The sequence below is a fragment of the Monodelphis domestica genome, chromosome 4 (genome assembly GCF_027887165.1).
Source record: "Monodelphis domestica isolate mMonDom1 chromosome 4, mMonDom1.pri, whole genome shotgun sequence".
NCBI lineage: Eukaryota > Metazoa > Chordata > Mammalia > Didelphimorphia > Didelphidae > Monodelphis > Monodelphis domestica.
In genome coordinates this window covers 396,870,513-396,942,601 of record NC_077230.1, presented here as the reverse complement: position 1 = coordinate 396,942,601, position 72,089 = coordinate 396,870,513, and the positions used below count along the sequence as shown (strand labels likewise).

At 42.5% G+C, this 72,089-nt stretch overlaps 1 protein-coding gene across 1 annotated transcript; it reads right to left on the bottom strand.

Annotated features, from left to right (window-relative positions):
- Positions 1–20,538: 20,538 nt before the first annotated feature.
- On the bottom strand, positions 20,539–69,684 carry LRRC38 (leucine rich repeat containing 38). The gene is made up of 2 exons (XM_001364128.3): positions 68,450–69,684; positions 20,539–23,818 (listed from the first exon to the last, which is right to left on the bottom strand). The coding sequence occupies exons 1-2, from the start codon at positions 69,093–69,095 to the stop codon at positions 23,565–23,567; spliced, it is 900 nt and encodes a 299-aa protein (XP_001364165.1). The 5' UTR covers positions 69,096–69,684; the 3' UTR covers positions 20,539–23,564.
- Between the last annotated feature and the right edge of the window lie 2,405 nt (positions 69,685–72,089).

Here is a 72,089-nt window from a genome sequence, read left to right as displayed (position 1 = left end):
TATAAGGTGTGGAGGGGATCATGACAGTCTCTAATCCATTATGGGAACATAGGGTCAAAGGTCTAGAGCTGAACAAGGTCTTAGAGGCTATTTAGTCCAACCCTTCAATTTATAGTCAAAAAAAAAAGAGAGAGAGAGAAAGAAAGGAAGGGAAATCACTCTTCCCATAGGTAGTGGGCATCTTTGTTGAAATTAGAACCCAGCTCCTCTTACCCCAGAACCAAGGCTCTTTTCCTGTTACCTATTCCCTGTGTTCTATTATTGTCTCCAAACAGTAGTCCACACATGGTAATCTCATTCAGTTGACTGGGCACCTCCTCAAATTTGTCAAGGACTCCCCAAATCCTATTGTCTCAGGAAATCAAACTGGGGTTCGATTCACACTGATCCATTTCCCTTTCTTTGCAAAACTTCAAATTTCATGTAAATATCAGCTATCATTATTATTTGAGAAGACAACAGTGAATGTCCTTGGGTCAGGTTTGGAATTTTCTCAGTTAGGAGAGAATACTAATGAAGGGAAACTTTGGGGAAGATGAGAATAAATAATGCATTCCATTCAATATTACAAGCCTTTATTAAACACTTATTACTCAAAAAGCGCAAGTACTGGAGATATGAATACAAAAGAAAAATAGTCTTTGTCCTTAGGGAGTTTACATTCTACTGGGGGAGGGGGGAAATACAACATGAACAAAAGTAAGGAAATGCAAAATAGTGACAAAGTTTTATGGGCTACTTAAGGCTATTCCAACTCAGGGTACTTTGTAGCTTGGTATCCACTTAAAAACCATAGCACATGAGCCCCCATCAGGGTCATTAACCTTAGTAGTCAGCTAGGGGAAGAAAGTTAGTTCAAAGCAAAAACATTTTAATGGAATAGCAAAGCAGAAAAAGTAGCAATGAAAAATTTCTCCCATAAACCCGAGGGCATGCTTTCTATATATTTGCTATCAGTGGTAAGAAAGTACACGTATAGGGGACATACATGGCCAGGGTATGCAAATGGAACAGAACCAGTTCCTTCTAAATAACAGGTAGTCAATGGTTGTTGAACTGAATTGCTTGGCTTTGCATCCTAGAATTGACAAGAGGCAAATTTCAGTTGGATATAAAGAAAAACATCTTAATGATGAGCATTTCCTACCTTGGAACATGATGAAGACCTCACTAGAGGTCTTAAGCTACTCATGGATGCCAATTAGTTGAAGGAATTTGCCATCAGATACAGGTTTTTACTAGATATCCTTTGATGTCTCTTCCAATTCTGAGATTCTGTGGATCTGTGGTTCCTTAATTGATTCTGTTATACATATGGTGTCTCTTCCTTGCATCTTAATGTTAGTTCATTGAGAGACAAGGGTTGTCATTTTTGTCTTCATGTCCCAGAATCTAGCCCAGTGCCTGATGCATGGTAAGAAGGACAATGGATCTGTGATCTCTCTGGCTACTCCAACAATGTAGTTTGAAGGCATTTATACCTGCTACAGAATCATATGATATCAAGGCCTCAAATAGCAATCAAGCTTCAGTTTATATGTGCTAGAAGAGAGGGGGAAAAGCCACTGGTAAATAGTACCTCCAAACTCTTTGTTCTGAAAATGGAATGGCAAGAACAAAAGTCATTTGATTAGATATTTGCACTCCATAAAGTACCATACATGTGGTCCTTGAGATCATATATGATGTCCTATCCTAATAACAGAGCAAAGGGTCTTGGACTTCCTTGGGAAAACAGTTCTACTCTGATCTACAGCATTTTACATGTAGGGGTTAAAATGAAAATAACTGTCTATATTAATCATTAGAGTATGAAAGCTAATATAGAAGATATTGGGAAGAGGGGCAGTGTGGTGGCACAGTGTCTAGAATGCCAAGTCTAGAGTCAGGAAGACAGGAGTTCAAATCTGGGCACAGACATCCCTAGCTGTGTGACTCTGGAGAAGTGACTTTTTCCATTTGCCTAGCCCTTGCCCTTCTGTCTTAGAGTTGTTACCAAGAAAGAAGTTAAGAGTTAAAATTAAAAAAAGAAAGTGTTGGGTCTTGTTGCTCAGTTTTTAGAAATTCATGGGGATTTAGGTTTGAGATCTCTCCTTAGAAGGACCGAAGAATGCCTCTATAGCTATAACTTGAGATTAATTTCTTTGATAGTCCCTCCACCTTCCCCTCCATTCTGTTTGTCTCTTGCCCCAAAAAGCAAGTCACTAGAGAAGAGACTCAAGTATGTTGATTGGTTGGTGCCCAGGACCTTTGGGCATGTACCTGCTCTAAGTTCTTCCAAAATCCTAGAACTTGCATTCATAAGTGAGGTAGGTCAGTACAGCAGAAGAAATGTTAAACCTGGAGTCACAGGACCTGAGTTCAAGTACTGCCTGATACATAATCACTGTGTGGCCTTGGGCAAGTCCTTTCCTCTCCCTCTAAATATTAGCTTCTCCCTCTAGAAATCAAGGGGGTTGAATCAGATAATTTCTAAACATTTTTCCTGGATCTAGATGTGCTTTGTAGCTTATAAAATGTTTTCCTCCTCATAATCACGCTCTCAGAATGCTAGTCCTTTGGAACAACTAACTATCACCAACTTTTGATTAGAGAAAGAAGACAGAGGTAAGTACAAGCTACAGGGCCCTTCTCAGAGAAGGCAAGTGTGGAAGGCAGACTGGGATTCCAGTGGGTGCTGGGATAATTGAGTTGTAGCTTGAGATGAGAGGAGAGTGACAGGAGGAAAAAGGAAGGGAACTTTATCCCTTATGTGCTGAATTCAATTTTATAAAATTGAGTTCAATTCAATTCATGTCAGTTCAACAAATTCTTTATTTGTCTTATAAAAGGCACTATACTTTTTGGCAGGGTAAAAAGACCAAAAGAAACTTAGTCCCTGTCTTTAAGGAGGTTCTAGCCTCTTGGCAAGGGTGGGGATAAACATTTACACACATAAATCCAAGGTAATTTGAGGTAGAAAAGAGCGCCAATAACAACAGCTACCATTTGTATAGTGCTTCAAGTTTTATAAATGCTTCACAAATATATTTCCTCCTAATAATCCTGAGAAATGAACACCACTAGTATTCTCAGTTTATAGATGAAGAAATTGAAATAAAGGTTGAGTGACTTGCTCAAGGTCACACAGCTACTTAAGTATCTGAATGAGGATTTGAACTCAGGTCTTCCTGATTCCAGGCCCAGAACTCTACCCACAGTGCCACCTAGCCATAACAGTTCACTAGGGGCTTGGAAAAGGCTTCCTATAGGAAGCTACATTTGAATTGAACTTTGAAGAAGGGGCATCATGGAGGAATTGATAGAGCGTTAACCCTGTATCCAATAAGACTGTATCCAATAATCCAATATTCACGCTCTATGGCAAAAATGAATATGGAAATAGGTATCAAATGATAATATTTGTATAACCCAGTAGGATTGCTTGTCAGCTCTGGGACTGGGGAAGAAAGAGGGGGGAGGGAGAGAATATAAATCATGGAAACATGGAAAAATATTTAAAAATAAAATAAATAAAATAAGCAAAGTCTTGCCTCTAAACTATGCTGTCTGTGTGGCCCTAGTCAAGTCACTTAATCTCTCCATGCCTTGGCAAATTTCTAAGTCTATATAAATGAGAGAAAAGGTGCCAACCTGAACTGATAGAATTTTCCCAGCTAGGATTTCCCTCTACCAGTGAAATAACAGGTCCATGCATTGTCTCAGATCTTATGCCTTGAAGAAAGCTAAGCAGTTCAAAGGAGAAATGTGGGGAAAGGAGTACATTCCAGGCCTGGGGGACCCTGCAAAGGCTCTGAAGCTCACGGAAGGTAAGTAGGGCGAGAGCTCTTGAAGGGGAGTCACAGTTAACTAAGCCCGGGACTGTAGGGGACAACCAGACCATGAAGGGCTTTAAATGTCAAATGAAGGAGCTTGTCACTTTGGAAGATTTAGAAATGATGGGAGGATGAAAATTGAGATGAGAGCTCCGAGAAGGCTGTCCTGGCCTCATAATCCTCAGATAGCAGCTCTTTGAGAAATCGTATCCCTTGAAAATTCAACTTGCCCCCACCCCCAGGACACCCCACCCTTCTTGTTAGAGGCAAGGACGGACTAGGAACAGCCAGTTCCTGCTGTTTCTTGGTGTAAAAGCAAAGCAAAGCAAACCTCCTTCCAGGGCATCCTGCCCAAGCAATTAACTCAAACACCTGGGGATCAGATGGTCCCAAATGGCAATCATTCAGGATTCAAGCACCGATCAAGCCAAGGTTGTTGGTCCAAATGAAATAGTATTGGGGGGGGGGAGGGGAGGTTGGAAAAAAGAAAGCCACCACTAAGGGACTACCTACACCAGCCTCCAAACTGGGCATTAGAAGAATGGCATTAGATGGATTCAGGATGGTTAGGTGGGATCATTCAATTCAATGCAACAACCATTTTGAGTTGGCATCCAGGCGGTGCAGTGGATAGTGTTGGCCAGGGCGCAGGACACCCCAACTATAAATCTGTCCTCAGACACATCTTAGCTGTATGAGCTTGGGCAAGTCACTTAACCTCTGTCTGATTCAGTTTCTACCACTGTGAAATGGAAACAATAATAGCGTCTACCACCCTGATTTTCTGTGAGGAATGAATGAGATGATTGTAAAATATTTTGCAAACCTTAAAGCACAGTAAAAATGCTAGTTGTTATAATAATAATAATTGGAACAAACAAGATCTAGACGGTGTAACTGAGAGGCAATCTCAGAGGAGAAGGCTCTGGGTGCTGGATATACGAAAACAAAACAGAAGCATCCTGGTCCTTAAGGGGCTTATTGGTAACCAGGCTAGAGTAGGAAAACATTTCCTCTCTTACGTTTTTGACAGCTCTCCCAGGAGGAAACACTCCAAGGCTGTATTGTAACTGTTGTCACATTTACGTATGAGATACTCAGGGTACACCATAGGTCATCCCCTGGACATCTTCCACTACCAGGCAGTCTATCTGTCAATCAAGGGTCATCACCAGCTGTAATGGGCTCCAGTCAACACCAGAGGGTGCTCAGGGTAACTGTCAAGTTCTCAGAGTTGTTCTTGTCTTTTCTAAAATTTAAAACATCTCGTTTGGATAGTACCTTTATTTATAACATCATTTGTTTCCTTCTCAGACAGCCATTTACGCTTAAAAAAGTATTTTTACAAGAGTTTAGCAAAATTAGCCAATGTCTGACTTTTGGCAATATTCTAAACCTGTTTTGGCAAACCTATGCTGGAGGGGGCTGCTCCTTTCCCCTTCTCCACCACATCTCCCATCATTCACCACTCTGTCCAGCAGCCCAATGGGAGCACTTCTTTCTTCCCCTATCTGGGGCAAGGGGGCAGCTCACATGGGATGTGAGGGTGCAGTTTGGGCACTCAGTCTCTAAAAGGTTCACCATAACTGTTCTAGACCTATAGTCCCACTCCTTAGCCAAGATCTCTCTGACCATCATGGAACCCTACAATTCTAGATTTAGAGACTAAAGGGACCTTAGAGTTCACTTAATTAAACCCCTGTATTAGGAAACCTAGGCCATTCTTTGTCTGTCTCAGTACTCTTGGTTTTTTCCCCCTTTATAGTCTAAAGATTAAGTTTGTGGATGTGCTCAATTGGATTTCTCTCTTTTTTTCTCTGTGTGTTTCTTTGATTCTCATAATGGAAAAAGTGTGGTTGTGGATTGCACAGTTCAGAATTCTAATCCTGCCCTCTGATACTACCTGTGTGATGTTCAATTTCCTCACCCATAAAATGAGGGAGGTGGACTAGATGGGTTCCGAGGTATCTGCCATCTCTAGGATCCTAAAGTACCTAATGTCCTTGGGTCTCAGTTTTCTCATCTGTAAAATGAAGAGATTTGATTAGATGGGTTCTGAGATCCTTTTTTCAGCTCAATCATCAGTGATTCTATGTCTTTCTCCTCTAGCTCTAAGATACTATAAAAGCATCTAGTCTCAGACACTTATTAGCTGTGTAGCCCTAGGTAAATCCTGTAACCCTGTTGACCTCAGTTTTCTTATCTGTAAAATGATCTAGAGAAGGGAATGGCAATCCACTCCAGGTTCTTTGCCAAGAAAACCCCAAATTGAGTCAAGACGAGTCAGACATGGCTGAACAAGAACAAGCCTCTAATTCACGTCAAAGGTGTAATAAAAAGCATGCATTCAGTGTAGCTTCTCAGGTCCTGCCCAGCTTCAGATCTATGAGCTTAACACAGACATCAACCATACCAATCAGTCCATATCAAGGGGGGAATCCTCTGGGGAGCTGAAAATCTTTTTCTTACTTGCTTCCCAGGATGAGGCAACCAGAAAGTTTAGCTACTCCTCACTGGGAACTGAAAAGGGGGGGGGTTCATTTGTACATTTCTAGAATGTGAAATTAGATTTTTGATTAATGAAATAGTGGAAATCTGGAGCCCCTAGGGAGCTCTCAATGAGAAGCTTCTGGTGACTTAGAGAGCCTACATTTGGAAATCTGGATTTGAATTCAAAGCACCTGGGTTTCAATGCTAGGTCTGCTGTTTACAAATGTGTGACCTTGAGCAAGTCACTTTCCCTCTGTCTGCTTTGGTTTCCTCATTTGTCAAATGAGGGGGTTGGACTGAATGTACTCTAAAGTTCCTTCCAGCTCTGGGTCTGTGATGCTATTGCTCTCTTCCTATTATAAATCTGGCTAGTTGCTGTCCTTTGTACTCGAAAAGGACCAATGTCATCACTGGTGATGTCTTTTGACTGGAGCCTAAATTGGATTGAAGTGTGGCAGAGTTGTACAAAGTCATCAGCTTCATTCTCTCTTCTAGAGTTAGTGAAGTCCAATGGTAAGACAAAAGTCAAGATGCTCCAAGTTGTAAATCTATAAACCAAATGAAGAACTTGGCCACTACAAGGGCACTTGAAACTCCTCTGAGAGATTCTTTAGGCACTGGCCACAGAGAGTTTCAAGTCCTCTGCTTTGTATCAGTCTTCTCCCTACATCTCTGTCCCATCATACCAAGAAAAAGCTCTGGTGGGCTTCCCAAGGGAAGGGGCAACTACCACAATTCCTTCCAAAGTAAATCCTTATAAGGCTACCTTGTGTCTATTTTGTATGTGTCTTATGCATCCATATATATGCACATACATGTGTATTGAGAGAGAGACAGAGACAGTCAGAGACAGAGATAAAGAGGGGGTGTCTCCTTCAATAGAGTATAAGCTCTTGAAGGACAGAGACTTTCAATTTAGTCTGTATTCCAAGCACCAAGGACAGTGCTTAGCACATTTGTTCAGTTGTGTCAGACTCTGTGACTCCATGGGTTATAGCACACCAATATTGTCCGTCGAGTTTTCTCGACAAAGATACTAGAGTGATTTGCCATTTCCTTCTCCAGTGGATAAAGGCAAACAGAAGTCAAGTGACTCATCCATGGTCACAAAGTAAGTGACAGGCCAGATTTTGTCGCAGATCTTCCTGACTCCAGGCTCAAAGCTCTTTCCGCTGAGCCACTTGGCACCCAGTAGGTGCTTAATCAATAATAATTAATTGATGACAGGGAAGCAATTGGACTGCTTCCATGATGTGACCATCTTTTATCCTATTTCCTTGAAAATTTGAGCCAGTCATAGCTGCTTAAACTTCTAGCTTATTGCTACAGTGGATAGAGTCCTGGTCCTGGAGTAAGAAGAAGTGAATTTAAATATGGCCGTACATATTTACTAATTGTTTGGCTCTAGGCAAGTCGTTTAACCGGTGTTTGCCTCAGTTTCCTTATTTGATAATAATAGTCCCTACCTCACTGGGTTGCTGTGAGGATCAAATGAGGTGATATTTGTAAAGCACTCAGTCCAGTGCTTGGCACAGAGTAGATTCTTAATAAATGTTTGTTTCTTTCCTTCCTTCGTCAGGTGTGGTCTGTCTAGGTGGCTATATGGTCAGAACCTGGGCAGAGTTTGAGTGCTTTGGATTTGGAACTGTGCATTATGGAAACTGAAGGGAATTTTCCTAATATTGAAATTATTCCTTAAAGCAATCATAGGATCATAGGCCATCAGAATCCAAAGGATTCTACTTTACAGATGAAAAAAACCAAACCCAAGACTGAAGGAATTATGTGACTTGGCCAAGATCATACATCTAGTAGTTGGAAGAGGTGGACTTGATCCCAAGTCTCCTAAGTCCTAGAACAAGACTCTGTTAGAGCATGAATCTCAAAGATCTTCTAGCAGTTCCAAGTTAATGGCCTTTTGTCCTACTGGAGTCTGGTAGGATGCCAAAGCCTCAAAAGTTCACTAGTTGGGCAAAGGTTGAAAAACTCTCCCTGTGGCATTAGATCTCCCTAATAGCCTGCCTAGTGACCAGTCAGCCCAGCATCTCCTTCCCACATCAAGGAACAAAATGAGGGTTTACAAAACTATATCTGAATAGGAGGTTGTAGAAAAATCAAATGCTGAGAATTCTGGTCCAGGCACAGCCCGGATTACATCTTGTCCTCTCACCACTTTGTCAGAGGCAATTTATAAAGGACTCGGCCCTGGCCTTGACATCAGGAAAAGCCTGATTTAGATCCTATCTCATGCACTTATTATGAGACCCAGGATTGATCAATAATCTCTCTGAATCTCAGTTTCCTCATCTGTAAATTGAGGGTAATAATACCACCTTCCTCACAGGGTTGTTCTGAGAATGAAGTGAAATAAAATATAAAAAGTGCTCTATTAAATTTTAAAGCCTCCATCAAATAGGAGCTAACATTATTCCTCAGGCTGGTACCTCCTTGAGGATAGGGATCATATCTCCCTCCATCAAATGGGAAACTTCCTCTCAGTGAAGTAGAGAGGAAAGGGGGGAAGGGAACAAGCACTTAGGAAGCACCTACTCTACAATATGCTAAGCATTATTGACTAACTATTTTACAAATATTATCTCATTCAATCTTCACAGCAACCCTAATAAGTAGGTGTTATTATTATTCCCATTTTGTAGTTGAGGAAACTGAAGCAAAGAGAGCAACTTCCCTAGAGTACACAGCTGGTAAGTGTCTGAGGCTGGATTTGAACTCAGGCATTCCTGACTCCAGGTCCAGAACTCTATCCACTATATCGCCCAGCTGTTTCTAGAGGTCTCTGAACATGGGGATGCTCCAATTGTATAGTTTCTGCCCAAGAAGTACCCTTCTCATTTTCTCTACTCCCACTCCTAACTCTATTGTGTTCTTAGTTGGAGAGATCTGATCTAGGGACCTAGCAAGGGATGAAGCCCAAGGTTAGGAGAGGGGAGGGATGCCAGAGTGGCAGGTTGGTGGGCCTGCACTTTGTAAGGCCTGGCTACTGAGCTGTAATAGGAGGAGGTTGCTAGCCTTAACCCCTAGGCAAGTTAGGTAAGTTTTTACCTTAAAAGGTATTGAGACTTTTTGTCTTGGCTGACTCAGGAGACTTGGGGGGGGGGCGGAGTTTCAGGCTATTGATGCCATTTCCTTATCATTTGAGCACAACAAGAAGTGCGCTGATAATTGACTGATAGACCATGATAAGTAAGTGAGGAAAGGAATCTTTGCTCATCTGGTTCAACTTGAAGCATCTTTCCTCAGTGCTCATCCCTATTGAATATCCTTCTACTATGGCTAAATAAATCCCTTGTTAGCCATTGAATGACTTACTGGAGTCCCATTTTGTCCCAATACTAAGCCTAAATTATCAGGAAATTGACTTGAGTCAGGCCCGACCCAGTTTATAAGTCCATTCATTCCATGATGACCTAGCCAAGACCAAAAGTTCTAGTTATGGGGCTGCTGGTGGCTCAGGGGATTGAGAAACAGGCATGTAATTGAGTGGACCTGAGTTCAAATCTGGTCTGAGATGCTTTCTAGCTATGTAACCCTGGGCAAATCATTTAACCCCCATTACCTAGCCCTTAATACACTTCTGCCATAAATCCATACACAGTATTGAGTCTAAGACAGAAGATAAGGGTTTTAAAGAAAAGAAGTCTTAGCCAGTAACTGGACAGCTGAGGCCAGAGAAATCACATACCCTCTTGAATTCCAGTTTTAGACTGACTCAGAGTTACACACTCCAGGCTAAGCGGAGATATAGGGTCTAGCATTTCTATATCAATGAGCGAATCAATCAACAAGCATTTATTTAGTTTTGTTTTTGTTGTTCAGGAGTTTCCTGTCATGTACAACTCTTTAAGACCAGATTTGGTTGTTTTCTTGGTAAAGAAATTGGAGTGTTTTCTAGCTCATTTTATAAATGAGGAAACTGAGGCCAACAGGGTAAAGTGACTTGCCCAGGGTCACACAGCTAGTGTGATTTGATGAATCTTCTAACTCCAGGGCTGGCTATCTATCCACTGAGCCTACTAGCAGCCACTTCAGGGGTTCATTACTATGTACCAAGTCTTGTGCTAAGCCCTGAAGACATAGGCACATAGGTAAAGCATTCTACCAGGGTAATACAATATGTTCAAAGAGAAGTAAATACAGTGCATAAACATAAATGCTTGATCATCTTTGGTAACTGTCCCTGCTGGATTAATGAGTGAAAGTTCCCATGGAATTTTTATTGTTTATACTCCTTTGCCAGGCTCAGGTAGATACTAAACTAAATATTTCCTCGAGAGAATTCTTGGGTTAGACACCTAGATCTGGAAGTGACTTCTAGAGTTTAGGAGAACAGTAGTTCTACCAAAATTGGCAGATGTGTCATTATATTTTGTTTCCTTAATATTATACACTATTCATTTGCTTATTAATTTTAATATCCCAACCCCAAAGCCTATATGTAGTGAGAAGAGGGGCATTGGAGGGGGAGAGGGTAAAAACCACAATTATTATTTAAAATACAAAACCCTTACCTCCTGCCTTAGAATCAATGCTAAGTATTAGTTCCAAGGCAAGAATGGTAATGTTGGTTAAGGAATACTATTGTGCACAAAGGAATAATGAACTGGAGGGATTCCATGTGAACTGGAATAACCTCCAGAAACTGATACAGGGTGAAAGGAGCAGAACCAGGAGAACCTTATACACAGAGACTGATACACTGTGGCAAATCGAACATAATGGACTTCTCTACTAGCAGCAATGATCCAGGACAATTCTGAAGGACTTACGAGAAAGATGCTATCTACATCCAGAGGAAGAACTGTGGGAGCGGAAACACAGAAGACAAACAACTGCTTGATCACATGGTTCGATGGGGACATGATTGGGGATGTAGACTCTAAGTGATCACCCCAGTGCAAATATTAGTGGTATAGAAATGGGTCTTGATCAAGGAGACATGTAAAACCCAGTGGATTTGCTCATTGGCTATGGGAGGGGGTGGGAAAGGGGAGGGAAAGAACATGAATCATGGAACAATGGGAAAATATTCTAAATTAATTAAATAAATTAAAAAAAAAAAGAAGAGTGATAAGGGCTAGGGGTTAAGTGACTTGTCTTATCCCAGAAGCAATAAGGAGTTACTGCTTTTCAGAAAGGAAATGTGCTTAAGAAAGGGCAGTCCAATGAATCCAGTGGTAATGAAGAGACCTCAGTAGTACGGAATGGGCAATAACCTTCATGCACAGCCTCAGCAAAACAGTCCATATGGGGGGGGGGTCATATGGTCCTCTTGGGCCACAGCGTTATCCAATAGGAATCCAGGTGACGGACCCCAGCCCCCATGGGAGGAATGCAATATCCACAGCAACAGATGCTGCCTTAGTATGGTCCACAAGGTGTTAGTGGTTACTGCCAACAGGGCCAACAAGCATATTACAACCAGCAACCACAGCCTCAGCACCTACAACCCAAGGCACAATATTTGTCAACACAGTCCCACCAGAGGTACCGAGTACAGCAGGACATGTCTCAAGAAGGCTATGGAACTAGACCTCAACCTCCTATGGCACCAGGAAAGCCTAAAACAACAAGAAAAACCATCCAGTTTACCAGTAAGACATTAATCTGTCTGTTCTGGAAATGCAATTAATATTCTGAAAAAAGGAGCCACTGTTTATCGCGTCTATGTTAATTTGAACAGGAAAAATATCCTTGAACTAATGGTTTTTTGTGGAGGTTTTACAGAGTATTTCTTTTCAAAAGGCATGTTCCTAGAAGGCAGATGCTGTAAGGAATCTACATTAATTCTAGATGATAGTCTTTCCTTTATAAAGGAAGCCTCCTTGGTAAATATTTCAGTTGTTGGCTTTTCTGTCATTAGCCATAATCAGTAGAAAAAAATATATATTTTTTTATACTTTTTTTTTTGCTAATTGTAACACTTTAAGTTTCTCTTGTAGCTTTTTAGTCTCTGGGTACCTACATACAAACACAAATGCACACCCACACATTCTTGGGATTGCCCCCCACTGTCGCCTCCCCCCACTCCCTGAAAAAAAACTTTGTGACTAAATGATGAAATAAAACATTAAGATATTCTATAGCAGTTTGAGTTCTCTTTACCTTTTTAGCAGTGGGAGAATGGTTCATTTTGCCTTGAGTTTCCTTATCCTGTTTCCTTTACTCTGATATAAGTATTTTTCTTTTTTCTTTTTTACCAGTTTTTACCATTAAAAATGAAAAATGTATAAAATGCAACTCGTATGCTCTCACATAGCATACATATACCAAGCTCATTATCTCAATTATGTTTTATCCCTTTGAAGTGCTTAAATTAATAACATTTCTTTTAGTTCCAAAAAATAAAAGTTGGTCCTAGAACCACATTTTTTCCTTTTTTATTTAGAATATTTTTCCATGGTTACATGATTCATGATCCTCCCCCCCCTCTCTTTTTCCTCCCCCCACCCCCAAAGTCAATGAGCAGTTCCACTGGGTTATACATCCTATTTCTGTTCAAATCCTATTTCTGTGTTATTCACATCTACAGTAGAGTGATCCTTTAACACCAAAGCCCCAATCGCATCCCCATCACATTACGTGACCAATCACATATTTCTAATGCATCTGAGAACCACAATTATTTTGAAATATCCTGATAGACTAATCCTTAAATCACTTGGTAAACTAGAATTAGAACTTTCTCTGTTGAAGGAGAAACATGATATCGCATACTATGCAAGGACATGCTGAAGAGATTGGTCTCATCCACTGTAGTAATGACTACTTGTTCTCCTTGAATGAGACTCCTCAGCCCTGTCTAAAAAGACTTCTTTTCCAATTATAAATGTATTTGGCTATTTCTCGTGTTTTGACATTGAACAGGGAATGTTTTCTTATAATGAATCCTGCCTGTTTCATTCCAAGTACTCCCCCCCCCTTTTCTCGTTTGGCTGACCCCCCTCTTTTTCAAAGGCTCCCCTTCCTGAGAAATGCTTTACTTATCTCCCCGTAGTTGTCAAAGAAGGATGTTGCTTTGCTGGGTATTCTAACCAGGAACTGCATAAGGATCTTAAAGATTATGAAAAGGAAATCTGGGGGCAGCTGGGTGGCTCAGTGGCTAGAGAGCCAAGCCTGGAGATTGGAGGTCCTGGGTTCAAATCTGACCTCAGACACTTTCTACCTGTGTGACCCTGGGCAAGTCATTTAACCCCAGTTGTCTAGTCCTTATCACTCTTCTGCCTTAGAACCAATACTTAGTATCGATTCTAAGACAGAAGATATAAGGTTTTTAAAAAGCAATAAAAAACACAACAAATCTCTACCCCAAGGAGTTAAAGCTGCTGTAGCTTTTTGATAGATTTCTTTGCTTTTGAGAACTTTGACCCCGAGCCATCAGGAGTATATACGGATGGATATGTCTTTCTCACTCAAGAGGTTGCTCTCTTCTTGGTCAAGGGAATTACCCAATAGCAGCATCTAAGCATATTTCTTTCTGTGGAGAGCCAACTGCATTACAACAAGGACACAGGACTAAGGCTCATGAAAATAAAGCAAATCAGGAAGCAGGAAGAGTTCAGCACTGAATGGTGACTCAGGAGTTGATTTCTGATTGGATAAACCCCCAAATCTGCACCCCCCAAATTTGATTGGCACTGCTCTATAAAGAGGTGGGATTGAAGGATAGAAAGTCCCTGACTCTTAGAGAAATGGAGAAAAGTTGGCGCTTTCGCAGCATTTCCATCTAGTAGTCCATCTGAGTCTCTGCTTCCATTTTCTGTAAGAAATGTAAGATTATGATCTAAAGTTGAAAGAGATAATCAATGACACATGTAAAACCCAGAGGAATTGTGCATTGGCTATGGGAGGGGGTTAAGGGAGGGGAGGGAGGGAAAGAACATGAATCTTGTAACCATGGAAAAATATTCTGAATTAACTAATAAAATAAAATTTTCCAAAAAAAAAAGTTGAACGAGACCTTGGAGACTACCTTGTCAAGCTCACTCATTTGATAAATGGGGAAATTGAGGCTCGAGGAGCTTTATTGTTTTGCCCTAGGACAAATTTGTAGTAAATGTCAGAGTGACTTCAGAGCCAATGTTCTTGCCCTGTAACAAACTCTATGATCTTATGATCTCTGAATATTTGGTTTTGAAAATATCCTCTGAAGAAAAGCAATCTTCCACAGGGATGTCTCACTATTAGACTGGGGCTCTGGAGAGCTTTAGAGAGCTCTTATAGAACTTATATTTGTTGTTGTTCAGTCATTTTTCAGTCATGTCTGACTCTTTGTGACCCCATTTGGAGTTTTCTTGGCAAATATTCTAGAATGATTTGCCATCTCCTTCCCAGCTCATTTTACAGACAGGGAAACTGAGGCAAACAGGGTGAAGTGACTTGGTCAGGGTCACAGAGCTAGTCTGAGGCTAGATTTGAATTCATGAAGATTAGTCTTCCTGATTCCAGGACCAATGCTCTATCGACTTCACCACCTGACTGCTGGGAGTTATTTTTCGCCTTCCTTAGTATCCCCAGTGCTTACTAAAGTATCTAGCACATTCGTTGCTCAGCCATTGCTCAGTTGTTGCTCAGTTGTTGCTCAGTCAATACACAGATTTTCTTGTCAAAGATACCTTAGTTGTTTGCCATTTCCTTCTCCAGCTCATTTAACAGATAAAGAAAACGGAGACAAGCAGGCTAAGTGATTTATCCAGGGTCCTACAGCTAGTATCTGAGGCCAGATTGGAGCTCATGAAGATGAGTCTTCCTGACTCCAGGTTCAGTGCTCTATAGAACTTATAGAAATAAGTCTTGGAATTGAATACGGTTCTAAGGCTTCCAAAGATAAATCGTCTCATCTGACCTTAAGGATGAACCAAGCACCTCTCAGGCCACTAAGATGAGTTTTTGTAACAAAGAACCGAGCACTGGCCAGGTGCTAGGGAGGCCAACGGCTCCATCTTTTCAGAGCAAACTGTTCAATGTATAAAGATTCCACAAACCTGCTCCCCAGGGCACATACTGTGTCTGACCTCTTGTCCTGCTTAGCTCTCTCTTAAATGAAGATCATTATAAGTTGGAGGTGCAAAAATCCCTATAAAATGACTTCTAAAAAGTCTGTGAGAGGAGAACCAACATAAAATTATAGGTTGGAGGTGGGAGGAGAGATTTGGAAGATCAAAGGAATCATGGGCTGCAATCTGAATTTGAAGTCAGAGGCTCCTCTACGTGCTACATGTATGACCTTGGATAAGTAATTTTAACCCCTTGACTTCAGTTTTCTCATTTTTCTAAGTAAGAGAGATTAGAGGAGGGGCAGCTGGATGGCTCAGTGGATTGAGAGCCAGACCTAAAGGCAGGAGGTCCTGGGTTCAAATCTGAGCTCAGACATTTTCTAGCTGTGTGACCCTGGACAAGTCACTGAACCCCCATTGCCTAGCCCTTACCACACTTCTGCCTTAGAACCAATACACAATATTGACTCCAAGATGGAAGGTAAGGGTTTAAAAAAAAACACAAAAACAACTTTCCCAGCTTACGAAATTCACTATTACTTTGGTAATATGGATTTTTTAAACATAGACTTTGCTAATACAAGACAATTCCGAGGGACTTATGAGAAAAAAACGCTAGCCACACTGAGGAAGAACTGTGGGAGTAGAAATACAGAAGAAAAACAAATGACTTATCATTTGTTTGTATGGATACATGATTTGGGGTTTTGGTTTTAAAAGATTGCTCTATTGCAAAAAAGAATAATATGGAAATCGATATAAGTGGTAACATTTGTATGACCCAGTGGATGTGCTTATTGGGTTCGGAAAGGGGGAGGGAAGAGGAGGGGAAAATAAAATAATTTTTTTAAACATGGAAAAATATTTTTAAAATTAACAAAAAAAATGAAAATTCACTATTACCATTGAAGAAACCACCATCTTGCCAGTCATCCAGGCTCACAATATGGGCGTATCCTCTTTGACTGGTGTATCCCACTCTTTTGCCCCACTCGCTGTCTTTGGTGCCTGTTTTGGATTGTGGAGGAGTCGATTGACCAGTTTAGATTGTCTTGAGCTGTTGATTGATTAATTAATTTAAAATTCACAAAGTTACCTTAAAATCAAGAAATACTGCCTTTCTGTTTCAATTTTGATCATTACAGACTTTTCACTCAGACTCATTCCACACACAAACACGTTTTTGTTTGTTTGTTGAATGGAGAGAAGGGTAGGAATGGAAGAGATGTCTTGAAGATAGAAATGATGAGATTTGGCAATGGATGGGAAATGTGGAATGAGTGTGAGGAAGAGTCAAGGATGCTACTCTGCTCATGACGTGGACTTATCTGGCCCCTTCTTTCCTTTCCAGTCTGCTTACATTCCTTACACTCCACACACTAATTGCAGGTCCCCAAACACCACACAACACTGCCTCCCAAACCCATGGCTTTTATTGGCTCCTTTGTGACTTAGGATGCTCTTTTCTTCTTCTTGTTCAGTCATGTCCAATTCTTTGAGACCCCTTAGATTATATTGTCCATGGGGCTTTTGTGGTGAAGGTACTTGAGTGTTGGCCATTTCCTTTTCCAGTGGATTAAGGCAAGGGGAGGTTAAGTGACTTCCCCAGGACCACTCAACTAGTCTATATCTAAGGTTGAATTTAAACTTAGGTCTTCCTGAGTCACCTAGCTGCCTCTTTTAGAAGGCTAAAAGGTAAAGGGGTAGAGCATTGTAGAAATGGAAAAGTGAGGGCTAGAATGCTCTACCTCTTATGCTTTCATCCCCCCAACTTCCTTCTAGACTCAGATCAATCCCTCTTCCATAGGAGTCCTTTCCTGTTTCCCTCCTCCATCCTGATGGGTGCTTCTCTTTTCAGTGTACTGTGTGTACCTTGTTATTGACATGTTCTCCCCCCGTTGGAATATGAATTTCTTGAGAGAATTTCTTGTTTGCATCCTCAACAAAGAAAGATCCAAATACAGCCCCTTCTCTCAAGAAATTCATATTCCAATGGAGGGAGAACATGTCAATAACAAGGTACACACAGGGTTTTTAAAGTGTAGTCACTTAATAGATGCTTTTAAAATAAAAAAAAAAGAAAAGAAAAAAGATGGAGGTTAGCTGGGTGGCTCAGTAGATTGAGATCCAGGCCTAGAGACAGGAGATCCTGGGTTCAAATCTGGCCTCAGATACTTCCTATTTGTGTGACCCTGTGCAAGTCACTGAACCTCCATTGCTTAGCCCTTACCATTCTTCTGCCTCAGAACCAATACATAGTATTGATTCTAAGGTGGAAAGTAAGGGTTTAAAAAATAAATTAAATTAAAAAAATTTAAACCCTTACCTTCTGTCTTAGAAGAGATACTATATATCAATTTCAAGGTAGAAGAGTGTGAATGGGTGAGGCAATGGGGGTTAAGTGACTTGCCCAAGGTCACACAGCTAGAAATTGTCTGAGGTAATATTTGAACCCAGGACTTCCCTTCTTCATGCCTCGCTTTCTATCCACTGAGCTACCCAGCTGTCATAATACATACTTATTGACTAATTGACTGGAGGTATCAGCTGCTGCCTCAGCCAGGACTTGGATGGAGTTCAGTGCTGTCTTCTTGTTCTTTTCTGCCTCTCTTTCTCCCATTTCTTATCATGCTGTCTCCAACTAAGCCACAAAACTTTCCCTTAAATGCACCAAAGAAAGGCGTGTTGCTCTCAGCACTGAATGGCTGGTCCAATTATTCTGTAAAGCTCTAGTTAGGTCCCAGGACACTACAATAGCTTATGGATAGTGAGGCGAAGAACTACCCAGGCAGCTTGTATGGAGGATAACATGCAAGGGAGTAGACGAGAAGCCGGGAAGGTGATACATAAGATAATCTATACTCTAGGCCCTGTGAGGGAAGAGACTAGTCATTGCACCACTCCCAGCGCCTAGTCCTGGGCTCTGCACACTGGGCACACTTCCCAAAGGTGGGTTAAATGTTCCTAATGTTGTTGAATCATTGCAATCATACCTGACTCTTTGTGATCCCATTTGGGGTTTTCTCAGCAGAGATACTGGAATGGTTTCACATTTCCTTCTCCAAAATGTTCCTTAAGCTTTATCCTCTTCTGAAGCCCAGTACTGAGGATTTATGTGGTAGATATGACCCATGTTTCCTTTCTTTGTTCTTTTTTAAAAAGCAATGGGAATTAAGTGACTTGTCCAGGGCCATACAGCTAGGATGTATCTGAGGGTAGATTTGAATCCAGGACCTCCCATCTCTAGACCTGGTTCTCAATCCACTGAGCCACTTGGCTATCCAAACCCTCCCTGTAGCCTCTACCCCATGCTTCTTTTCATTGACTCCTGCCAAGACTGTGTGGTATCTTCTCAACCAAATGAAGGAAATGCATGCCAATGTTTCTAAGATTCCCCAAGTCCCTCGCTTTCCATAAGAGTGATGCATTTCTCCCTCTGTAAGTGGAAATATTTTAAGTGATTTTTGACATCCCAAATGTCAGTTTGGGCTGCTCCTGGGACATGAAACAAATTCACCCTGAGACAGGGTAGAGCAGCAATCATTGCCTAGAATTACCAGAATCACAAACCTGGGAGGGCTCTTAGAACAGAGTCAGAGCTGGGAAAGGCTGTCTTCTGAGCTGATTGCTGGGGACATCATTTCCCCAAATCAATCGCCCAAGCCAGCAAGTATTTATAAAGCCATTACTGTGTGCCAAGCCCTGCGCTCAGTGTTGGGGATAGAAGATGGCATCACCTGCAAGGAATAGCAAGTAGGCTGGTGCAGCTGGAATGAGGACCTGTAAGAAAGTCAAGGGAAAGCAGATTGGAAATGGAGGAAGGAGACCATGTCCCCTGAGACCAGGTGATCCAGGCCACTTCAGTGGGGCCTCAGTGACAGAACTAAGATACCAAGCTATTTTTCTCCATAAAATATTCAAATGAAATCACCTATTTCCCCAAAATATATTTATTCTGTGTGACAGTTTTTTTGGTATAAGAATAGGCTTCTTTTCTTCTGTATTACTCCAGAGTTTATCTAACTCTACTTTTATGTGGAATAACCCATACCCTCAGTCTGGTATTTATTAAATTAAATGGAATTTTCTGGATCTTCAGCTTTCATTTGCCTCAAAGAACTTCTTTATAATCTGTCTACGGGGCTTTTGATTTAACTTAGGTTGTTAGCTTCTCTCTGCTTCTCAGCCCCCCCCCTCTCTCTCCCTCCCTCCCTCTCTGTCTCTCTCTTTCTCTCTGTCTCTGTCTCTGTCTCTGTCTCTGTCTCTGTCTCTCTCTCTCTCTCTCTCTCTCTCTCTCTCTCTCTCCCTCCCTCCCTCTCTCTCTCTCTCTCTGTCTCTGTCTCTGTCTCTCTCTCTCCCTCTCTCTCTGTCTCTCTGTCTCTCTGTCTCTCTCTCTCTGTCTCTCTGTCTCTCTCTGTCTCTCTCTCTTTCCCTCCCTCCCTCCCTCTCTCTCTCTCTCTCTCTCTCTCTCTCTCTGAGTGTTCTGAAGCTCTCTCAGAGGGGAGAGAAGCTTCAAGGTAGGAAGATAGAAACAGAATAGAAATTTTAGATACCACGAGGGGGATGACGGAGTCAAATTAGAGATATGAGGTGGCCAGAATGAGTCTTTATTAATTATCAATGAGCCACAGCTAAGCTCTGATCAAAGGACCCTTCCGAAGGCTTTTACCAGTCCAGAGATCCATATTTAATACCACACAGGTCAGAGAGGTGAATAGAGAAAGATTAAAGATGGAGCTTGGCCAGAGGCCAAGCTCCTGCAAGGACAGCCTTCAGCTAGCCTGAAAGAGGAGAGAGAGAAGGCGGAGCTTGCTGGGTTACAAATACCCTTTGCTACGCAGTACATAGGGATGATCCTCATTGGTTAATGACAAGGCATAGGTGTGGTTTCTCTTAACCAGGCGAGAACAAAGAAACTTGTTTTCCCGCCTAACCTGGGGGAAGCTGGGGTCAAGGGTCAGAGGCCTTCCCAGCCATGAGCAATACTGAGCATGCTCAAGACTGAGCATGCTCTCTTTTAAGGCAATCTGCACATACCAACTGTTTCCCCTTGCCCATAGCTAGGGGTGGACTGCTACATATTCAATATTAATTTAAATCCTACAAAGCCACATTTGGACCCAAGTCTTCCTGACACCAGGCTCTGCCCACAGTGCCATCTCACTGCCTCTTTTTAATCGACTTTCCATGTTTAGTTGGTAGGACTTCAACCAAGAGAATAAAAATATGATCTTTAATAGTATATGAACAGTTAAAATAATTACATTACAATTGAGAACAAAAATACATGTTTCTTCAAAAACTGCCCAGTATGATTTTTAGAAATAGCCAGTCGTCAAATTTAGTTTGTCAATGTATCACTAGCCAGTGGTGATGCCAGGCAGGCCTGAGATGGGATTCCATGTCTGCCATCCCAGTACCCGCCTTGAAAAGTTCAAGAGGCTTATGTCCATGTTGGTAAAAGGGTGATGCATCATTTAGTTACAGCAAATCTTGAAGATGACCCACTAAGTCATACTGAGACTGTCCCTGGATAAGGTGACACTGGTACTAATTGATATTTATATGCATCTTTGAAGGATCTCAAAGCATTAATGAACATTTTCCTCCTCAATGGATCTGCACAATAGGTAAATTCCTTGAGATTACATTAGTTTTCTTGGCTGTCCTATCACTGTTGATACCTATTGAGCTTGAGATCTACTGGGTCCTCTAGATCTTCTTCTGATAAACTAGTATCTGTCCCCACCTCCCACATTCAGTCCCAATTCTGTCAATATAAATAAGCTGAACGAATTGAGATGATTCATCGTGACTTATTAAGCCTTAACTCCAAAGCAAGGATGTTGGTCAAGATGATCAAGAAGAATCTTTCTATCTATAAATTATATGACTATCGCATGGTTTTTGCTTAATTGGTTTTCTTTGTCACAAGGAAGAGTTATTCCTTAAAGGGGATGGAGGTGGGGTTGGAGATGACTGTGATGCCAAGATAAAGGCCACTAATAAAGCATTTATAATAGAGAACTGAGTAGAGAAGAATGCAGATGGAAGACAGAAAAAAGGACAGACAACCAATGAAGAAAGAGCAACATGAGAGGAGGCACAATTGAAAGCTGGTCAATAACCTTCCTAGCTTTTTGTGGCTGTTCTACCGACTGTCCCTTGTTACAGAATAACTTTACTAAAATAATTTCCTTCCCTAGTAAACCTAGGAAAAACTAAGTTTGGTTTTCACATCCTCTTTGGAAGGTGGGAATCACATCTCATGAATAAGAAAATGCCACTGAGGCCTCTAATCTCCAAAGAACCTTCCATTCTTCCCAACAGCCATGGGTGGTGTTTTGGGATAGAGTTTTGGTCTTGAACCACAAGAGGATATGTGATTTTGTGGAACCTGAGGGTGCTCCAGGAAAAGATGTCAAGCAAGGAGGGGTGAGTATAGTCAAGAATGGGGCCAGGGTTAGGGTTGAAAATGGGCACAACACAAGGAAATGGCTATCTGGCATTTAAAGCCTTCAATGCCTGGCCCCCTCAACTTTTCCAGTCTCATTACACATTATTCCACTCCAAGGACTCTGATCCAGTGACCCTCGTGGCTTTCCTGTTCCTCCCACAATCCACTCCATCTCTGAATTCTTTGCATCCATCTGCACTGGCTATACTCCATAGCTAGAATGTCCCCCCCTCCTTCTTCTGCCTCCTGGCTTCCTGGAAGCCCCAGCTGAAATCTCATCCCCTCCAAGAAGCCTTTCCCAATCCCCCTTAATGCTCACTAGTCTTCCCTTTTGTGATCATCACCATTTTATAGATCTAGTCTGTACAGAGTTGTTTATGTGATGGTTCCCCCATTAGACAGTGAATTTCTTAAGATCAGGAACTGTCTTTTGCCTTTTATTTTCATCCCTAATGCCTGACACAGTGCCTGGCACACAGTAAGCCCTTAATAAGTGTTTATTCCCTTCCTGACTTTGATTTGGAGGGAGGGACAATCTTCTGGTGGGAATGACACAGAATCACCCTTCATTTCCTTGATTCTACAAATTGATTTTATAGATGAGGGGAGAGTTTGACTGAATTCATCCAGGCCCTTCTTGGATTTCCTCTTCCCATCCCCAAGCTATTAGTTGGTATTGCTGGTCCTTGGCTACTTTCCCTGGCTGTGATCAGGGGCTCATTGCTCGTCCCCTCGAAATTTTAGATTTTGGAATCCAACCCATTAGCTCAAGTCATTAACTGGCTTCTGTGGCTTATTTTTTTTAATGGGTTTTGTAAAGGTTTACTTCTTGCCTCCAATGAGAAATATAACAATAATAATTTCTTTTAGGGGGCCCAGACTTGTGATTTCATCATTACTGTGAGCTCCTGGGAAATAACTTTCTCTTCCAGTCAGATCACCACCAAGCCAAGATTGGTAGACTGGCCTGGGGCACTAAAAAGCTATGGCCCTGGTCGAGACTAGCACCTAGGTCTTCTAGATTCTGAAGCAAGTTCTCTGCTACTGAGCATCACGACAACAAGAATAATCTCAAACATTTGTAAAAGTGCCTTCTGGTTTGCAAAGCACTTGACACATTTGACCCTCACAACAACCCTGTGAGGTAGGTGCTGTGATCATCCCCATTTGACAGATGAGGAAATTGACACTTGGGGAAACCGACGACTTGCCTTGGGTCATGTGGTTAGTAAGTGTCTGAGGCAGGATTCAAACTCAGGTCTTCAGGATACCGAGTCACAGTGTTCTAGTCAGTCTGGCTCTGGGCTTGAACCCCAAGCTGTCACTTCAGTGGTGGGTACTTCAATCCCATCCCACCACGGCCAATACCCCAGCAAGGTCAATGAGAAATGAATGGATGCAGTCATTCTGGTCAAAGGGTACAGACGGGTCCTCTAATTTCTTGGATGGGGCTCCTCAGCCCCAGTCAGGAAGCTTGCTTTGAAATCTGTTCTCCTTCAGACCCAATCCAGGGACTGGCTTTTCTCAGAGGCTGGACCCCAACGGGATGGTTCCCTCTGGGTTTCCTGGGGCTTCTCTCTTTCTGTAGTCTTCTATGCCCTGAGAAGAAAGGCCCCCAGCCAGGCCAGCAGGGGAGGAGACCTCAAGGTCTAGAGGAAGGGGGAAGGTCATGGCCGACCTCGCACCGATGGCAGACCACACTTTCCAGGAGCCACCCTTTCCCCTTCTTTTCTCTAAGATGGGTGCCTGGCTCGGGTCCCTGGGCACAAAGCGCTGGGCTTTCACAGCTCAGTCATCCTCTTCTTCATCTTCATCATCTGTGTCTTTGTTGGGGGCACACCTCTGGAAGCACTGGACCACCGTGGCCAGGAAAAAGCTGGAGATGATGGCGGCGATGGACACAGCCACCCCCGAGAAGATGATAATGAAGAGGTCTGTCAGCGAGAGGCTGAACTTGCACTCGCTGAAACTGGCTTCGGATAGCTCATGTAGGAAAATTCTTCTGTTTTCCATGGGCAGGGAACACTGGATTTCATTGAGGCCTTAAAAAAAAAGCAGACAGAGAAGAGAGTTTAGAAGGCACTGGTTATTTAAATGCAGAATTTAGAATGAAAAAGGATTTTAGAGGTTATTCATAAAACAGTGCTGGGGGCAGCTGGGTAGCTCAATGGATAAAGAGCCAGGCCTGGAGATGGAAAGTCCTGGGTTCAAATCTAGCCTCAGACATGTCCCAGCTGCATGACCTTGGGCAAGTCACTTAACCCCCATTGCCTAGCCCTTACTATTCTTTTGCCTTGGAACCAATACACAGTATTGATTCTAAGACAGAAGGTAGGAGTTAAAAAGAGACAGAGAGATAGAGAATGAGAGAGAAGAGAGGAAGAGAGAGATAGAAAGAGAGGAGAGAGAGAATGAGAGAAAGAGAGAAACAGAGACAGAGAAACAGAGACAGAGTTAGAGAAAAGAAAGAGGGAGAGAGAGGAAGAGAGAGATAGAGGGAGAGAGAATGAGAGAGGGAGAGAGAGAGAGGGAAAGAGAGAGAGAGAGGTAGAGAGAGAGAGAGAGAGAGAGAGAGAGAGAGAGAGAAGGAGAGAGAGAGAGAGAGAGAGAGAGAGAGAGAGAGAGAGAAGGAGAGAGAGAAAGAGAGAGGAAGAGAGAGAGAGAAAGAGAGAGAAGCCTAATCCTATAGGATGAAGTCAAGTCAACAACTCAAAAAGCATTTATTAAGCACTTACTGCATACCAAGTGATGCTGCTAAGCATCAAATAGGATTAATGAATAAATAAAAGAATGAGAAACACAGAGAATGGTTGGGTTGTTGGTTTTTTCCTTCCTGGATAATAGATAGGTTTACAATTCTCCACACACCTCACCAAATCTCAGTGCCGGAAGGATGCCCAGAAGCTAATTAGTCAAACCCAGGATTTCATAAGAACGCCCCCTCCCCAAAACCACAGGCAAGTGACTGTTCAGCCTAGCAAAACCACTGCTCCCCCCCCCCCCCCATCAAGTGGCCCACTTCACCAAGGAACAGCTCGAATGATTAGGAAGCATTTCCTGGCATTCGGCCTCAATCTGTCTCTCTGCAACTTCCACCCACTGCTGCTCTCCATCCTGCCTTTGGGGGCCAACTAGAACAAAGCTAATCCCTCTTCCACAAAACAGCCCTTCAAAGGCCTGGAGACAGCGATCACATCCTCCTGAGTCATCTCCTTAATCAAAGCTTGAGCTCCATATTGAGAAGCTTTACTGTAACTGCTTTTTATAATCTCCAGTTTGGGAGACGACACTGTTTTCTTTCCTTAAAGGACCAGACTTGTCCTCAGACCACTTGAAATGCTTTGAATAAACAGTGTATGTGAATTCATGTATGTATGTGTGTGTGTGTGAGAGAGAGAGACAGAGACATGGAGGGATAGAGACAGACAGAGACACAGAGAGACAGAGAGAGAGACAAGAGAGACAGAGGGAGACAGAGACACAGAGAAAGAGACAGAGTGAGAGAGAGAGACAGAGACAGACAGAGACACAGACACAGACAGAGGGAGACAGAGGGAGACAGGGACATAGAGAAAGAGACAGAGTGAGAGAGAGACACAGAGAGAGAGACAGAGACAGAGACACAGAGAGAGAGACAGAGACAGAGACACAGAGAGAGACAGAGAGACAGAGGGAGACAGAGACATAGAGAAAGAGACAGAGTGAGAGAGAGAGACAGAGACAGACAGAGACAGAGACACAGACAGAGGGAGACAGAGGGAGACAGGGACATAGAGAAAGAGACAGAGTGAGAGAGAGACACACAGAGAGAGAGACACACACACAGAGAGACAGAGACACAGAGAGAGACAGAGAGACAGAGGGAGACAGAGACACAGAGAAAGAGACAGAGTGAGAGAGAGACAGAGAGAGAAAGAGAGAAAGAGACAGAGACAGAGACACAGAGAGAGACAGAGAGACAGAGGGAGACAGAGACATAGAGAAAGAGACAGACAGAAAGAGAGAGAGAGAGAGAGAGAGAGAGAGAGAGAGAGAGAGAGAGAGAGAGAGAGAGAGAGAGAGAGAAAGAGAGAGAACGAACTGTACGGTGCGTTTTGTGGCGATGGGATTAGGGGCTGTCCAATAATGAATACCCTAAGGAGGATCAATTTCTTGAACTGAAAAGTAGGGGTAACAATTCCCCCCTACTTCATTACAATGGCCTTGCCTAGTTGTAGTCAGTTTTCAGAATAAGACGAATTCTTGACCTATTTTGAGATGCTTGAAACAAAGACTTTCTCAGGGCAGATCAGTGGCACAGTAGATAGAGAGCTAGACTTGGAATTAGGAAGATTCATCTCCCTGAGTTCAAATCTGGCCTCAGATACTTGCTAGCTGTGTGACCATAGGCAAGTACTTCACCCTGTTTGCCTCAGTTTCCTCATCTATCGAATGGGCTGGAGAAGGAAATGACAAACCAATCCAGTATCTTTGCCAAGAAAGTCCCAGAGGATCAGGTACAACTTAAAAAGGGCTCAACAAAAACATCAAAAGACCCTTTCTAAAGCTACCATTTTCCTTCTAATGCACAAGCTCAGAACAATTATTTATCTATCAAGAACCATTTTTAAAGCATTTACTATATGTTTATATACTATACATAGAGTGCTGGGCATGGAGTCAAAAAGACTCTTCTTCCTGAGTTCAAATGCAACTTCAAATATTTCCTTGCTGTGTGACCCTAGGCAAGTCACTTAACCCTGTCTGCCTCAGTTTCCTTATCTGTTAAGTGAGCTGGAGACAGAAATGGCAAACTAGTCTGATATCTTTGCCAAAAAACAAGACAAAACTCAAAAGGGATCATGAAGAATTGGACATGACTGAAATGACAGCAACAGCAGCATCTATACACTGTAGGTTATGCCCTGAAGATCCAAAGAAAAGCAAAGACAGCCTCTGCTCTCAAGGAGCTGACAATCTAAAGGGGAGACAGCATGGAAATAACTGCACATATAAGATATATACAGATTGGATGAGAGGAAATCAGAGAGGAAGACATTAGCAGCTGACAGAGACTAGGAATGGCCTCCTGCAGAAGGTAGGATTTCAGCTGAGTTCGGAAGGAGGCCAGGGAAATGGGGAGACCAAAATGAAGAGTGAGGGGATTCCAGGCATAGGGAAGTGCCAGTGAGAAAGCATGGAAAGGGGAGATCAAATACTGTAGAACTTTAGAGGTGAAATCTTAAAGCACTGAATGCCAGAACCAGCAGAGACCTTAGAGCACATTTAGTTCAATGAATGCCCCCTTGTTTGTTTTTATTTAGTCACTTCAGTCACATCCAATTTTTCATGACCTCCCTATGGGGTTTTCTTGGCAAAGATAGTTTTCCATTTTCTTTTTCGGCTCATTTGACATATGAGGAAACTGAGGGAAACTAGATTAATGTCTGAGGCTAGATTTGAACTCATGAAAGTGAGTCTTCCTCCCTCTAAATCCAGCACTTTATCCATTGCACCATCTAACTCCCCTTTGTTATAACATTAAGGAAATTGGGACTCAGAGAGGAAAAGGGTCTTGCCTCAGGTCACAGTAGCGCCTAGTGGGAGAGTCCAGATTCAAACCCAGGTCTTCTGAGTCCCAAAACACAAATTTAGTATTTCAACCCACCACATTGCTGTACCTATTTCCTGGCAGTCCCACCAACACTGAATTTTGCCATTTTTAATCATCTTGTTGATCTGATTGACTAGAGAGGTTTCCTCATAGAGAGGGAAGGGTCTTTGGATTTGAGACCAGCATTCAAATCTTGCCTGGAGCACCTTCTCTTTCCATTTTTTGTAGAGGAGGGATCTGCTTTCAGGCGATGATTTCCAATGTTGGTTTTTTTTTTCTTTATCTCTTGTGTTTTCCCATCCTTGGATTGTTTTTCTATTAGGAGTTGGATGGGAAAAAATTATCCCAAATTTTATTATCTTCTGACAGTAATGGCAATTGCTAGTATCTCTATAGAGCTTTAGATATTTTCAAATTATATCTTAATTGATCCTTATAATTGTGAGATAGTGCTATCATTATTCCCATTTTACAGAAGACAAAACTGAGGCTGAGAGCTTCTAGCGTTTTCTCCCTGTTGATTGTCTTCCATTTATCCTGTATATAGCTGGTTTCTATGTAGTTGTCTTCATGTTATCTCTCCCATTAGGCTGTGAGTGCAAGAACAGAATCTATCTCTTTGGTCCAGCGCCCAGCATACAGTAGGTGTTCAACATTTTTTTGTTGTTCAGTTGTTTTGGTCCTGACTCTTCATGATCCCATTTGGGACTTTCTTGGCAAAGATCCTAGTGTGGCTTGCCATTTCCTTCTCCAGTTCATTTTCCAGATGAGGAAACTGAGGCAACCAGGGTAAATGACTTGTCCAGGGCTCTGAGGCCATATTTGAACTTAGGTCTTCCTGATCTGGACCTGGCACTTTATCCACTGTACCAACTAGCTGTGCCACCTAAATTAACAAATATCTATTGACTATTAAGTGACTTGCCCAGGGTCACACAGGTAGCATCTGAGGTAGAATTTGAACTCATCTCTTCCCTGCCTCCATCACTATTTCCAACTGCGTCACTCAGCTGCCTAACCATATTAGCTTAAAAATAAAGCCAGCTAATTAAATACTTGTGAGCCTGTGCTGGCCTGGCACCTTCAGAAGTTGACTTTTGTTTATGGCATCAGCCTCAGTGCCAGAGACTGAGGTGTGCCTTAGGACAAATCAGCTCTTTCCAAAATAACGTCTCACATTTCATCTCTTGCTACAGGCAGGCTCAGAAGGGACCCATGGAGGTTGGAGCTTCAGACAAAGACACAGAGAGGCAGTCTGGAATATGTGAGGGAGCCCTGCATTCAGCAGCAAAGGAGATGGGTTCAGATCCTGGAGAAATGGAAATGGCTATCAAGGTTACCCTAGTCCAGTTTCTAGATGATGAAGTTTCTAAAAAAGGAAACTGAGGTTCCAAGTTAAGTGATTTGTCCAAGATTACATAGATAGTACGTGGCAAATATCAGCTTTAAACCCAGGTCCTGCATCTCCAAATCCTTCCCTGGTTTCATGCTGTTTCTCTATCCCCACACCTCTTAACCTCAGTTTCTTCATCTGGAAATTGAGATGGCTACTAATAGGGTAGTAAAATTGACACTGGCTTCTGAGAAGACGTTGGCTTGAACACTACATCTAACGTCCCCTCAGTGGGTGAACACAGAACAAGAAGCTCTGTGTCACTGGGCCTCAGTTTCTTCATCTGTAAAATGAGAGATTAGGGCTAAATGACCTCTAGGGTCCCTTTCTTCTTTAATTTGATGGTCTTATGATTTGATTATTACATAGACTTACAGGATTTAGAGTTGGGACAGACTTAGGAGATCATCCAAGATCCAATGATCAGGTTTTACGGAGAAAAAAAATAAAAGTGAAGGAAAAATTATTTGCTCCACATCCCAAAATGGTGAGTGGCAAGGATCCAGGATTTGAATCCCGGCTCTTGGTCTCCATATCCAATCCTTATTCTATGTCATCCCAAGCAGAGCACAAAGCTTTCATCTCTGAAAGATGCAGGGATTATATTCAGGACAAAAGTCCAAGGAATGACCGAAATCAAATTCGAACTCAGGACTTTGAAGGTCAGGCTCCTGGATGCTGTGTAAATCACCTGGGCACTTTTCTCCCTGGGGACAAACACGGATCTTTCCTCCTGATCTTTGGGACATGTACTGGGCACACTAGCCTGGCACCAAGCTCTGGCAGAGACCTGAGAGTAGCCTCCTGAATTAAGCTTCTGTCACTCAGCCTGTCACTTCAAAGGTGACTTGAAAAACAGGCAGAGAGGAATGTGGGACCTTGCTGGGGTTGGGTGAGGGGGAGATGGGTATGAGAGGCTGATTGGAGAAAGGTTAGCCCTGAAGTCTCCATAGCAGCAGCCCTCCCTCCTCAGAAGATCCAAACATGCCACATCCAATTGGCACTCAAATACCTGTCCCGATGATACAGTAATAATAATCACTGACAGAGAGTGCTTGGAGGTTTACAAAGCACTGGCCAAGCAATTTCTCTGTCTTCAAAAGGCCATGTGGCAGTCTGGAGAGTGCTGGATTTGTTGTCTGAAGCTCTAAGTTTAAATCTGCCCTCTGACACTCACTTCCTGTGTGACCCAGGAGAAAACACTCCAATCTCTTCAGAGTCCTCTGGCCCCCTCTGACTGACAACTCTCTGCCCAGGGCCACCACTTCAGGAAGGGCTTTGGACAGCCTCACTTTCTGGACTGTTTCCACTGTCTCTGGGGAAGCTACCTTTCCTCTCTCCCTAGCCACCCCTTCCCTGTTCCAATTGCCCCTTCTAGGTTTTCTTCCCCCATTAGAATGGAAGCTCCTTAAGGGGAAGAACTAATTCTCTTTTTGCTTTGTATTCTCACCAATTAGCACAGTGTCTGGTACTTAGTAATTACTTAATAAATTCTTACCTACCTATCATCTATCTATTTACCTATTATCTATCCTTTTACCTATCTATCATCATTCTATATCTATCATGTACCTACCTATGATCTATTTATCTTTCCTATATCTACCTATCATCTACTTCTAGCCATCATCTACTGTCATCATTTATCTTTATCTATCATATATCTACCTATAATCTATCATCTATCTATTAGTCTATCATCTACCCACCTATTATCTATCAACCTATCTATCTAACCATCTATCCTTCTATCATCTATCTCTCCATCTATTTATCTCTCTATTTTACCATCTTTCCACCTATCTATCCATCTATTAATATATCTAGCTATCTATTAATCTATCATCTACCCACCTATTATCTATCTACCTATCTATCTAACCATCTGTCCTTCTATCATCTATCTCTCCATCTATTTATCTCTCTATTTTACCATCTTTCCACCTATCTATCCATCTATTAACATATCTAGCTATCTATTAATCTATCATCTACCCACCTATTATCTATCTACCTATCTATCTAACCATCTATCCTTCTATCTCTCTATTTAACCTTCTCTCCATCTATCTATCCATCCATCTATCTATCCATTCATCTATCATCTACCTGTCATCTATCATTTAGCTATCATATACCTATAATCTATTACCTATCATATATTAATTTATCTATAGTCTACCTATCATCTATTAATCTATAATCCACCTACCTATTATTTATTTATCTACCTAACCATCTTTAGTCTACCTATCCATATCTATCTTCTACCTACCTATGACCTATCTATCTTTCCTATATCTACTTATCATCTATCTATTTCTAGCTATCAATTTCTTGTCATCTATCATTTCTCTATTTTGCTATAACCCATCATTTATCTATGAATCTATCATCTACCTGCCTATTTTCTTTATCTCTCTCTGTCTTTCTATTATTTACCTGTCATCTATCATTTCTCTATTCATCATCTATAAGCTATTATCTATCATCTATCTATTAATCTATTTACTTATCTTTCATCTACCTATCACCTATCATTTATCTATCATATATATCCTCTTATCATTGATCTACCTACCAACCTACCTATCATTTTTCTCTCTCCCTCTGACTCTTTCTCTTTCTCTCAGCCTCAGTTGTTGCCTCATTTGTAAAATGGGGATAATAACAGCACCCACCTCACAGGGATGTTGTAAGGATCAGAGGAGATAATGTACTTGCAAATCTTAAAGTGAGATGAAAAGATGTTAGCTATTATTAGTCATATTTAGAAAAGGACTAAAAAAAAGGACTAAACATGCATTATCTTATTTGCTTCTCCCAATAACTTTGTGAGATTAGTACTGAGGGTAAGATTATCTCCATTTTTAATATAAGCAATATAAACCCAGAGAAGTTAAGTGATTTCCCTTGGTCACACATTGATTCAAACCCAGGTTGAAGGAAGTGAAGGGACTGCTAATCCCAGATATGAACTAAATTACAAATGTGTTTGTTTTTAAACCCTTTCCTTCCTTCTTAGAATCAATACTGTGTATTGGTTCCAAGGCAGAAGAGTGGTAAGGGCTAGGCAATGGGGGTGAAGTGACTTGCCCAGGGTCACACAGCTGGGAAGTGACTAAGGTCAGATTTGAACCCAGGCCCTCCCCTCTCTGGACCTGGCTCTCAATCCACTGAGCTACCCAGTTTCCCCCAAATAAATGGTTTTAATTCGACTTTGATCTCCATCATCTAGGTCTCATCTACACAACTCCCCAGGCTAGACCAGGACCAGGGAGGTCAAACTCAGAGACAAAAGCAGCTATATCCATACCTAGGGCAGATCTGGTTCTGGGAGGGAATCTGTGAGTGCAGTCCCCCATGGGTATGGTAGAGTGGGGGTAGGAGAGCTGTGATGGAACACTAGGAGGGGGCACCAGAGCTGATGGACTAGGAGTCTGGGTGAAGGGCAGCTATTGCTGTCAGGAGGGAGAGACCTCCACCATGCTGGTGTGCTTGGAGTGAAGCCCTGGTTGCCCCATGCCAGTTAGAGCTCTAGTTACCCTTACCCCATCAGAATGCCCAACCTGGGCTCTGGCCCATTGCACAGTCAGTCCAAGCCCTCTGAACAGTCCAGTCTCTCTCTCATTGCTGGAGAGGTCTTGCCACTCCAGCCCAGGCCAACGCTTGCTCTTTTCCAAGAAGAATCTCCATCCTGGCCTCCAGGTTATCTCCAGAATCACTGGCTTCTCTGGGATCTCTGAGGTTGTCCCCAGGTCCAGCTTGTTTATTGGCCCTATTTCTCTTGTAGCAACAGATTATAACTGGCTGGGCCAAATATTAAAATGCATTTGTCCTCCCTGAACACATGCTGAGTGTTGTGCAAGGAGACCCAGAAGTGGGCTGAGCTGCAGCAAATGCCAGACTACGGTCCAACTTTCTTACACAAGAGAATCTAAATGCTGACCATAAGGAAGGAGAGTAGCCGACTTTCTGTTTACCTATCAATGCCGTCCAACAAACATCTATAGAACATCTCCTGTGATGCCAGGGGCTAGCTGGGGATACACAGATACAATGAAATAAAGCCTGCCCTCAAGGTGCTTACATTCTACCAGAGGAGATGATGTGCACAAATATGAAAAGAAAATATTCTCAAATGGCTTGCCTCATATTCTCAATATTCTCAAAATTAATTCAAGGACATGAAACTGGGTGTAGAACTAGAAGCCAGGGTCACAACTAGCTAACATAGGAGGAATGATGATGTTGTTCAATTTTTTCTGACTCTTTATGACCTCGTTTGGCGTTTTCTTGGTAAAGATCCTAGAGTAGTTTGTTATTTCCTTCCCCAGACCATTTTACCGATGAAGAAACCGAGGCCAACAAAGTGAAGTGACTTGCCCAGGGTCACACAGCCAGTAAGTGTCTGAGGCTGGATTTAAATTCAGACCCAGTGTTCTATTCACTGAGATCCAATTCATGGGTGGGATCACAGGCTGATACATTTAGAGCTGGAAGAAACTGGAGATCTGTCAACATCTTCATCATGCAGAGGAAAAAAACTAGAGCCAAGAGAATGTAGTGACTCATTCGAGGTCACATAGGTCCCTAAATGGCAAAGCCAGGACTGGAACCCAGGTCCTCTGATTCCCAAATTCTGTTCTCTTTCTGTTGTATGGTGCCTGTGGCAAACCCCAAAAGGGAAGTCTTTCAGAGTTTTATATTGGTAGATCAAGTCAGAAACAGCATTTATGAAGCATTTAGTATGTGACAGACATTGTGCTAAGACCTGGGAATACAAATAGAAGGAAACAACAGTCTCTGCCCTTGGGGAACTTACATTCTCATGAGGGGAGGATAACATAGAAAATGAAGCTTAAAGAGGGTCAGAGAAGATCATGTTGGAGAAAGAAGTCCAGAGAGTCAGGAGTGGAGCCCAGAGAAGAATGAAGGAATAAGCATGGCGGATCTGGGAAGCCATCTTAAAATGGACAAAATGAGCAATCAGAAGACTGCAGAGATGGAGTGAATTTTTTAGAGTGAGAAGGCTGCTGGGGAAGCCTGAACTTCCAGAGTAAGAAGACTACTAGATCATGGAGAAGAAACCAGTTCAGAATATTAGGATTGGAGCCTAGAGAGCAATGAAGGAGTAAACACAGTTAACCTGGGCAAATTCCTCAAAATGGCTGTTTCCAGAAGAATTGACCAATTAGAGAAAGAGCCTGGAGCAATCCTCTGGGGAAGGGGGTGGGGTGGGGGGGAAGAATGCTTGTAAAGAGGTAAAAATGTGGACTTCAAAGCTCTTTGTAAATCTTAGAGAACTATACAAATATGGGTTAATATTTCATTTTGGTTCACAAGCATTATTGAACTCCTAGCTATTAAACTTGATAATTCATTTTATTTATAAGTTGTTTTTATTTTTATTTTTATTCAGTCATTTTTCAGTCATGTATCTCATTTGGGGTTTTCTTGGCAGCTATACTAAAGTGGTTTGACATTTCCTTCTCTAGCTCATTTTACAGATGAGGAAACAGGCAGAGTGAAGTGACTTGCCCAGAGTCACATAGCTAGTAAGTGTCTGAGACTGAATTTGAACTCAGGAAAATGAGTTTTTTGGCCTGGGGGCCCAGCACTTAGATGCCTGGTATTTCCAATCTATATAAATTACATATAATTAAATTATATAAATGAGAAAAACTATCCTCACAACAACCCTATGAGGGAGGGAGGGGAAGTTTTAATAATTCCCATTGGATACTTTCCAGTCATTTCCAAACCATGCCATCTTCACTCTGGCCTTGCTCTCCCACTATCAGAATGTTTTCTAGGAAGTTGGATGGGTGAACTTTCATCTGATTTCATCCAGATCTTCACTATGATACCATTTTCTGGCTAGCTTTAAACCAGACCCTCTACCTTCCTCTCCGCACTGACTTGAACTCCTAATTCTGTGACCTTGGGCTATGATAGATAAACTATGCAGCAGGGGCTGGGGCTGGAGTCTGGAAGATTTGAATTCAAATCCGGCCTCAGTTATTTATTAGATGTGTGACCCTAGGCAAGTCACTTCACCCTGTTTGCCTCAATTTCCTCATCTGTAAAGTGAGGAGGAGGAGGAAATGGCAAATTACTCCACTATCTCTGCCAAGAAAACCCCAGATGGGGTCACAAAGAATCAGACATGACTAAAATGAATGAATGAGGCTCACCAAGGGAAGAATGGGGCCACAGAGGCAGGGGTACAAGGCAGCTGAAGGATGGGAGAGAAGTCGGGATAGTAAAGGCTGGCCCGGGGCCACACAGGTAATAAATATCAAAATGTCTTTGAATGGCAGGGTCAGTCACATCAATTTCCTAGGAAGATTGGTCTTACCTTTGCCTACAAAGCTCCAGGGTGGTCCTTCCAACCATTACTCTTCCCTCCTCTGTCTTCAGTGAATAGTGCGATTCATTTTGTTCTAGCCTCAGAAGGGCCAGGGAATGGTCACCTCCCTATCTAGCAGAGCCCCCTATTTAGTCATCTAGTGTGGGGGGGTGACACAACCATCCTGAAGGGAGCTGGTGGCCCCCCTTGAGTGATACAGCTCAGCTCCCCACCTAGGACTGTTCCAAAACTCTGCCTTCTCTCTTCGAGTCCCATCTCTCCTTGACTAATGACTTCACTGAAGCAGCTGACACCCAAGCCCGAGAGGACAGAATATTTGCCATTCTCCTGAAATAGATGGTGACACAGAGGAGAGTAGATTAAGATTAATCTCCCTTCGGTCTGCTTCTTGCCAGTGAGGGGTCCTATGAGGATAGTTTCCCTTGTCCTTGTGATAAAAAAGATTCTCTCTTGGGGGTGTCTCCAATGGTTTGGGGGTTCTTAGGAAAGACTACTAGACTTGAGGAACACTAGGATTCGCATCAGTGTTTCAGAGCCTAGGAAATTGAGCTGGAAGGTCTCTAAAGAGGCCAGCTAGTCCAATTTTTCATTTTACAGGTGAGGAAACTGAGTCTCATAGGATTTTAATGATTTGCCTAAGGTTTTCTTCCTTTGGTAGGAATTCTTTTTTCCTGGGCATTAAGTCTAAATCTGTTTCTTTAAATCTGCTGCCCATTTATGTAGTTCTGTCCTCTAGGGCCAACTGGGAAATTTTTTCTCTTCCAGTGTCTAAGTGTCTAAGACCAGATTTGAACTCAGGTTTTCCTGCCTCCAGCTCCATTGGGCTACTTAGCTGCTCTCTTTTATTCGTCCATAGTTAGGAGTGTAGAACACAGAAACACAGAAGAATATACGGGCTAATTTGAAGAGGTGAGATGAAGCAATCACAATTAGGAAAGACTTCCTGTAGGCACTGGTGTAGGAGCTAAAGCTTGAAGGAATTCTAGAGGCAGATTACAGGAGGAGGACATTCTTGGGCAAAACTTTGGAGCTAGAATGTTAAGTTGCCTTCTGCTCAGGGACAGGGAGGTGGGGCAGAACTTCTGGGGCTCAGCCATATCTGCCTTCTGCCCCTAGAAGAGGCCCTCAGTGACTCTGCTATCAGGCTCCCCTTCTGTGCTTTTGAACTCAGGTGACACAGCATGAGCTTATAAAACACCCTTGACTATTCTTCCTAGTGAACATCTCACCCAAAAGGTAGCAGGAAAAGGAAACTGTCAATTGGATTTCTTTTCAGCTGGCAGTGAGTGTCTCATGCCCTGTTCTGATTTCATTCATTCAAAGGATCTCAGAGCCTTTTGGGAAGGGACCTCAAAGGTGAACTAGTTCAACCCTCTTGTTTTTCTTCTTTCTTTTCCTTCTTTCCTTCCTTCCTCCCCCCTCCCACTCTACTACCTCCCTCCTTCTCTCTCTCTTTTCCCCTTTTTCTTCCTTCTCTCTCTCTTTCTCCCTCTTCCTTCTTTACTGCCCTTCTTTCTGCCTTTCCCCTTATCTTTTGTCTTAATATTAATTATAAGGCAGAAGAGCAGTAAGAACTAGGCAACTGGCATTAAATGACTTGCCAAGGGTCACACAGCTAATAAGTATTTGAGGCCAGATTTGAACCCAGGTCCTCCCAACTCCAGGTCTGGTGCTCTGTCGCAGCTATCCACTGTGCTACCCAGCTACTCTGACTCCCTTGTTTTTTAAAGGAGAAAACGGATGCCCAGGGAGGTTAATTCAATTTTTCAAGGTCAGAGAGGTTGGATGTAGCAGAGGAAGGATTTGTGTCTAGGTCTTTTGACATGAAATTCAGCAGTCTTTTTTCAAAGTGTTCACAACAGATACAACATCAGAGCTGGAAGGGATAATAGAAACCGTCCAGTTCAATCTCCTCATTTGGCAAGTGAGGAGACTGAGGCCTGGAGAGGGTTACTGTTATAATTCAGTGGTTTCAGATATATCCAACTCTTGGTTGTCCCTACCTGGGTTTTCTTGACAAGGATACTAGAGTGATTTGCCATTTCTGTTTCCAGATCATTTTATGGATTAGGAAACTAAGGCCAATAGGATAAAGTGACTTGACCAGGGTCACAGAGCTAATATGTATCTCAGGCCAGATTTGAACTTGGGAAGAAGAATCTTCCTGACTAGTTCTAGTGTTCTATGCTTTGTACTGCATTATCCTAGAGAGGATAAGGCTTTGCTACTTCCTTCTCTGGGTCCCTCGATCTCTGATTCTTTTTTATTTGACCTACTTTGTAATTCTCCTTCCATCCAGGCTTGGCTCCTAACTTGATATCTCTGGCTTCTTGGCCTGACCATCATTTTCTTCCTTCCACTCTCTTTCCCTCAGCAATCCCAATATAGGCTTTTTAGGGTCCCCTGATAAATACCCTATCAAATTGGCACAGTAACATATGGCATGGCGTGATATAGCCTAGCCTCGTATAATCAACAGAGAGAGAAAGGATGATGAGAGAGCTACCTCTAAAACCTCTAGTGAATCAGACACTGAGGTACCAGCCCTCAGACAAGTAAAATAAATACTCTTAGCCTCACCAAGGGAGGCTGCCTTGGATCATCTGCCTCAGCCAAATATTCCCCCAGGCACAGAACTCTGAGGGTGAGGAGGGTAGTGTTCTAGGACTGGAGGAAGAAGGGACAATCATGTCATGCAGTCTGGGGCCAGCAGAGGACCATGATCCACAAGGATCCAAGACTGAAGAGCTGCTAAGGGTAGGAATTGGTTTCCCCTCCAAGATACTGGACTTCCACAAAGTCCCAATTGGTGGTAGTTAAATGCAGGGGAATAGAGTAAAGGAATCTAGATGCAAGAAGAACTGAATTCAAATCTGACCTCAGATACTTTCTAGATGGGTGACCTTGGGCAAGTCATTTAACCCCTATTTGCCTCAGTTTCCTCATTTGTAAAATAAGGACACAGTGGAGAAGGGAATGGCAAACCACTCTAGTATCTTTGCCAAGAAAACCCCATGATCATATCCTATAGGGTCACGAAGAGTTAGATATGACTGACAAAAGTCCTGATCACCCCATTCTAGTTACCCATTGTCAGAGGCCCATTGCCTCTGACTCATTTCAGTGCTTTTGGGTTGCAAATCCTCTGATGGAGGTACCTCCTCTCTTATGGTAGATCAGACCCACCTCTATAGCAGTGTATACAATACCTCCATAATCTCTAAGACAGTCTTCAGAGATGCTCTGGCTCTAATGTCCATTGTCCTGAGGCCAGTTTCATAGGAAGCATTTCCCAACTAATTGAGGTTGGTTCTAGTGGAACAGACAAGCAGTTGGAGCTGAATTATAGGGTCTATACTAGAAATCTTTCCAGCTTGATTGGGTGTATTAGAGAAGGTGCTTGTTTAGCCTCCCCTTCAAGAGTCTAAAGTTGTTGGGTTTTGTTTTTTGGAATCATAGACTATATTTGTTTATTTTACCAACGATCTGTAATAGCAAATTTCTACACAAACTTCCCCAAGTTATATATGATCAAACTTATCTCCCTCCCTCCTTTCCCTCCCCCCTCCCAGTGCTGCCAGGCATTTCGATCTGGGTTAGACCTGTATCGTCATGCAAAACATATTTCCATACTGTTTATTTTTGTGAGTGATCTCATGAAACCCAAACCCTAAAAATAAACCCAAATAAACAACTGAAAAATCATATGCTTCCATCCTGAAGAGTCTAAACGTTTTAAAAATCTATCTCTATTCTAAAGAATGATAATTGCTCATTAGGGAAGAGGTCTCAGAATCACTTGTGCCCATGAATGTAATTGTATATTACAAATTCTCTGTAAGAAATGATAAATACAGAGAAGCATTGGAAGAATTGTATGAATGGATACAGAATGAAGTAAGAAGAACCAGAGAAATCATATATGCAGCAACCACCAACAATGTCCATGGAAAGAATGAAAAAACATTCCAAAATAAAGGCTGTGAAATTATACTGAACAGGCTTCAATGGGAAGATACGACCTGGACTATGGATATAGAATACAGCATTTGGTTGATGGGCTGATCCATTTTTAGAACCTTTTTCTTTTCTTTTTTTATTGTTTGTCATAAGGGATAGTACTCTGGAAAGGGGAGAAGGAACATATTGGGACACAAAAGTAATGTAAGAAACAAAATATCAATACAGTTAAAAATAATAACAGAAGCAAAATTCTATAAATTCTTTTTGGGGAGGCAGTTGAGAGTTGACCTTGAAGTCAAGAAGATCTGGGTTTAAGGTCAGTCTCTAATATAGAGGATAAGTAACCACAGACAAGCTACTTAACTGATCATTGCCCTGGACAACTCTCTAAGGCTATGAAATTATAAAGCATTTTGGAGTTGGAATTCTTACATCTCGACTTATATAATAACAAAATGTTTATATAGCACTTACTATGTACTAGGCACCAAGCTAAGTACTTTACAATTATGCTCTCATTTGATCCTCATAACCACCCTGGACAGGAGATGCTATTATTATCATATTTTTTACAAATGAGGAAACCGAGGCAGACCGGTTAAGTGACTTGCCCATAGTCAAACAAATGTCTGATGCTGGATTTGAACTCAAGACTTTCTATCTCTAGGAAATGCTATTAGAGTTAATGCTTTCTTTTTCTTTTTTAAGAGGCAGTTTGATATCTGTGGTTTCATCCTTTATTTTCCTTTTTTATTTGAATATTATTGTTTATGGTTATTCATTTCCTCATAACTTCCTTTTATTATCCATCCTGCTAGTCTTTTCCCAATAATACTTCTTCTCTCCAGAATTCCCTCAGTCAGGGAGTATTCAGCAAGCACTGATTAGGAAAATCAGACCTAGAGTAGAATAGCTATGTGCCCACTGGACCCTTCTTACCAGTCCATTACTAGGGATGAATGTTCTTGTACTGAAACTTACAAAACAATACACACACACACACACACACACATTGTTTGTTCTGTTCTGTTTTCTTATAACCCTTCCCTTCTGGGGAAATCCATACTAGATATCAGTTCCAAGACAAAAGAAAGGTAAAGGCTAGGTAACTGGGGTTAAATGACTTGCTCAGGATCACACAGCTAGGAGAGTCTGAGGTCACATTTGAATCCAGGACCTCCTGTCTCCACGCCTGGCTCTCTATCCTTTGTGCCACCTAGCTGCCTCATAAAAATTTTAAACAAATTTAAAAAATGATCTTTATGTCCATGAAATGTTAGAAGCTAGTTTTAAATGAGACAGTGATCCTTCCAGAGCCAGGATTGTTCTGTGTGGCTGCTAGGACCCAAGCAGCCACATGCAGAGATTTCTTCCTCTAGCCTGCTGCTGCAGAAACACCTTTGCTGTGTACATGGGCTAGAAGGAGGGTCTTCCCTTTTCAGGGAGTCCCACTTCATGTCCTTCCCCTTCAGGGACCATGGGGCTTAGGAGCTAGAAACTACCTAGACCTAGGGGCAGGGGGGGACTGTAAATAAAAGAGCAAACTACTGAAGACAGAAACTTGTTAGAGCTGGGAGGGAATTAAAAGTGAATAATTGAGAAGTGAAGGTGAAGAGATTAAACATTTATACAGAGTTTACTATGTGTCAGACACTATGCCAAGTGCTTTTTGTTGTTGTTTAGTCATCTTTCAGTAATGTCTGACTCTTTGTGACTTCATTTGAGTTTCTTTTTTTGGCAAAGATCCCAAGTCATTTGCCATTTCCTTCTACTGCTCATTTTACAGATGAGGAAACTGAGGCCAATAGAGTTAAGTGACTTGCCCAGGGTCACACAGCTAGTAAGTGTCTGAGGTCAATTCTGAACTCACATTTTTCTGACTCCAGGTCCAGTGCTCTATTCACTGAGCAACCCACCCTTCCTTTTGAAAAAATTTATTGATTAATTAAGAAAAATTTTGCATGGTTATATGATTCATGTTCTTTCCCTCCCCTCCTCCCACCCCCCTCTCAGAGTCAAGGAACAATTCCACTGGGTTTTACATGTGTCATTGGTCAAGACCCATTTCCATATTATTGATGTTTGCACCAGGGTGATCATTTAGAGTCTATATCCCCAGTCATATCCCCATCAACCCATGTGACCAAGCAGTTGTTTTTCTTCTGTGTTCCCACTCCCACAGTTCTTTCTCTGGATGTCTACCCCTCCTTTTATCCTTCTTTTAATGTTAGTGTTACCCAAGGATCTCTTTATTATCTTGCGCTACATTTCCCTCCTACCCACTTCTAAATTATAAAGCTCAGTACTTTACAATTTTAGTATTATCTCATGTGATCCTCACAACAACCCTTCTAGGTGGGTGCTATTATTATCTTTTTTTTTTTACAGTTAAGGAAACATGTTGAGTGACTTGTCCAAGATCATACAGTTAGTGAGTGCCTAAAGCTAAATTCTAAATCAAGTCTTTCCAGGATTTGAGCTCTCCCCAATGTGCTGCCAGCCCCCTCCAAGATAGGTCAGGATTAGAAAATCCTGAAGGACAAAGAATATCAGAGATTGGAGGGCTCTTAGCTCAGAGATCAGCGTTGGTCCCTTAGGACATAGAAAGTCAGAGCTGGGAAGGAGACTGAAGGTTCTTTAGTCCAACCCCCTTATTTTAGAAGTGCAAGTAACAAGGGCCACACAAGTGAAGTGACCTGTGCGCTGAGGTTTAGCAAGTGCATCCACATAACAACTCTGTGACTTGGGCAGTAAAAGTGTTATCGTCCCCGTTTTATGGATGGGAAAACTGAATTTCAAAAAAGTTAGGACATGTCTAGGCTTACCAAGTTTTTAAAAGGTAAATCTCACACCAGCGCTGAGATTCTGTGTTCTAAGACCCTTCCACGTTCTAAGTTCCCTCCTGGCTTTGACATTCTGTGTTCTAAAGTCCCTCCCACTTTGGACACTCTCTGTCCTAAGGGCCCTCTCAAACTCTAGGGATCCTACAATTCCCACATTCTGTGTTCTAAGACCCTTTTCAACTCTGCCTCACAATGTTCTAAAGCCCCCCCAGCTCTAGTGCTGTTTTCCCTGGGGCTGGGAGCAGATGTGAATAAGCCCACAAGTCATCCAGCAGGCACAAATGCATCTGGAAAGCCCGAGTGGTGTGGGCTCCCACCAGAGGGCCACGGAAGGTCAGCTGTCTTGAATGACGATGGGCTGGAAGTGAACTTGATGTACACAGTATATATAGAAGCTGACTCTGCCTGCCAGCAGGGGATCTAGTCACTGGCAGGGGCTTTGGCCTGAGCTACAATGAGCCCTGGGACACGCAGAGAGCTTCTGAGGTCTCCAGACTTCTCCCTTCAGCTGGCTGCTCATACATCAGGTCTGCTTAGGTTCAGATCATAACAAAGGGGAGTAGTTGTCCCAGGCATGTCAGCTTAAGATGGGAATAGAGGGTGGCCTGAGAGTTCAGGGACACTAAACCACATTTCCTCTACCAAACTGAATTGGTTAAATCACTTCTTTCCCTTTCTTTCTTCCTTCTTTCTCTTTCTTTGTCTTTCTTTCTTTCTTTCTTTCTTTCTTTCTTTCTTTCTTTCTTTCTTTCTTTCTTTCTTTCTTTCTTTCTTTCTTTCTTTCTTTCTTTCTTTCTTTCCTTCTTTCTTTCTTTCTTTCCTTCTTTCTTTCTTTCCTTCTTTCTTTCTTTTTCTATCTCTATCTTCTTTCTTTCTCTTCCTTTATTTCTTTCTTCTTCCTTCCTTTCTTTCCTTTCTTTCTCTCTTCTTCCTTCCTTTTTCTTTCTTTCTATCTTTCTTCTTTCCCTTTTCTTTCTATCTCTTTCTTCTTCCTTATTTCTTTACTTTCTTTTTCTTTCTTTGTTTCTTTCTCTCTCTTCTTCCTTTTCTTTCTCTCTTCTTCCTTCTTTCTTCCTTTCCATCTCTATCTCTTTCTTCTTCCTTATTTCTTTACTTTCTTTTTCTTTCTTTGTTTCTTTGCTCCTTCCTTTCTTCCTTCCTTCCTTCCTTCCTTCCTTCCTTCCTTCCTTCCTTCCTTTCTTTCTTTCTTTCTTTCTTTCTTTCTTTCTTTCTTTCTTTCTTTCTTTCTTTCTTTCTTTCTTTCTTTCTTTCTTTCTTTCTTTCTTTCTTTCTTTCTTTCTTTCTTTCTTTCTTTTCTTTCTTCTTTCCTGACTGGGTTTAAATTCCCAGATGAAACCTATCTCCATTCTTTCCCACCCTAGTGGGTAATATATCAGAAAGATCAGTGACTCTGGTGTCTGACAAGCCAGGTTCAAATCCTACTTCTGACACTTTCTGTCTGACAAGTCACTTAACATCTCTAAAACTCAGTTCATATACCCTTATGAAATGAGGAGGACTAGATAGCTTCTGAGGTCCCTTTAGCCCCTAGACCTATGACCATAGTATTCTCTTTATTGTCCATATGGCCTTCGGTAAGTCCCTTAGCTCCTCTCTGGGTTTCAATTTCTTCTATTAATGGAGTGGCCTGGGTTACATGCCTTTAAAGGTCCTTGTCAGCTCTAAATTTGATTCTCCTGTGTCCCAAACCAGATCCTCTTCCCTATGGAGGATAGAGGAGTTGTTTTTGCTTACAACAGTTCTTAATCTATTTTGGTCTCTCTTGGCCAAGGTGAAGTTCATTTCCTTTCAGGGCAAGGACTGTTTCCATTCTGTCTCTGCCTCTCCAAAGCCTGAATAAGTTCCTAAAAGCATCTACTATGATCCAAGCCCTTCTGCTCAAAGGTAGGAATATAAAGTTGAAAAAAAAAACACACCTAGTAACTGCCCTGAAGAAGCTTACAGTCTCCTGGAGGGCCACAAAGAGGCTTATAACACAGGGAAGGATAAGAAAAAAACCCAAATCTATTCTTGGTCTAAGCCCGAAAGACCAGGTTATTGAAGGGGCAAGAGTTTAAAGAATTGATCTTGACATTCACTATGGGATGGGGGCAGGAGGAATGGAGTAGAATGAGGACCTGAGCCTACTGGTTAAGGCATAGCTCATAACACTTAGCCAGTGACATGCTAAATCATAGGATTTAGATAAGTCATGACTTAGGACCCACTAACAGAGACCCTAAAGATCAACTCAACTAAGCACTTACTTCACTGAAGAAAAACCAAGAACCAAAGAAGTTCTTGCTCAAGGTCACCAAGGTGGGAAGGGGCAGAGCCACAGAATCAGTCACTGACCCCTATGAGGGGAAAGACATACAGTCACAGCGTTAGAGCTGGAAGGGACCTAGTGCAATGTCTTCATTTTACAGATGAGGAAACCATGGCTTCTGGTGGAGATATGACTAGCTCAAGGTCACACAGGCAGTAATATGAAGGGTGTGGCCAGGATTTGAACCCAGGGGAACCTATAATTCTTTCTATTGTATCACACTGAAGGTATTAAAAAGAACTCTTCTTGATGGCCCTGAAATCATACTCCATTAGTCTATCTACTAGCTATGAGACCATGGGAAAGTTGCTAAACCTCAGTTTTCTTATCTGTAAAATGGGTATGAAAATAGGATCCACCTCCCAGGTTTTTGTGAGGATTAAATAAGATAAATTAAATATAAAGTACTCTGTCAAGCTTAAAGCATTGTACAAATACTAGATACTATTATTATACAGCTATCTTTCCTGCCCCATCAATCTGTGAAATAATATATTGCTGTAGTTGTTCCAAGCAAGTTACCATAAGTTAGGAATGAGGATGGACCGAGAGTTCAGGGACACCAAGCTACATCTTCTCCACCAAGGCATCTACCAAACTGGAGATAATGTGTGAATTTGATTAACCTCCTCCCTCCCTTCCTCCCTTCCTCCCTTCCTTCCTTCCTCGCTCCCTTCCTTCCTTCCTTCCTTCCTTCCTTCCTTCCTTCCTTCCTTCCTTCCTCCCTCCCTCTCTCTCTCCCTTCCTCTTTCTTTCTTTCTTTCTTTCTTTCTTTCTTTCTTTCTTTCTTTCTTTCTTTCTTTCTTTCTTTCTTTCTTTCTTTCTTCTTTCTCTCTCTCTCTCTCTCTCTCTCTCTCTCTCTTTCTCTCTTTCTTTCTCTTCTTTCTTTCTTTCTTTCTTTCTTTCTTTCTTTCTTTCTTTCTTTCTTTCTTTCTTTCTTTCTTTCTTTCTTTCTTTCTTTCTTTCTTTCTTTCTTTCTTTCTTTCTTTCTTTCTTTTTTTCTTTCCTACCACTTAGGAGCTGACTCCAGCATTATGAAAGGGAATCACATGATTGTGCTGCCTAAATTAATCACAAATTTATGCTATTGAGGCAGCTAGATAGCACTGTGGATAAGAGAGCCAGGTCTGGCATCAGGAGAAACTGGGTTCAAATCCAGCCTCAAATATTTCCTAGTTGTGTGACCCTGGGCAAGTCACTTAACCTCAATTGGCTAATACTTACAATTCATCTGCCTTAGAACTGATACTTAGTATTGATTCTAAGACAGAAAGTAAGGATTACAAAATGTTTTTATACTATCTAAGCTCAACTGGGCTCTCACCACTGTACAAGCCATCCTTTTGTTAATTTCCTGTTAGCTCTATTCCCCACTATGGACGTTTCAAATTCTGGCCTCTCTTTAAGCCCCCAACTCTAATCCTTCCCACTCATCTTCAGATGACCTCATCTCCTCCTTTATGGAGAAGATTGATGACATCTCGTATGATTCCCTCAACATTTCGCCTTTGGATGCCTGAGGGTCTTCGCCCATCTTCTCAGACTGGTGATGTGAGAAGAAGGGTGACATCACAGAAAGGTTGCTGGATATAAAGTCAGAAGCTTTGGGTTTGACTCCTGATTCTGCTCCTTACTATCTCTATGACTTTGGGCAAGACCTTTCCCCTCCTCTGGACCTCAGTTTCCTCATCCATAAAATAAACGGATTGGACTAGCTGATATCTAAGTTACCTTCCAGTCCTAATTCCAATTTTCCTCTCCTTATTTTCTTCCATCTCAGAGGATGAGGTGCCCCTCCTTCTTGCCAAATGTAACTCCTTCCCCCATGGCCTCAGTCCCATTTCTTCCCATCTCTCCCATGACCCAACTCTTTGAATTGTTCCTTCTATCTCATGTATCTCCAACCTCTCCCTCTCCACTGGCTCTTTTCATTTGGCCTTCAAATAGGACTTAAACTATCCTTTAAAAAATTTTCCTTTAATCCTCCCTGAGCCAATTGTCCCCAATTATCCAAACATTTGGCATTTGTTTTTATGCTAAGGGAAGTTAGGTAATAACAGGCCTGGTGTCAGAAAAACTCATCTTGTATTCAAATCTGGCCTCAGACACTTGCTAGCAACATTACTCTTGACAAGTCACCTAACCCCACTTGCCTCAGTTTCCTCACTTGCAAAATAAACTGGAGAAGGAAATGGCAAACCACTTCAATATTTTTGCTAAGAAAATCCCAAACAGAGTCACAAATCATTAGATATGTCCAAAATGACTGAATAACAACAATAGAGAGAGAAACAAAAATGGAGGAGTTGTTGACTTAAGGAGCTTCTATTATTAGAAGGTCAGGAGGAAAATGTTTCTCCTTTTTTTGTATTCTCACTGCTTAGCACAAGGACTAGTACACAAGTATTCAGTAAACACTTTTTTACTAACTGAGTCTAACAGAGAGACAATGTGGATTATGAAAAAGTAGATGTAAAAACACACAAAACAATACAGTTAAATTAGAGAAGGGATCTATGGGAATGTGATTGAGGGTAGAAGGAGATTAAGAAAGATTCTTGTCCTTGATTTCTTCTCGTCTTCAATGCTAAAATTTGATTGAGAGGAGTCTACACCTGCTGCTTCCCCTTTCTCATCACTCGCTCACTCCTCAAGCCCTTATAATCTAGCTTCTGTCAGCACATCACTCTACTAAAATGCTCTCTCCAAGAGCTAATGATTTGATTGCCAAATCCAATGGCCTGTTTCTTGTCTTCAATCTCCAGGAACTGTCTGCAGCTCTTGACAATCCACTCTTCAGAACATCCTCTTCTTCCTCGGTTTCCATGATATCCTACTCTCATGTCTAAATCTATGGTTCTCCGTCTAGCTCTCTGATTGATGCTTCTTTATCTCTTTTGCTGTATCACATTCTTTTCCCCCATCCCTTAAATACAAGTACTCTCTTAACCTTCTTCTCTTCTTTCTCTGAATTCTCTCTCGGTGATCTCCTCTCCACCTATGAATTAAATGATCACCTCCATACATATGGTTCCCAGTCTATGATCCAAGCCCATTGTGTCCCTTGAGCTCCATTCCTTCATCTCCCTCTGTGTGGTGAATACCTCTACCTAGACAGTCTGCCAGCACCTCAGACTCAACATATCACAGAATGATTCACCATCTTCCCCCCCAGGTCTTCCCTAACCTTGTCTGTTCAAACTGATAGCCCCAATTAGCCTCTTTGAATTGCTCAGATTTATCATGGAGGCCTCATCTTTGACTTCTCACTTCCTCAACCCACTGGCATTGGCATTTGTCAAATCTTGTCGATTTTACCTTTGAACATTTCTCACATCTGGTCCTTCTCCTTTCCTCCCACTCCAGTTGCTCTTGTTCAAGTACTCATTCCTTTTCACCTGGGCCAGAGAATAGGCTTTCTATCTCTTCTTCCCACCTTCAATCTTCCCTCTCTTCCAATCTATCCTTCATACTTTTGTTCAATTCCTCTTCTTAATGCACTGCTCTAATCATTTCACTCCTCCATTAAAAAATAAAGCAGAACACCAAACCTTCTGTGGTTCCTTCCTCATCGATTGCCCACTCTCCAGCCTAACTCAGCCTCACCTCATGTTACTTCCCTCTACATTTCAGCCAACCAGACGTACTACTGTCTAATGTTCTGGTCCAGTCTTCTCCCATCTCCAGGCCTTTGCCAATACTGTCCCTTATCCCTGAAATGGTGATTGATTACCCCCTGCCCCAGCCTCATCTGTTCAAATTCTTCCCATCCACCAAGGCCCAATTCAAGTGCCACCTATTGCACAAAGTCTTGTCAAACCACCTCATCTCCTAGGTGAAACTGATCTCTCTCTCCTGGAATTGCTCAACTTCACCCGGTCCTCTCCTTTACACTTATCCCAATCTCCCATGTAGCTTTGTTACCTGAATATACATCTTTCCCTCTCCCTAGATCGTGAGCCCACTGAGAGCAAGATATCTACTTTGGGACCCCAAATTCCCAGTTAGAGGGGTTCTTAGGGGCAGCTAGGTGGCTCAGTGGATTGAGTGCCAAGCCGGGAGATGGGAGGCTGGCCTCAGATACTTCCTAGCTGTATTAACTCAGTGCAAGTCACTTAATCCCAATTGCCTAGCCCTTGCTGCCCTTTTACCTTGGAGCCAATAATTAATATTGATTCTAAGACAGATAGTAACTATTTTTTAAAAAAAGAATAGAACTCTGAACCTTTTTGTGCCAGGGGCAATCTAGAAAAGCCTGTGGATCCCTTATCAGAATCATGACTTTAAATAAATGAAGGAAATGGTCAGTTTTACTTAGCAGTTAGCAAAAAGAGAGAAGTAATTTTTCCTCCACCCAAGTTCCCAGATCCCCCAGAATTCTAGCTATAGACCAGGTCTGTGGTCCCAAGGTTAATAGCCTCCAGCCTAGCACATGGTCTTGTATATAGTAGATGCTTAAAAATGCTTGGTGATGCCTGCTGAATACATAAAAGCTTATGTCTAAGGGGAAAGGTCAGGGAAGGTTTCCTAGAGAATGGGACTTTTAAAAAATGAGTAGGGGGGGGGCAGCTGGGTAGCTCAGTGGATTGAGAGCCAGGCCTAGAGATGGGAGGTCCTGGGTTCATATCTGACCTCAGCCTTCCCAGCTGTGTGACCCTGGGCAAGTCACTTGACCCCCATTGCCTAGCCCTTACCACTCTTCTGCCTTGGAGCCAATACACAGTATTGACTCTAAGGGGGAAGGGAAGGTTTTAAAAAAAATGAGTAGGAATTCAATAGGTATCAGGAAGAGAATATCCCAAGGCACAGAGATAGAAAAATGGTGGATATATTCAACAGATTGGCAGCAGCACACAGTGCAAGGTGAAATAAGGCTGAAAAAGCCCAAGCCTTGAATGCCAAGAAAGGAATTTTAACTTTCTTTAGTAGTCAATGAAGTGGTCCCCAGAAATTTCTGAACGGGGTGGCTTGCACAATTCTTTGCATAAGAAGCAGATACCTGAATGAGAAGATTTGGGTTCAAATCCCACCAATGGCATTTATTAGCTATCTGACACTGAGTAAATCACTTATTCCTTGTTTATCTCAGTTTCTTCATTTGTAATATGAGGATAATAATATCACCCACCTCCCAGAGCTGTTGTGAGGATCAAATGATATAAGGGATATAAAAGACATTGAAAACCTTTAAGAAATTCATAAACAAGAAATAGCAATTTTGTTATTATTATTATTATTGAAAAATCATTTAAAGAATTATAGTGGACAGACTTTCCTTTGGAAGTTTTTTATCTGCTCTCCATTGAATAATGTTCTGTAGACTGTCACAAAGGTAGATAAAATACCTGCTTTTCATAGTTGAGAAAAGTATTTGAATATAAGAAGTTCATCTTCTGTTGGCTTATATTATTATTGTTGCTACTGAACAGATCTTTATTAAGCACTTACCCAGGTCATAATTAAGGACTTTTATACCTAGACCAAGAACCATAAACCATGCCTAAGGCAAAGGCCCTCAGCTGAGTGGCTTGGAAGTGGGGCAACATCCCATGGTAGAGAAGGCAGAGTCCCAAGACTTTTTGGAGGCTGCCATGGAGAGGTAGCAGTGTGGGTGGAGAGGAAAGAGCACGACTCGAAAACAGGGCAAGGGAGGCACTCATCCTAGTTTGCCATCTGCAGCAATCCTGGTTTCAACTCCAAGGATCAAGTTGTCCCTCCCAGGATAAACTGATAAACTCATCATTATGCTGGTAATTTAAGTCATGGATATGGTCTCCTTGTCTCCAACTGGAGAGCTAGAGGATGGAGTACCAAACCTCTTCCAAAGCTTGTCCTTAGAGAAGCCAGAAATTGGACTTTCAGCTCATTCTACTCTCCATCTGCAAGACTGCTTGGCATCAGCTCCATGGGGCAAGAGATACTGCGCAGTATTCCCCACTCAACTTTCCAACTTTCTTTTGTGTATTATCTTCCCCATTATAGGCACCTAATAAATGTCTATCAAATTGAATTAAATTGGAAGCTTCCTATTTTAAAGGGTTCTTGCTAAATACTAAGCTCTTTTATTTCAGAACTGCCAAAAGGCTTGCTGTCAGTGCCTTTTAAATTTGGCACTCTAGGTCAAAGCCCTGGCCTCCCTGCCCTAGTTATATTTTTGGTACCTTCCATCTTAGAATCAACACTATATCAGTTCCAAGGAAGAAAAATGGTAAGGAAGAAAAATGGTAAGGGCTAGGCAATGGAGGTTAAGTGACTTGCCCAGGGTCACACAGTTAGGAAGTGTCTGAATCCAGATTTGAACCCAGGACCTCCCATCTCTAGGCCTGGCTCTCCATTCACTGAGATACCCAGTTGCCCCCTATGCTAACATTTCTTTTTTTTTTTCAAATTGAATTAATTTATTTAGTAAATTTAGAACATTATTTCTTGGTTACAATAATCACATTATTTCCCTCCCTCCCCTCCACCCACTCTTCCTGCAACCAAAGCACAATTTCATTGGGTATTACTTGTGTCCTTGATCACAACCTATTTCCGGGTTGTTGTTTGCACTAGGATGTTCATTCAGAGTCTACATCCCCAACCATATCCCTTCGACCCATGTATTCAAGCAGTTGCTTTTCTTCAGTGTTTTTACTCCCACAGTGTTTCCTCTGGGTGTGGATAGTGGTTTTTCTAGTAGATTACTCCAAGTTGTTCAGGGTCACTGCATTGCCACTAATGGAGAAGTCCATTACATTCAATTGTGCCACAGTGTATCAGTCTCTGTGTACAATGTTCTCCTGGTTCTGCTCCTTTCACTCTGCATCAATTCCTGGAGGTTGTTCCAGTTCACATGGAATCCCTCCATTTTATTATTCCTTTTAGCACAATAGTATTCCATCACCAACAGATACCACAGTTTGTTCAGCCATTCCCCAATTGAAGGGCATCCCCTCGTTTTCCAATTTTTGGCCACCACAAAGAGCGCAGCTATGAATATTCTTGCACAAGTCTTTTTCCTTATTATCTCTTTGGGGTACAAACCCAGCAGTGCTATGGCTGGATCAAAGGGCAGACAGTCTTTTATCGCCCTTTGGGCATAGTTCCAAATTGCCCTCCAGAATGGTTGGATCAGTTCACAACTCCACCAGCAATGAATTAGTGTCCCTACTTTGCCACATCCCCTCCAGCATTCATTACTTTCCTTTGCTGTCATGTTAGCCAATCTGCTAGGTGTGAGGTGATACCTCAGAGTTGTTTTGATTTGCATCTCTCTGATTAGAAGAGATTTAGAATACTTTTTCATGTGCTTATTAATAGTTTTGATTTCTTTAACTGAAAATTGCCTATTCATGTGCCTTTCCCATTTATCAATTGGAGAATGGCTTGATTTTTTGTACAATCAATTTAACTCTTTATAAATTTGAGTAATTAAACCTTTGTCAGAGGCTTTTGTAATGAAGATTGTTTCCCAATTTATGCTAACATTTCTAAACTAATTCCCTCATACTGTAGCTTAACTTGGTCAACTCTAGTCTGGGGCTGCTGAGGCTGATGCAGTTCCTTATTTTGCATGCAATTTTTAGCACAATTTCAATTGTCAGGTTTCTAGGTTGAGTGTTACCATTTGGAGCATGGTAGGAAGCAATATTTTCAGACACAGATCTAGCACCCTCCATGATTTGTTAGAATATTGGAATGAATGTCACAATCTTTTGCCCCAACAAACATTGCTTTTCTCTGACCTCCTAAAACCACAGACAGCAATATCTCCACATTAGGAAAAGCCTTTATCGGGAAACACTGCTCACTGTGCTGTTTGCAGGTATCAAAAAGGTTGTATTGCCATGGAAGAAGAGAGCCCTGTGCAGCCACAAAGGATAGACTATGATCAATGGATGGAAGTTATGGGAAGGCAGAGTTGAATCTCAGGGAAAAATTCTAACTGAGAATCAGCCAATGACGCGATAAGCTATGTTTTGAGGCAAGGGATTTTTGTCCTGGAGGTGTGTGTGTGTGTGTGTGTGTGTGTGAGAGAGAGAGAGAGAGAGAGAGAGAGAGAGAGAGAGAGAGAGAGAGAGAGAGAGAGAGAGAGAGAGAGAGGGAGGGTGGGGGAGAGAAGGGAGAGAGAGAGAAAGAGACAGAGATAAGAGAGAGAGGAGGGAGAGAGTAAGAGGCAGAGAAAGAAGAGAGACAGAGAGAGAGGAGGGAGAGAGACAGAGAGAGCAGGGGTGATTCCTAGTCTGGATGGAAGGAATGAAGAGATGACTATGTTTCTTAAATTTTCATTTTAAAGAACAGAAACAAAGCTTTGTGCTCAGTTGAATAAGGGATATTTAAAAAATAATATACAAACCATGAAAACTGATTCACTTGTACAGGAAGGGTGCAAGGAGCATATTTCCACTTCAATGGCACCTTCTAGGTTTCTTTGTCTGACTCAGAGAAAGGAAGCCACATGTGACTGCTCCCAGGAAGGTGGCTCTATTCAGGTGTAGGTCATCCACCAGATGGCCCATAGAGGTTAGGGGTTAGATGGTTTTATGCTGAAGTTGCCAAAGGAAGCCAGTTACTCCATTCTAAGTTAAGCATATCCTAATTATTTCTGAATATATCAATTTGGAGGTCACAGAAGCCTAAAGATAGAGTTTGGTGGATTCCCATTAGATAGTTTTCAGGCACCCTAGCTGTCTGTCTGCATGTCCTCACTTCTCAGGGTGAAAAGGTCTGGCTGAACCAACATGAACCCATGATGTCTGGAAGGTCTCATCGAGCTAGAAGATTTTTTGAATCTCTGTTCTGCATTTTATTCAATAACTGCTCCTGCAGAATAGATGCTTCCACTCTCTGCTTACCAGCCTCTTTGAAGCTCATATCTCTAATAGAGCCTTGTCATTGCAGTATCTCTCATTTGGGGTATAATGGGAGAAATGTCTCAAATTGGATGAATGGGTTTTGTAGAATGTCTTCTTGGACTGTGGGTTCTTTTTCCCTCTGAGATGGGGGCGGGAGGGGATTATTGGTCAATTCAAATCAATATGCATTTATTAATCACCTCTTGTTTGCATGATACTGTCCTAAGGTGCTAAGGATACAGAAATAAATGAGCGACATGAGTAGAAGTTGGAGAGAGACAAATGGCAGGAAAGATTTCCTAACAATGAGAGCTGTTCAAATGTGGACTTATTGACGATCTTCAAGCAAATGCCAGATGATCACCGATCAGATTAAAAAGTATTTGCACAAATAAAATCAATGCAACTAATAGAAGAAAAACAACAAATTTTGGGGGAAACTTTAAAGCCAGTATCTCTGACAAAAGCCTCATTTCTCAGATATGTAGGGAACTGAGTCAAATTTATAAGAATACAGAACATTCACCAGTTGAGAAATGGCCAAAGGAAATGAACAGGCAGTTCTCAGAGGAAGAGATGAAAACTCTCCATAGACATATTTAAAATGCTCCAAATCACTGCTGATTAGAGAAATGCAAATTATAACAACTCTGTGATACCACCTCACATCTACCATGGTGATTGGCTAACATGACCAAAAAGGAAAATGATAAATATTGGAGGGGATGCAGGAAAATTGAGACTGGCTGTATTGCACTTAGATTGGTTAATCTTATAACAAAATGTACTGATGCTAGAACTATGAACTGATATAACCATTCTGGAGCGAAATTTGGAATCTGGCTCAAAGGATCACAAAAGTATACATACCTTTTGACCCAGCAATATCTCTACTGGGTCTGTATCCTAAAGAGATCAGAGATAAGGGGAAAAGGACCTACTTGTACCAAAATATTTTTAGCAGCTTTTTGTGTAGGGGCAAAGATTTGGAAACTGAGGGAGTGTCCATCACTTGGAGATTAGATGAACAAGTTGTAGTATATGGTTGTAAGGGAATGCTATTGCACTATAAGGAATGATGAACAGAATGAGTTCAGAAAAACATGAAAAGACTTCCATCACTGATGCAAAGTGAACTGAGCACACAAGTTGCTATAACAATGGTCACCTGTGAAGGTCTACGCCATTATCAGCAAAGCTAGTCTCCAGGATAACCACAAGGGACTCATGAAGAAAATGCTATCCGCAGCCAAAGAAGGAACTATTGGAATCCGAGGGCAGACCAAACAGCCATTTCCCACTCTAAGCCTTCATGAGATCTCTATTGTATGTGTGACACATATCTTCTATCATGACATGATACATGGAAGTATGGGTATAATCTATATCATACTATTTACTACCTCAGGGAGGGGGATGGAAAGGTAGAAACAGAGAATCTGAATTTAAAAACAATTGTCAAAAAATATTTCTACATGTAAATGAAAACATAAATAAAACATGGTCACAGGCCAGATATGGTATGGTGATGATTTTTTCTCACATATGAGCAGGCCTCAATAGCTAGTCAACTTCACATTTATTAAGAAACCACCATATTCCAGGCATTGTGATAAGCACTGAGGACACCAAGAAAGATGAAAAATCCAGAGAAACAAAACAAAATGAACATAAAACAGTTTCTGCTCTCAAGGAACTCACATTCTAATAAAGAAGACAACATGCCAATAGTGATGTATGAATAAGATATATACAAGATAAACCAGGGGGGTAATCTAAGAGGGAAGGCATTAAGATTAAGAGGAACTGGGGGGGGGGGGGCAGCTGAGTGGATTTAGAGTCAGTGGGAGGTCCTGGGTTCAAATCTGGATTCAGACACTTCCCAGCTGTGTGACCCTGGGCAAGTCACTTAACCCCCATTGCCTAGCCCTTATCACCCTTCTGCCTTGGAACCAATACACAGTGTTGATTCCAAGATGGAAGTTAAGGGTTTGTTTTTTTTTAAAGAGGAACTGAGGGAGATTTCTTGAGGAAAAGCAGAAGGGGCCAGGCTTTGAAGAGCTTTGAAGACAAGAGAGTACTTTACTCTTGACTTGGAGAAAATAGGAGCCTCTGGAGTTTATTGAATGGGTGAGGAGGTAAATAAAGATACAATATGGTCAGAAATGTGGTTTAAGAAGATCACTTTGACATTGAATGGAGGATGGACTGGAATGGGGAAAGACTCATAGAAATTATCCTGCAAGCACAGATAGGAGATGATAAGAGCCCATCCCAGAGGACAGAAGGGGACATATACTAGAGATGCTATGAAAAAATAAAAGGACTTGACAGTTGATTTGGATATGGGTGAGGGTATGAGAGAGAAAGGAATCAAGGATGACGCCTAAGTCCTGAGCCTGAGTGACTGGGAAGCTAGTGGCACCCTTGACAGTAATTGAGAAGTTCTGTTTTAGAATTGTTGAGTTCGAGATGTCAATATCCATTAAAGACCCTTCCAACTCTGAAATTCCATAATTCTGTAATAATAAGCCAATGGAACTTATTAACTGAAAAGAGAAGTATAGACATTGTGGGCTCAAGCAGACCCAAGAAGAGCTAATATGGAGTAATAAAATGGCAGATCCATAATTGGTTACGAAGGGGTCTGAGAAATATTTGTGCCATGCCCTTAACTCTAAAAGGCCATTTCCAAGGAGAGGACATGATCTTCTGACTCTGGAAAACAGTTGTGGAGATGTGAACTGTTGCATGGCACCAGCTGGCATACACTAAGTGAAATGGTAGCCAATGATAGCTATATTGTTGTTGTTCAATTCTTTTAGAGACATGTCTGACTCTTTGTGACCACACTTGGGGTTTTCTTGGCAGAGATCCTGGAGTGGTTTGCCATTTCCTTCTCCAGCTCATTTTACAGATGAGGAAACTGAGGCAAACAAAGGTTAAGTGCCCACGGTCACATAGCTAGTAAGTGTCTGAGATAGGATTTGAATTCAGGAAGTCTTCCTGACTCTAGACCTGGCACTATCTCTTGCACCACCTAGTTGAATTAGGAGCATAAGCATATAAAAATCTATTTGCTAACCAGGCATGTTATAATGTGGGTACTATTATGTCACTAAAACTCAATTTCTGATTTAATCAAAAAGGATACAAGTTTGACTCAACATTTACCAATATTTGAAAAGAACAACGATCCAGGGTAATGCCAAAAGTTGGCTCATTATCTGGGATTAGGTGAAACAAATTAAGGTGCACTTTTTCCCTTGGTGTCAGCAAAAAGGCAAGGCAAGGTGACCAGCATTCATTAAGTACTTCCTATATTTCAGGCACTATGCTTGGCACTAAGGATACACATGCAAGCAAAAGGACAGTTCTTGTCCTCAAGGAGCTTACATTCTAGTTGGGGAAGAGTGGGCGATTTGGAGTAGCAGGATTTAGGGTTCAAAGGGGCCCTTCACTGGGCCCCTTAGTGTGTGACCCTGGGCAAGTCATTTAATATTCTAGGTCTTGGTTTCCTCATCTGTAAAATGAGGAGGTTATATTTAGATTAGGCCTTTAAGGTCTCTTCTCCCTCTAGATTTATGGAGGTTTCCTTTTTCAAATGAAATTTTAATTTTATTTTAAGATTCTCATTCTTATTCTTCCTTCAATACCTACCCCCCAAACCCCATCCTGAAAAATATGTAAAACTACAACTCCGGTTACAAATATACATAGTCAGGCAAAAAAATCCCTGTCAAAAAATAAATAGAGTCTCATCTGCTCTGTGAAACTATCAATTCCCTAACAGAAGGTGACTGGCATATTTCAACTTGAATCCTCTCTGAATTGTGGCTGGCCAACTTCTCAAGTGTTTCAAAGTTATTTGACTTCATAACAATGTTGACTTTGAATTCTCTTGGGTTTGCTCATTTCATGCTGCATCAGTTCATAAAAGTCTTCCCAGGTTTCTCTGAAAGTGACCCCTTCAATATGCCACAAGAGAATGACATCACACACACACACATATATATGTATATATATATATATATATAACATAACTTATATGAACTTGAGTTTCATTAATTTCTTAGATCTGTTTCTTCATCTATAAAATGAAGGGGTTAAACTAGGTCAGTGGTATCAAACTGAAATAGAAACAGATCCCTACATTGACTTAGAAAACTACAAAGTAACATTATCTACATTATACTGTATCTTTATTTATTTTCCTTAATACTTCCCAATTACATTTTAATTTGGTTCCAGCAGTATTAGAGAATTTTGAGTGGCCTGCAATCAACTAGTCAGATACTTTAAGACTTTTATAGTTGTTGTTCAATTGTTTCTGACATGTCCAATTCTTCCTGACCCCATTTGGTTTGTTGTTGTTGTTGTTTTTTTTTGGTGGTAAAGATACTAAAGAAGTTTGCTATTTCCTTACAGATGATAAAATGGAGGAATACAAGGTCAAGTGACTTGCCCAGGGTCACACAGCTAGGAAGTGTCTGAGGCCAGAACTGAACTCAGGAAAATGATTTTCCTGACTCTAAGTCTAGAGTTCTAGACACTGTGCCACCCATAGGCCTGCCTTGAGACTAGACATCTTCTAAGGTATCTAAGGAAGATCCACTCTGAGTAAATATTGGGGGACTAAATGTCTACCTGTCTAGAATGTTGGATCCATCAGTTACATGTCCATTATGCTGAAACATTTTACTAGGTCTTAGGGACACAAATAAAAAACGGAACAACCCTATCATCAGAGAGTTTCCATTCTATTGGGAAAGACTTTATACATGCAGTGGAAGAGATTATTTTGGGGGTATAAATTTGTCTAGATTGGGGTTCCTAAACTCTTTTGGTGCCAAGGACCCCTTGGGTAGTGTAGGGAAGCCCATAGGCTTCTTCTAAGAATAAAATTTTTAGGGGCAGATGGGTGGCTCCGTGGATTGAGAGCCAAGTCTAGAGATGGGGTCCTGGGTTCAAATGTAACCTAAGATACTTAGCTGTGTGACCCTGAGAAAGTAAGTTAATCCCCCCATTTGCCAGGCTCTTACCACTCTTCTACCTCAGGACTGATACTTAATATTGATTCTAAAACAGAAAATAAGGTTATTTTTTTAAAAAAACAAGATTTTTAATTAACTTAAAGAAACACTAAATTGAAGTTAGAAGTTGATGAAAATAAAGTTTCTCATCCAAGTTCAAGCACTCCCCTGAAATCTATTCAGGGATCCCTTTAGGATCTGGGGTCTATATGGTCCTCACAGCCCCTTCTAGCTCTGAAGTCTTTCTTGTGAGTCTTTGATAACTCCAAAGTGAATTCAGAAATAAGTAACATCTCCAGTGGCTCCTACAAAGGCAGCCCCAGGCCAGGATCCCTGAGACAGCACAGGCAAGGCGAGTACAAATGGACCAAAGGAAGAACCAAGGAGGGAGAGGGCACACCACAGAAAAGCTCTAATTAAGAGTTACATTAAAAATGCATTAGCTGTTAGAATACAAGCAGATGCTCCAAGAGACACAAAGCGGGTCTCAAGGGGTGAAAATAGCAACCGAGACCTCGACCAACCTCTGTCAAGAAATGGCTTTGCTCCTCAAGCCCTCTGACAGAAGGGAACTCTGGAAACTCCCTGGCTTGCTGCTGGCTCTTTCCTAAATGACTCCAGATAAGCAAGAAGGGGCCAAAGAATATGCTTGGCTTTGCTGTTATAAATACAATCCTTGTTTCCCATACTTTTCAATCAGCCTTCTGAAAGCACTGGCTCTAGCAAAAAGAATTGTGGGAATGTAAGGAAGGATAAATCCTTCCAGGGCTTCTGGGATCTATGCCTCCATGGTCTTACCTGGAGCAGGCGGGTGGGAGGGAGGAGAATGAAGCCCCTGGGACCCTTTCCCCAGAGGGAAGCAAATAGTAGTACCCTTAGATTCTCTGGCACCCAGGGCATACGCCCAGGTTCCTTTGAAGAGACTTCCAATTTCTGACTCCCCTTGATCCCTAGCTACAAACTGCCCCTACTCCAAATTATCTTGTCTTCCCCACCCCTCTCTCCCTCTCTCTGTCTCTGTCTTTGAACCTCTCTCTCTCTCTGGTTCCCTCTCCCTCTCTTTCCCTCTCCTTTTCCCTCTCCCTCTCTCTCTCTGTCTCTCTCTCTCTGTCTCTCTCTCCTCTGTCTCTCTCTCCTCTGTCTCTCTCTCTGTCTCTCTCCCTCTCCTTCTCTCTCCCTCTCTTTCCCTCTCCCTTTCCCTCTCCCTCTCTCCCTCTTAACCCCAACCCTCTCTCCCTCACCCTCTCCCTCTCCCTCTCTCCCTTATCCTCTCCCTCTCCCTCTTTCCCTCTCCCTCTGTCTCTCTGTCTGTCTGTCTCTCACTCACTTTATCCCCCTTTATCTCCCCCCATATATATTTATTTTTGTAAATAACCATGAGATATCTAGGTGATGCACTGAATAGAGTCCTGGGCTTGGAGTTAGGAAGACCTGAATTTGAATCCTGCCTCAGATGCTTGCAAACTATGTGACTTTGGGCAAGTCAGTTAACCCACTTTTAGCCTCACTACTACAATCATGGCAGCTAGGTGGCACAGTGGATAGAGAGCCAGACTTGAAATTAAGAAGACCTGAATTCAAATCTAGATTTAGACACTTCCTTGCGTGTAACCCTTGGCAAGTCACTTAGCTTTGATTGCCTCGGTTTCCTCATGTATAAAATGAACTGGAGAAAAAAATGGCCCACTACTCCAGTATCTCTGCCAAGAAAACCCCAAATGGGGTCACAAAGAGTTGAACAAGATCAAAATGATGGAACAACAACAACTATCATGAGTTAGACAGTGTAGGTTCAGTGGGAAGGGAGCTACCTCCAGCAGCTCCACATTTTTCTTTCTGAGGCTAGTTGAAATCTTTATGGTAGTGCTCTAAGACTTGAGTGCATTCTTCAAGTGACTGTCCTGAGGAGGTTTCTAGTTCAAATCACAGGGCAGGTAATGAATCTAGGGTTCTGTACACCATTCTTAGGGATGCCTGAGAAAAGTGGGATTTACCCAAGAGGAAGTATTACATCGATTTTAAGTCCTTTATGAATTTTTGGCCTCTTTTCAGAGGAAAACAAGGACTGGCCCATACCTGCTATTCAGGGGTGTGCGTGCTGCAGTCAGCTCAAAATGGCTCTCAGGAACCAATTATCAAATTTTCAGTGGGAGCATTTATACCTCCAAATCAGCAAATGCTACAAATAGGGTTTGAGTTGTTGTTTTCTTGATTTTCTAGATTTGATGAAGTGATGAAGAAAATATTAATAGTGAAGATTAAATTTGCAAGTGCACCTTCTAGAAGTCTTTCCCGAGAGCTGGTATGAAACATCCATACTAGAGTCTCTGTGGACTCATGTGGCAACCCAGAATCCTTTTAGTCATATCAGTAGAAACTGAGACAAAACTTTGATTTTGAGATCTCCTAGAGGCAAATTCATACTGGGGCAAAACAAGGCCAAGAGATAAAGATTGAAGGATACCCCTAAGATGGAAGCTGGTTACAAACAGTAATATTTCATTATGTATATAGGTCACATTTTTGGTCAGGCTTCCTTCAATCAATGCACATTTATCAGTCATTAGATCAGAGATTTAGAATTGGAAGGGACCTTAGAGGCCAACGAGTCCAAGACTTCCATTTTATAGATGAGGAAATTGAGGTCCATAGAGGATGAGTGTCTTGTCTAGGGTCACACAGTTGGTTAAGTATCTGAGCCTGGATTTGAACCCAAGTCTTCCTGACTTCTAGTCTACCACCATGTTACTTTCCCCCAGTTTCTCTGTCTCTGTCTCTGTCTCTGTCTCTGTCTCTGTCTCTTCTCTTCTCTTCTCTTCTCTTCTCTTCTCTTCTCTTCTCTTCTCTTCTCTTCTCTTCTCTTCTCTTCTCTTCTCTCTTCTCTTCTCTCCTCTTCTCTCTCTCTCTCTCTCTCTCTCTCTCTCTCTCTCTCTCTCTCTCTCTCTCTCACACACACACACACACACACAAATGCTTCTGTTATAACTATTTTGGCATATATGAGATTTACCTCCACTTCTGTCAAACTGTCTCTCATTTTCTTGGGCTATTTTATTTAAAAACATTTTTAAATGAATACCTTCTCTTAGAAACAACGTTAAGAATTGGTTCTAAGGCAGAAGAATGATAAGGGCTAGGCAACTGGAGTTCAGTGACTTGAGCAGGGTCAAACAACTAGAATGTGTCTGAGGTCAAATTTGAACCCAGGACCTTCCATCTCTAGACCTGGTTGTCCCATCTTGACCCATTTTAGAGATGAGGACATCATATCCTGAAGATCTTGTCTGATGTCACATAGCTAAGTAGCCAAACTGGGATTTGAACCCAAATTCAGCATTCTTTTCATGATAATATGCAATGTGACTTTAGAGCCAGGGGACTTGAGTTCTAAACCCAGCTCTTCTGCTTACTACCACACTTCCCTCAAGTAAGCCACTTAGGCTCTCATTGCCTCAGTTTCTCCTCCTGTAAAATGAGGGGCTAGACTAGGTGAATCCCCCTCAGCTATCTATCTCTGAGCCAATGATTTCTCCATATCAGTAGCCTCACCATCTCTAATGGTTCCACTTACATCTTCCATCCCCACAGGAACAAGTAGGCAGCTCAGCCTCTGCCCCTTTCTCCTAAGTGCCCTACCAGAACCCATCCAGATTGCCCAAGGTTGTCCCTTTTCACGAGTCTCCCTATTACTATGCACACCAAAGTTGCTAGTGAGTAGAAGAAGGGCACCTTCAGCCCGAGACCTGCCTGTTCCTTTCTTTTGATACAGAGGCTTTCTGGGCCTGAGCTGGGCCGGACTAACTGAGTGGGTTTGCTGACAGCAACGAAATACCATGAAATTCTGGAGCAACAAACATGCAGAAGTTTTCCCTTCTTCTCAGAGGGAGACAGAGAAAAATGAAGGAAAAGAAGGTAACTCAATGAGGAATTTTTTCAGAAAAGTGTTTGTGTGTGTCTGTCTATCTATGTGCGTGTGCGCAATCTGAAGAGGAGAAATGATGAGGAAGGAGTTCACGGAACATTGAAGCATGTGAAGGAAAATTGTTAACAAGGAAAAAGATGGGAACGAACTGGTCAGAGATGCTTAGGGACAGCTCCTCCCCATGGATGGGGGAAGGGGAAGGGATGGGGTAGACTGAGACCAAATAACATTTCTCCTTTGTCTGTAAAGGTAAAGGCTATTGGGAATAAGTAAGTGGCTAAGTAGCTAACTAATAGCATATATACCCAGCAGGAGCCGCCCATCCTGCCTGATTTTAGCTGAGCTGGCAAAGGGGATGAGTGCTGGCCCTAGGGCAGAAGGGGCAGGCTGGAGGGGTTTGGGGGTGACAATAGTCACATTAAATTACAAAGTAAAGATGGGAGAGAGAGAGAGGCAGAGAGAGAGACAGAGAGAGGGGGGGGAGAGGGAGAGAGAGAGAGAGAGAGAGAGAGAGAGAGAGAGGAGAGAGAGAGAGAGAGAGGGAGAGAGAGAGAGGGAGGGAGAGGCAGAGAGAGAGACAGAGAGAGGCAGAGAGAGAGAGAGAGGGAGAGGGGGGGAGAGAGAGGGAGAGAGAGGGGGGGAGAGAGAGAGAGGGAGAGAGGCAGAGGGAGAGAGAGAGAGAGAGAGAGAGAGGAGAGAGAGAGAGAGAGAGAGAGAGAGAGAGAGAGAGAGAGAGAGAGAGAGAGAGGGAGGGAGAGGGAGAGGGGGAGAGAGAGGGAGAGGGAGAGGGAGAGGGAGAGGAGGGGCACTCAGAAATGTCTCAGGGCTCCCAGTCCTCTTTCCACTTTAGTCTGATCAAATCTAGCTAAATTGTTCGTAGGTGCCATCTCAGCTATTAAGATAATAAGTTTCAAGCTAGAAGGGACCACAGAGGTCATCTCGTCTTCACCACCCTCATTTCAGAGATAGAAGTTTAAGTTCCAGGTCCAGGAAGTTTAAGTGTTTTATTCAAAGTCTCACAGATATTAATAATCACTCTCTAATATTTCACTTTTTCAGCCAGGACCTGTGATGTCATGAGTGCAGGGATCTTCTAGGGTGGAAATTCCCTTTCCTAAGGACCTTCTCTAAAACTGATTCTTGGATTGTTGTCTGGAGTGGGGCAGCTAGATGGCACAGTGGATAGAATACCAGGCCTGGAGTTGAAAGGACTTGGGTTCAAATCTGACCTCAGGCATTTCCTAGCTATATGACTCTGGGCAAGTCACTTAACTTCATTTGGAAGTCCTTTGCCCTTCTGTCTTAGAGTTGTTATTAAGACAGGAAGTAAGTTTCTTTTTTTGTTTGTTTTTTAAAGATTGTTACCTGGGGCATTGAGAAATAAATGGCTCATCCAAGGTCACACAGTATATAGTATATGTCAGAAGCAAATCTTTCTGTGTCCAAGACTAGCTTTCAAATTTCTATAATATTCTAATGTTTGAAAAGTGCTTTATAGAAGTGATCTTATTTGATCTTAAAGTCACCCTGTGCAAGAGGTACAATTATTATCCCCATTTTACAGATGAGAAAATGGGCTGAGAGGATTAACGAGTTACCATCAGGTCCCAACAATTGCTATGTGTAAGGCAGGATTTGAACTTAGGTTTTCAGGGCTCTATTCACTGTATGATGAGGATTGAGCTCAGACCCTTGAATGCCAATCAAGGGCCTTTTTTGCTAATCCAAACTGCCTTTCAGAAAGGTATGCTATAAGAAGCAACACTATATAGGAGAGAGATAGGGGGATGAACCAGAGTGTATGGGGGGGGTTACAACACCTTCCTCTGAGTTACCCAGATTATTCTCAGTAGTCTTAGTTCCCAGGGCTCCCATTCTCTGATCTGTCATTGAAGGAACTTTAGACATCAGTCACTAAGTCCAACTCGCTCTTAACTGAGAAGTAATTAAATTTAAGCCCAAAGACAATGGCAGAGAGCAAGACTAGAACTCAGGTCCCTTTGCTTCAGAGGCCAGCTTTATTCCACTACTCTAGGAAGACACCAATGAGGCAGGTATATCCTTAGACTCTCTGGCATAAGCCCCATTGCCCTGATCAAGGACCCTGCTATCTTCTAAGCCAGAAATTGGAAGGGAAATTGTCAGTTTTGATTCCCCCTCCTTCCCCGTCTCCCTTGTTCATTCTCCTTGGCTAGGAGTTCCTTATCAGATGGGTGACTGCACAGGAAATCTTACCTGGCAGGCGGATAAACACAATTTCCAAACCAATGGGAGCCATCAAGGTCACAGAGAGCTGTTTCGATTCTCTTCTCTGCCCCTATTGTGAGAGCTAAGATGGCGCCCTCCCCCTGTTCATTTAGACTTACTCATCCTTCTATGAAGAGCATAGATGCAGGCCAGATCCCCAGGGAGTCCTGAAATGGCTTTCTCCCCTCCTTTCCCCCCACCCATATTGGCTTCCCCAGTATACAGAGTCCCTGTTTAAGAGGCCTTGGCTCCTCTGGAAGCCAAGATTTCTCCCCTGTGGAATGGGATCCATTAATGCTGTAGGAATGATAGGAGATAGAGATTGGTGAGAGGTACTGAATGGGTTCTTTGCTGGTCTAGGGAACTCCTAGAGAAGTACATTCCCTCTGCCATGGAAGGGCAGCACCCACTTGGGAATGGCTGCTCTTGGAGAATTAGCTCAAGCCCTCAGGGGCTTGCCCAGGGCCACACAGAGATGTGACACTATTTAACAGAGGCAGACCCTGAGCCCAAATTTTCCTGGATTCCAGGACAGTTTTCTATATTTTGTCATGTTGTCTCAACCATGAAAATGAGAGCTGGCTAGTAGAGCTGGCAGGGGTTGTCTAGTCTAGAGAGGGTTACGAGTCAGGACGTCTGAGTCTGCCATTGACTTGCTGTGTGACTTTAGCCAAGTTATAATCTCTCTGGGCTTCAAATACCTCACCATCAAAATGGGTGTTGTAAAATGACCTCAAAGGTCCCTTATAATCTAGAGCAGTGATGGCAAACCTTTTAGAGACTGAGTGCCCAAACTATACCCTCATGTAGTAATGTGAGCTTCCCCCTTACCCCAGACATGGGTGGGAGGCAGCATTTCCATTGGGCTGCTGAGCAGAGGGGCAGATGGAGTGAAAAATGTCCTCAGATGAAGTGGAGATGAGAAAAGGATCAGCACCCTCTGGCACACGTGCCATGGGTTTGCAAACATGGTTCTAGTCAATAAGTGAACATAAGCAAAAACAGTGCAGGTCTTCTGGGAAAGACAAATAGATATAGATATAGTGATACACAAAATAGATGTAAGTTAAGGAAGGGCACTGGGAGCTGGGTGGAAGAATCAGGAAAAGCCTTATGTAAAAGGTGACATTTGACTGAGTCTCTTAGAGGCAGGGGAAAGGGCAGAAGGGAAATGATTATAGCCTGTGTTAAAGACAGGGACAGAAGCCAGAATGTCATCATGAAGGACAATATCAAGGCCAGTAAGGGAGGACTGGAGAGTTTGTGAAGGAAGGAAATGTGGAATAAATCTGGAGACATAAGTTGAAGTCAGGTTTGTGAGGAGCTTCGAATGCCAAGTCTAATTTATGGATAAATCAATAAATGATCTGTGAAAAACACATGGCATGGTGCTTGTGAAATTCTGTAACAGTGAGCACATAAGATAAAGACAAGGGCTTGCACTAGAGGGGAAGAAATGTTCCTCTTGGTCAGAGTTCTTTGTTCTACATGCCTATCCATCCTGTAGCAACCAGGAAAGGAGAAAGGGTAATACTTGGGAGTGGAAGAACAGATGGAAAAGGACCTGGAAGCTTGGAGAAGGGTCAAGAAAGTAGGATGTTACATCAATTCTGACTTAGCTCTCTCTGACTACTGAACCATGCTCCCCAAGTCTGTGCTGCAGCCTGTGTTATTGTGTTCTCTGCTGAAGTCAGCAGGCAGCTATGTGGTACAGTGGCTAGGGATGGGCCTGGAGGCAGGAAGATTCATCTTCCTGCATTGAAGCCCATCCTTAGACACTTCTTAGCTGTGTGACCCTGGGGAGGTCACTTATCTCTGCTTCTTTTTCCTCATCTACAGAGGGAAATGGCAAACAACTCCAGTTCTTTGTCAAGAAAACTCCAAATGGGGTCACAAAGAGGAGGACATGCCTGAAATGACTGAGTAACAACTGGAAATGAGTAGATACCATTAACTTTTTAGAACAGACCTTGAGATCCACCTGTCTACTGTTTTTAAGAAACTCTTACCTTCTGTCTTAAGTATCAGTTCCTAGGCAGAAGAGAGGTAAGGGCTAAGCAACTGGGTTAAGTGACTTGCCTAGGATCACACAGCTAGAAAGTATCTGAGTCTAGATTTGAACCCAGGACCTCCCATCTCTAGACTTGACTTTCAATCCACTGAGTCACCTAGCTGCCCCATCACCTCTCTATTCTTCAAGGTAAGAGTCCAATGCCATCTATTCCCTATCACTGCACTGCCCTCAACCAAGGAAATCTTAAAGGGCTATTTGAATTTGAATAATTATTATGAGCCCTTCCCTGGCTCTGGATTCTTTATAATATACTAACATGTCATGAACATGATCTTGTCTGTTCAGGAGAGTTCATTTAAAATTTAGTTAAGTCTTAAGATTGTCTGAGGCTCAGAAATTAGACTTGGTATCAGAGGTGGGACTTCATGATCCTAGCTCTGGTGTTCTCTCCACTAGGCTTTCCTGCCTCAGCACTTTGTCCATATCTCTCTTAAAATCGTCACATTCTTTCCTTCTGGGTGGTGGCTTGTATCTTAGTTGCTCCAGCAGATGCTACATTTCAAAAGAGAAGGAACTGCTTTATTTTATTTTATTTTATTTTATTTTATTTTATTTTATTTTATTTTATTTTATTGTATTGTATTTTATTGTATTTTATTTTATTTTAGAATCACTTTGGTCCTTATAGCTAGGAGCTGTGATTTTCTCTATGTGGGAACCCTCTCTACTTCCAGAAGGCGTAGCTGGTCCACAATCCAAGGTCTTGGAGAATTTTCTGAGGCTCAGACAGGTTAAATAAGCAATCCATGATATCAGGGGCAGGATTTGAATTTAGGATTTTCTGGCTCAAAATCCAGCAGGCTATCCTCTACAAGGAAGGATTCAGAGATAGAAAGGCTGTGAATAAGCTGGAGAGCTCTGCTAATGATCAAACTAATGATCAAACTAGAAAAGACATCAAGGAAAATCAAAGCTTCCTATAGCATGGATACTCCTCCCCAGAGGTCTGGCTCTCGTGCATATGGTTTCAGGAGTCAGAGCTGGGCGTTAGAGACCATCTGGTCATTAGCAGAGCTCTCCAGCTTAAATGGGCCTTAGGGGATCACTTTGGAGACATCTAGGTGATATGGTGGATAGAGTTTCAGGCTAGAGTGAAGAAGACTGATCTTCCCAAGTTCAACTCTGACCTCAGATACTAGCTGTGTGACCCTGGGCAACTCACTTAACCCTGTTGGCCTCAATTTCCTCATTTGTCAACTGAAATGACAAAGAAATGGCAAAGCACTCTAGTCCAGTATCTTTGCCATGAAAACCCTAAAAAGGGTCACAAAGAATCAGACCCAGCTGAAAGGAGTGAATGACAGGGATCATTTGACAGGAGAGGAAACTGAGATCCAGAGAGGAAAAGTTAATTACCCAAAGTCACAAAGTTTGTATCTTGAGACTCAAACTCTGGGTCCTCCTAATGGAACTTCTTTGTAACCAAATTGTCCCATCAGCTGGCAGATGCTATCTGGCTCACTTACAGCAGAAGCCTGTTTCCCTACAATCTTCCATTTGATTCCCTGGGTACATAGGATTGGAGGCTCAGAAATGACAGGTACAATGCCTGGTACATAGCAGATAGTCAGGCAATGGTCATGTATTAAGATCCTACTATGTGCTAGGCTTCCAGTGCTAGACAAATGACAGTCCCTGATCTCCAGGAGTTCACTAATGGGTCTGACAACACCTTAATTAAGAACTATAAGCTAAATACAGAGAAACTGGAAAAAAGCTAAGGGAGAAGGCTTTAAGATAAAGTGGAAGTGGGAAAAGCTTCTTGGAGGAGTCAGAGGATTTTAGCTGAGCCCTGAAGGAAGCTAGAAAAGCCAAGATGTGGGGATGAAGGAGGCAGAGCGTTCCAGTGACAATGGCAGGAGTCAGGAGATGAGCAGTGTCCCTAGTGAGGAACAGCAAGGACGCAAAGAGGCCAGTGGAACTTACTAAACTTGAAGAACTAGGTGGCCCACTATGGATCCCAAAAGCTCTCAGCTACCTGGACCCACTCTGGTCCCCTCTCGGTGGACCTGTCCCCCCTCTCCCCACACACACATCCTGACTGTCCCAGTCCCTCACTCACTCACCCTTAGGCAGCTTGGACATATTGTCTTGGAGCCAGGAGAAGAGCTGGGCAAACTCGCAGTCACAGAGCCACGGGTTGCCATCCAGGCGCAGGGTCCGCAAGGAGGGCAGGGCGGCCAGTGCGGCCACGTTGAGGCTCCGGAGGTCGTTATCGTTGAGCTCCAGCACCTGGAGCGACTCCAGGCTCTCGAAGGCAGCCTCGTCTACACCGGCCAGGCGGTTGTTGGCCAAACTGAGCTTGAGCAGCTTGGCGGCCGAACGGAAGGTGCCGGCGCCCAGCTCGGTCAGGTTGTTGTAACTCAGGTCAAGGAAGATGAGCTTGGCCGAGCCGCTGAAGGCGCCCTCCTGCAGCGAGCTCAGCGAGTTGTTCCTGAAGTCCAGGTAGACCAGGTCCCCGTAAAAGATGAAGAAGTCGGCCGGGATGGCCTCGATGTGGTTGTCAGCCACCAGCAGCTTCCGCACGTCCAGGGGGAAGGCGCTCGGCACGCTGGGCAGCCCTCGGGCCCGGCAGTCCACGGTGTGGGAGTCCGCGCACACACAGCCTGCAGGGCACGCGTGGCCCCGAGGTGCCGAGAGGAGGCAGGAAAGGAGGCAGAGGGCGGCTGCGGGCAGCAGGGACGCCGGGGAGCCGGGTGGCGGCAGCCCCATCCTGTCCCAGGGCTTCTGTGGGGGATCCGGGAGATCGGGCCGGCTCCAAAGCCAGGGCGGCTAGCTCTTGATTAGGAGAAGAACATCTGGCCTCCGGCGAGGGAGCGCACTGGCTCTGTGCGCGCCTCTGGGTGTGCGTGCGCCCCTGTGTGCGCGGCGCGTGGGCTGTGTGGTTGTGTGTGTGCGTGTGTGCTTCCGTGTGTGCGTCCGTCTATGTGCCAGCGCGCCCGCTTGTAGCCAGAGATCACATATCCTTGAAGCTCAAATAGCCGGTGGCTGGGGGGTGGGGTGCGGAGGGAGGATGGAGAGCAGCAGAGGAGAAAGGGAGGGAGGGAGGGAAGGGAGGGAACTGAGAGGAGAAATCGTCCTGCTGGGGGATAAAAATCGAGTGGAGGAGAAACAGAAGTAAGTGGACTGCCATAGATCAGTGGGTTTCAGGAGCTATTCAGAGCATCCCAGGGCTCTCATCCATCCCTTGCTGATTTTAAGGGGGATGAAATTAAACGTGCTCCTGTGATTTGTCAGTCAGCTCTCTGGGAACAAGTTGGGGTTCAGATAATGAACCCGGGTTCTTCCTAGGCTCCATCCAGTGGTCAATTGAGTTCCCCTGGCCCCTTCTCCCTCCTTCCCTATCCCCCCCCCCCCCCCCCCCCCAGCTCTGGGCATATAGCACCACTCAGATGCGGAGGGATCCTAGAGGACAAAGGCTGGAAGACTGGTTGAGGTTGAGGGAGCTTGTATTTTTTCTAAGTCGATTTTGCTGAAAGGAGGCCAGAAACCTGGATCTGCACCTACTGCCTGTTTGACCTTGGACAAATAATTTACTTTCTCTGATCCTCAATTTCCTTCCCAGTAAAGTGAGGAGATCGTATTAGATGATCTTTAAGGTTCCTCCCAGCTCTAGATCTGGTCTGACTTGGCTATTGTATGCATTGGGAAACAACACATTTCTTTCTTCCTTCCTTTCTTCCTTCCTTTCTTTCTTTCAATACTGTGTATTGGAAGAGTGGTAAGGGCTAGGCAATGGATGTTAAGTGACTTGCCCAGGTTCACACAGCTAGGAAGTGTCTGAGGTCAAATTTGAACCTAGGACCTCCCGTCTCTAGGCCTGGCTCTCAATCCACTGTGCTACCCAGCTACCACAGAAACAACAAATTTCTTAAGGGAATGAACTCTTCATATTCAGGTGACTGACTTAGAGCATCCTAGATCTAGAAGGGGAAGGACCTTCAGAGTTTATTTAATCTATTAAGTAGTAAAATCAAGATTTGATCCCAAGCCTTCTGATTGGGAATTGGAATCCATTTTTTATTGGTACTGCTAGAAAGCTCTCCTCCTGACTCTCTAGACTTTATTGCCATACCTCAGCTGCCTTCTCACTCTGGAAAATTCCTCTTTGACCTTCTTCCTATAGGTAAGATCCTCTTAGAAACTCCATTTCCAGGAAATACCCAGGCTGGTCATACTTCCATATCTCTCCCTTTTCTGCTCCCTCAATTAGAATGTAAGCTTCTTGAAGGCAGGAACTATGTTTCCTTAATTCAACTCAAGACTTTGCTACTAAAAACAATGCAATGATCCAGGACAACTCTGAGGGACTAATGGGAAAGAACACTATCCACGTCTAGTGAAAGAACTGTGGGAGCGGAAACCCAGAAAAAAACATATGACTTATCACTTGTTTATTTGGGCATTATGATTTGGGGTTTTGGTTTAAAAGATCACTCTATTACAAAAATGAATAACATGGAAATAGGTTTTGAGTGATTATATGTAACACAGTAGAATTGCTTGTCAACTCTGGGAGTGGGGAGGGAAGAGGGGAGGGAGACAATAAGAAATGTAACCATGGGGGGAAAAATTCAGAAATAAAATAAAGTAAATTAAACAAATTTTTAAAGAAGTATTAAATGCCAAGCACTGTGCTAAGCTTTGCGGATACAAAAAGAGACAAAAGACAGTCCTCTGTGCTCAAGGAGATTATAACCTAATGAAGATAACATATAAACAAATATATAAAAAGAAACTATAAACAGGATATGTAGGAAATAATTTAATAGAGGGAAGGCACTGAAATTAAGAGAAGAAGAAGGCTTCCTGTAGAAACTGGGATTTCAGTTGGCTCTTAAAGGAAGCTGAGGAATCCAGTTTATCAGGAATAAGGGGGGGGGGGAGCATTCCAGGTCAGAGGGACAGCTTTTCCTGGTAGCCTGGCCTAGAGTAATCATTTTATTTTTATAACCTTTACCTTCTGTCTTAGAATTGATATTCATTCCAAAGCAGAACAGTAAGGGCTAGGCAATGGGGGTTAAGTGACTTGCCCAGGGTCACACAGCTGGGAAATGTCTGAGGCCAGATTTGGACAAAGGTCCTCCTGGCTCCAGGCCTGTCTTTCTACCCAGTGGGACACCTAGCTGCTCTGTGATCACTTTATAAATGTTTATTCACTTGCTGACTTAATTTCTTTAACTTGTCTCCACTTAGTGCACATACAGCTCCATTTGGGAATTGAAGGCTAATCTGTTTCCTATCTCAGCACATTGCACAGAAATCAATTAATAAATGCTTACTGATTGGCTGATTCTGTATTTGAAGATCTCTCTCACTTGAATTGGAGATCCTGAACCTTTAGATTTCAAAACCACTTCTGTGGAGAAGGAGGCATATTTGCCACGCTTGAATATGGAGGAGAGCAGACACTTTAAACCCTTTTTGGGTCACTGATCCCTCTGGCAGTGTCTGCTGAATCTTAAGTACTCCCTTCCAGAGAGAGGTTTTTAATGTATACATATATGAGATTACAACAGAAAACAATTATTTTGAAATACAGTTTTCAAAATATTTCTAACAAACAACCCCCTCCATCCCGCCCCCAAGTCTATAGGTCAAGAACCTCAGAGACACATCACAAACAAATCATCCATTTAGAGCTGAAAAGACTATTCCGCAAGCATTATTAGACACCTATTGTGTTCTAGGTAATGTGTTAGGTGC

Coding starts and splice junctions, on each gene's coding strand:
- LRRC38 (XM_001364128.3), bottom strand. CDS start 69,095: ATGGGGCTGCCGCCACCCGGCTCCCCGGCGTCCCTGCTGCCCGCAGCC. Junction 23,819..68,449: donor TATGTCCAAGCTGCCTAAGG/GTGAGTGAGTGA, acceptor TTTTTTTTTAAG/GCCTCAATGAAATCCAGTGT.